The 60948-nt window shown below is 40.0% G+C and overlaps 1 protein-coding gene across 1 annotated transcript; it reads left to right on the top strand.

The window, feature by feature from the left end:
- The first annotated feature begins 16741 nt into the window (after positions 1-16741).
- On the top strand, positions 16742-56156 carry ATP6V1H (ATPase H+ transporting V1 subunit H). The gene is made up of 14 exons (XM_035553269.2): positions 16742-16886; positions 17814-17940; positions 24054-24156; positions 24601-24690; positions 27937-28050; positions 30036-30140; positions 31045-31098; positions 33846-33943; positions 36208-36400; positions 39233-39411; positions 40187-40312; positions 41795-41896; positions 45850-45963; positions 55651-56156. The coding sequence occupies exons 2-14, from the start codon at positions 17837-17839 to the stop codon at positions 55709-55711; spliced, it is 1443 nt and encodes a 480-aa protein (XP_035409162.1). The 5' UTR covers positions 16742-16886; positions 17814-17836; the 3' UTR covers positions 55712-56156.
- The last annotated feature ends 4792 nt before the right edge of the window (positions 56157-60948 follow it).

The raw sequence follows: 60948 nt of genomic DNA, 5'->3' as shown, positions 1-60948 counted from the left end.
GAAGCGACTGGTAGAAAAATAACACTCAGCCTGCCTCAGAGTTGTTTTTATGCTTATGATGAAACAGTCCCTTATATTGTACATCAACACAGCGTTTTTGTTCCGTGTGTGGACTCTGGGAGAAGTGTGAAGGTCTCCCCCCTGCATACCTGGGGGACTTTGTCCTGCTCTGAGCAGGATGCACCCAGCTCTCACCTAGCAACCTGGAGCTGGGCTTTGAGAGCAGGGTCTCTGTGGCAGGATTTTATCGTCTCTTTTTGCATCTTTCTTTTAACCATATAAAGATGATTTATAAGGACATGTAATGAAATGGGAGCAAAAAGCTCTCCTGTTATTGCGTGGAAGGCGTCAGCCAAATGTAGGACTGGGTAAGCTTTAAATGGATTGAAAGAGACATTTCTCTTCCCCTGGAGTCTCTGAAATTTCTTGTGTAAAGAAACTGCTGTGAAAAAACGTTTGTGATTCATGAATTTTGTGGTTTTGCTTCACTCACAAGAAATACATGCCAGGTAGTTTGCATTGCATACAGACAAGGAAGGGGAAGTAATAAATTCCTCTCCATGCTCGCTACATGTACAACAACGAGTAATGGATTTAAATTGCAGGCAGGCATATTTAGGTTAAAAATGGGTTTTTAATGGTAGCAGTGTGAAGCATGGGAGCAGGCTGCCTAGACTGTGGCATCTGTTAGTGAGATTTTAACAAGCAAGTGAAATAAACCCATGCCAGGAAAGGCTTGGGGGTAGCTGATCGTAGCAGCAAGGGTCAGATGGTGCTTTCAAGCTCATACCGAGAACTGCCTTTGACAATACTGCACCTCAGGTGATTCTCCTGGTCACTGGAAGGATTTGCTAATTAAGGTGGACTGGCTGATACCTGTAACCCAGGAACAGTTTGTTCCGGCACTTAAGGATTCCTCTGCCACTCAGAAATCTCTGACAAATCTGAAATGAAAAACAAAACAAAACAACCCACAACAATTCCTCTTTTTTATTCTGCACCATTGGGCACAAGGTGTCCTGGAAATAAAACCAGGTGTGATAGGAACACATGGTGCTCATATGATCTCAATCACATAAAAAACGGCATGCCATCTAGACGGCATAAATTAGAGCAACCTTAACTGTGTTATGTCTCATCATTCTGGGGTCAGTGATGCAAAAAGATACTTCATTTTATTTTTTTATTTTTTTATTTTTTTATTTTTTATTTTTTTTATTTTTTTGAAATCATTTTCTTTCATCAGTCTGGGTGTGAGAGACATATCATGGAATAAATTGTAATCCCTCCTGTCTCACAGACACCAAGGATAACTGCCTTTTAAAGAAGATACTTCTATGGTCTTCCAGAGAGAAAGGATTTCTGCTTTTCCTCAGTGTCCTTTATCTAAACCATCAATTCTTGCTCATGGAAGGAAATCCTAAATTAGCATGTTTTTAAGTCCTAACTTACCCATACCCATACCTTGAATTAGTTCGTTTAGATTTAGGCTGAGCAGGTAATTTATTAGCAAGTGTGACATTTTGTTCCACTTAAAGATGGTCATCTTACATTAATAAAAACAAACTTTGTAATTCAGGCTGGTCTGGGATTGCTTTGCTGAAAAAAAATCTGGAACTGGTACAGAAACAATTTGCCTTGTTTTTTGTAGTCATTAAATACTTTCTCTGAGAGTAATATCCTCATCAGCCCAGGCTTCTGCATTTTCCATTTCTAAGATGCACAGCTAAAAAGAAGTTTTAGAGTTATTTCAAAGGCAAAATATGTAAATCACTAAATTGGAAAAACACATGATCGCTAATTAGTACAAATTATCTCAGAGGCCTAGAAAGTTCGCACATCGTTAATATGCAAGTTTTCCTCCCATTACTGTGTAGTACTTTATTATTTTGACAACTTTTACAAAAGAATGCCCTCTGATTTTTGTCTGCACAGCTATTATTGGCTCATAGACAACACCGAACAATACAAATATCTATTCCCAGAACGCTGTTTATGGATGCAAAAGGAAAACCTTTTATAAAGTAAAAAGCTATTATTATGCCATTTAGACTTAGCAATTACAGAACAGTTTAAAAAGGACCTTGTGATGAGCTCTTTGCTTCACAGAATAGCTGAAGTTGGAAGGGGGCCTCCAGAGATCGTCTAGTCCAGCCCCTGTCACCCAGAGCAGGCTTCCCAGGACAGTGCCAAGCAGGGCCTGAATACCTCTGAGATGGAGGCTCCAGCACCTCCCTTGGTAATCTGTGCTACTGCTCAACCACTCTCCCAGTAGTTAATAAACAACGTTTTCTGCTAATAGAATAATTTATCCATAAGCCCCATTCACTAGTTCATTCATTCACATACGATTCTAAAAATTTAAGCATATTATTATTTTTTCAAAGGAGTTTAATGGTTTGAGCTGCCTGGAGCACACTGGTATGCCAAGGGCATTCAAAGGAAACATAGGGAGAAGAAAACCCCAAACCAAACAGGAAAGATCTGTGCAAGGCTGCAGAGGGATAGCAAGCAAGTGGTGAAATGAGTCTTATAAGCTGGTATTTCAGGGCACACCCTTTGCAGCACCCAGCAGGACCCACAGGTGGTTTGGCAGCAGGGCCTGCTCCCTCCTCCTACATGGACAGGGCTGGGTATCTAAACACGCTGTCCAAAAGCCCCAAAACACACTGAACAGGGAGCTGCCCCATGGGGGCAGAGGGAACTCCCAAACACAGGAACAAGCATTTATGCTGCATACTTCAAAGAAAGTGATGGGACTGATTTGGCACTGTATATGCATCACTGCTTCAGATACCTCCTCAGTCACTGTCACAGGCCTCCGTGCTGCTGTTAATGTATTTAGAATTCCCTATGGATTTTGTTCTGGGCCTCACTGAATCCCTGTTAAAAAGGAAAATGAAAATGGAAGTATTTCTCAGTGAATCTCAGACCTTTACTTGGTAAATGCTTTAAACACAGTAAAGCATCACCACCCACTCTATCCTACAAGGAATACTTAATTATGATTCAGCAAAGAATAATTTCAACAATAGGAAAGGAAGGGACACCTGCTATCCTTCTCGCAGATACACTGCAGTAAGCAGTTAGGTTACTCTTCCAGAGTGTGTGGTTTTGTAGTGGGTTTACATGGCATTTACAGAAGCTGCCCCACGTTAGATAAGGGCCCTGCCGCTGGGCAGAGCCTAGTCATAAGCAATGCTGTTTGGACCTCTGGGAGAGCAGATTTAAGAAAATGAAAAAAGTGCTGCATAGCAGCAGCTGGGGGAGCAAGGGGTAAGAACCAGCCCTGCAGCCCCCCCAGGTCAGTGCAGCAGGAGGGCAGGAGGGGCTCCAGGCACACAGCAGCAGTTCCCCTGCGGCCTGTGGAGAGGCCCCTGGTGGAGCAGGCTGTCCCCCTGCAGCCCATGGGTCCCACATGGAGCAGATCTCCACGCTGCAGCCCGTGGAGGAGCCCCCGGTGGAGCAGGTGGATGTGGCCTGGAGGAGGCTGCGGCCCATGGAGAGCCCCCGCAGGAGCAGGCCCCAGGCCGGAGCTGCAGCCCGTGGAGAGGAGCCCACGCAGGAGCAGGGGGTCTGGGGGGAGCTGCCGCCCGTGGGGGACCTGTGCTGGAGCAGTTTGCTCCTGGGGGATGGATGGACCCCGTGGTACGGAGCCATGTGGGAGCAGTTGTTGAAGAGCTGCTGCCTGTGGGCAGGCCCCGCAGGCTCAGTTTGGGAAGGACGGCATCCCGTGGGAGGGACCCCACGTGGAGCAGGGGCAGAGAGAGACCGTGAAGGAGCAGCGGAGACGAAGCGTCAGGGACTGACCGCAGCCCCCATTCCCCGTTCCCCTGTGCTGCTTGAGGGGAGGAGGTGCAAGAGGGTGGATGGGGGGAAGATGTTTTTAGTTTCCTTATCTCAACCCTTGAGCCTTTTACACCATATTTTCTCCCCCTTCTCTTTTAGTAGGAGGAGTGAGAGCAGCTGAGGTGGAGCTCAGCTGCCCACCGAGTAAAACCTCCACGGGTTTCAAGTCACTTCAGGGGAAGGTTTTAAACCTGGACTTTCCATAATTTTGGTGACAGCAGTAAGTGCTGGGCTATCAAATGAGAAAGCACTTCTTTGCCCTCTTTGAGCCTAATTTCAGGAGAGTGTCTGAGTCTGTGATTCACAAATGAAAGGACAAGCCCATCTCCACATCATTTGGTGTTTCTGCTGATGGCCGCCTCTCCAGAAGAATGGCTTTTTGAATCCTCTTCCTGTGTATTCAGTTTTGTTCACACATTACACAGGTAGCTGGTCCCTAACTTGGAACTTGGGCTCTAGTGGACATCAATGCACCTACACGCAGCAGGATTTCAGTCCTGTACCTTTTAAATTTCAAATTGTTTTACTTCCCTCACACAATACAGAGAACTGTAGGAGCTTTACCTGACCCACAGAGTAAAGGAAATTGGCCCTGATTAAAGGAAATCCTTCAAAAACAAAATGTCTTTACCATAGTTACATATACTATAGTTAAGCTAGAAGACATCCCTCTTCAGATTAATATCTTGAGAGGCATGACTCTCACCCCTAAACGACTACTACAGTCTTTCTCACAACATGAATGACCTGACCCTAATATGTGCTATAGGCTGGGGTATGAGTAACCCTGAAACACTGCCAGAGTGCTTCCTCAGCTCTGCAGGTGGCAATTAATGCAACAGGTTTTCCTTTGGAGGAATTCTCATGCAAATGAGAAACCACTGCCAGTTTTCACCTGACCCTGTTTAGAGTGGGGTCTGATGGGCCTTAATCCTCCTAATAGATCTGCTTAAGAGATGGACCCCAATATTTAGATGGCACTGCAGGTCTCAAAAAGATTGATACTCTGAAAGTATGCAGGAATAACACTTTCTTAACTAGTAAAAACACATCAGGGACAAGATAAACCCTTCTTATAAAGGACACATGTCAAGAAAACAAAATTAAACAGCACAGACAACTGCAGAGAAATAATGTTCTCCAGTTTGTCCTATCTGGAGAATCTTTTTTGTTTACCTTTAAAATCAATGATATTCTATTTTACCTCTGTATCTTATTCTAATCTGTAACTATTCAGCAAAATAGGCACCCTTTTTCCTACCTACAAATATACTGTATCGTCAGAGAAGTTGTCAGTAAGACTAGACACTCATAATTTGTTGATGTCAATACCCTGTAATACTCCTATTTCTCTCCCAGAAGGCTGGCTTTGGTTGAAGCAATGTTGCCCATGAATAAAACAGAGCATCAAACATATCTCAAATGTTAGAGCTGCTATGTAAGAATAACTGTTTTGGCAAAGATGAAGAGTGTTAGCTGCCAAGTGATTCAATCCACAGCCATACAGTTAGCATCCCCTGCCCAACTCAAACATAAGAATTAAATAAAATGTGACTATTAAACTATGTTTCAGCCTATTTAACTAGGCACGACACCTGTTCAAAAGAACAGCAAGAATGTGTTCTTGGTATACATTAGTTTGGCTTGCTTCTAACATCCTGTGACACAACCACAAGCTTTAAAACATACAAATGCTACTGTGACTAAGTGTGAAAAATTGAATTCACCAAATAAACACTACTGCCATGGAAATCTACTTGGAAGAGATTATATTGACTGAAGAGGGTGAGTATATTTACTAATATCAGGAATCTTCCTACTCTTATGAAAGATAACAACAATATCTGACTTCAGCAGGACTGCTAACAGTAATTAACTAACAGCAATTATCACCTGAAGACACTAGAGTGCTTTGCAGAACAGTGTAATCACACAAACCGGCATGCTGTCCTTCACAAATAATGTCTTTTATGATTTTTGACCTTTCTGGAGTTGCTTGTGAATGGATCCATATTTCATCAAACAAATCATGATTCATAGCAATTGCTGACTCATCTAGATGAGCTATGCATGGTCACGAGTGATTTCCACGTTACGTGCAGTTCATGGAATAACGTTTGACATCCCCAAACCCAAAGGATTTCTGCAGAGCTGAGATCAGCTACACAAAGGAAAAAGGATACTGTACTTCCCTCTGGTTGCACCTCCAGTGTGCTTTTGGCCATTTCAGTTTCTGCCTGGAATTGCACACACCTCAGACAGGTGGGGCTTGGGAAGCAGAAAGGCAGTGATGGTGTAACTGAGGTCTCATCTGGGTGCTCAGGCCTCAGCCTGAGGTTGATGGTCTCAGCCTACAGGCTGACATTTAAGGAAGCTTAAAATTTTCTCTCTGCTACACACCTCATTTCACACTATGCTTTTCCCCACACCTTGGGAACAGCCCAAAGAAAGCGCTTACAGGTAAGACAATTTCAGCAGAAGCTGAAAAAGATGTTGCTTGTCAGGGAGCAGCAAGAACAACAGGGCTGCTCCCTAAAAAAGTTTATCTAGGAGCCATAGGGATCCCACAGCCAGCAGGACAAGTGCCTCACCTGCCACGGCCCATCCCATAGTACCTGAACAAGGCAAACAGCAGAGGCATGGAGATGGTGGCCAGGTCCAACCAAAAGTACAGACCATAAGGCAATATCACACTATTATGGCAGGATGGAAGTCAGTCCCCAGGTCAGGGTTAAGATCAGGTCCCACAGTCACCAGGCAAGGCCATATGGACCAGGGATAGCCAAGGGCAAGCCAGGAAGTCAGCCCAGGGCTTATGTTCTCGACCAGGTGGCTCCATTACCACACGGAATGTGGCTGGAGCCTGGCTAGAGACCAGCACTCCTCCTACACAGCTCAAGCAAGAAATAAGCCCTCAGGGTTGAGCTTAAATAGCACTGCTGGTCCTATGAATGTGGGTGGAAGCCCAAGGTGAGGCTGGTCAGGGCCAATAAGGCTTATTAGTGCCCTCAGAAACCTGACACTGTCATCCTATCTGCACTCCTCCAGTCACATATTGTCCATAGGTGTGTTATTCATGTAAAACCAATTGAATCTGTGGCCAGTATGCTTAAAAAGCCATAATTACATTAAAAAGGTTTATTCGCTTTTGCTTTTTAACACTTTTATAAAACAAGCTGTAAACATGTCAGAGGGAAAGGCGTTTTCAGCAATGCAAATGGAGTTTAGAAATAAACAACTCACTGAGTTGATTTAAATGTCATGAAGATAATTTAAAAGGCCTTTAAACTCTGCCTACCATTTTCCAAAAACATTTCTCTTCAGTTTCTCTTTGAAAGCGTGTTCAAGAATAAAAAAGTCTAATTCAAGTGTTCTGTTAAAATAGTTGGTTTTTTTTTTATGCTCAATTTATTTAATATTTCAATGATTTTTACTATTTGGCAGGTTGAATTACGATGCAAGTTGCTCTCAGAAGCAGCCACTGCTCAGATTCAGAAGCAGCAAATTCAATACCTCCTCTAAGGCTGACGGGAACACCAGAATTAATGAGGACTGTGCAATCAGTCTGATCAAAGTCCCTGTCAGTCAAGCAAATATATGGGTCTAATGATATAGTTTGTCCATAGTGATCAGTGTCACATATAGAAACACTGTACCAGAAAGAATCTGAACTTTCTGAAGGCTTTAGTGTCACCACGAAAAAAGTTCTAATATGATATTGTCTGTTCTGGGACTCTAAGTGACAAACTGGTCTTGAACTACACAAACTTCAAACTTATTTCCTGAGACCTGGGAAATCATGTCAACCCTCTGTGCCTTGGCTCCCTATCAGTAAAAAAGAAAACTATTGCTTTCCAAGATGAAGCAAGGCTTGCCAGTTATATTTCCTCAGCCTTAGGGCTGTACACATTTCTAGATGGGTAAGTTTTGTAATTTCTAACACAGCCCTTTTGGACAGTTGTTATCTGCTAGTAACATTGCTCATGTTGCATATTGAATCATTTGCTGATATGATTTATGAAGTTGTGGAGACTTGTTCCCCCACAGCATGCAGCCTTATTCAAGAGCTTCCACATGACAGGAATTTCACCACAGTTGAGCTCATGAAGTGGTTACAGAGCAGCTCCTGGTGTGTCCAAGCTACCAGAGATCAGAACCACACCAGTGGAGTTGCAGCATTTAGAGATATAAGCACAAATCAAACTAAATGGGACAGATAGCCAGTGGAAGAAGGGAAGCTGGCAGTGCTGTTTAAATAACTGTGGACAGTAAGAGACCCTGAACCTTGCAGTGTCATTTAGGTACCTCTGGAGAAAAACTCCTTTACAGAGAAGTGAAATAATATGTCATACTCTATTAGGTCCCTAACTCAGTCCTGTCCGCCATGTTCTCAGAGACACATCAACAAACCACAGTTTCAGGCAGGAGACATGGTATACAACCTGGTACCTGAGCTGAGGAGAACTCAGTGTATGGGTTCCAGAAGCTGTGACTAAGAAAGGTTAAATTCAGAAGCCATTGTGCCTGTGACAGAACTCCTATTGCTTTCAAGAAGGCCAAGAAGGCACCAGGCTAAATGGACAGATAACTAGGCAAAATGACATGAAATTTTGAAAGAGAAGTACTTTGTTGATTATTAAGAACAGGTTCCTAAGAGTGGCAAAACAGGCTGAATATTTCCTCTCAGCAACAGCACTGAAAGTCATTTAGGATTTCTGATGAGTGTATTCCTGTGTGTAATTCAAATGAAATGGCCTCTGGGAAACAGACAGGCACTGGGGAAGGAGATGGGATGGAGAAGCCATTTCTTGCTTTAACTTGAATGGCTTTAGGGCTGTTAAGGAATAGGGAATGGCTTCTTCCCCCTTCTTGCCTTTCACCAAAGAGATCTGCTTCTTTGATTAGTTTCTATTCACTCTGGCGCTGTTAGTTCGAACGTCCTCCCCCCAACTTTGTTATTCCAAGAGTGTTCAAGTTTGCTATTACATCTTCTTCCCTAGCATGCACAAGGGTGTACTATTTTTGCATCAAAGTTTTAATAAGATAGCGTCTTACGCCTGTATCTCTTGCTCCACTGAGCTGCATAAGAGCATGCTGCTCACCACAAATTATTTTGGTTCAGCCCTCAGACAGCTTTCAGGCTTTTGACAAAATCTAGAGGATAGATGACAGTTGGTTTTAATTAAGGAAAATGTTTCAGCTCTACAGATTTACTAGAGATGATTTTCTGTAACACCCTAATAGGTTTTAGTATTAGACTGTATTTGATTTCTTCGGGATATCTTCTTTTGTTAACTACCAATAAAAATCATCTGAGGTAGCATCAGTAAAAATGTAGATCTCTTCAGCATCTAAACACCATGAAGCAACATGTTTTCCCTCACCCTTTTACCACAGTTTAGCTCCACAAAGTAGGAATCATATTTATGAGCTAGATGGATGTTTACTTTGTTGTTTGAAAGCAGACCCTTAAAGGGAATGTGGAACACCAGCTCCTTTGTCCTTCTGGTTGCAACACACAGAGGAACAGTGGGTGGAGAACGAGGCTCAAGAATAGAGGAAAGCTACCTGAATACTGAGGTCTTGGCAACAAATAGTCTATGGCTGTTATATATCACATTAACTCTTTATTTTGGCTTCTTTCCAGATAGAGTATTTCCCCCCTCCTTCGGGGCACGTGGTAACCCTGGATTTTGTCTTAGAGTTCAGCAGGAAGGGACCTACGAAGATCATCAAGTCGAACTGCCTGACCACTGCAGGCCTAACCAAAAGTTGAAGAGTATCATTAAAGGCATTAACCAAATGCCTCTTGAACACTGACAGGCACGGGGCATCAACCACCTCACTAGGAAGCCTGTCCAGTGTTTGACCACCCTCACGATAAAGCCATTTTTCCTCATGCCCAGTCTGACCCTCCCCTGGCACTGCTCTGTGCCATTCCCAATCATCCCGCCATCGGTTCCCAGGGAGCAGAGGCCGGCATCTCCCTCTGCTTCCCCTCTTCAGGGAGCTTCAGGGAGCAGTGAGGTCTCCTCTCAGCCTCCTTCTCTCCAAATTAACCCAAGTGTCCTCAGCCTCTCCTCATAGGACATGCCTCCCATCCCTTTTACCACCTTTGTTGCCCTCCCCTGGATGTAACCTTGAGAAAGGCCTTACCTTGAAAAGCTGCTGTACTGTTTTAATATCCTCTTCATTTTCACTTTGCAGGGTGTCCTTTTCTTGACAGTTGTCTGCACGGTAGCTGTGAGTCCTGAAGTACAGCAAAAATTGCCTCCACATCGGGAAATAAAAGGCTCTTCCTGAATCCAATCTTGTAGTGACCTTTCTTGGAAAAGCACCGGTTTTATTTAACAATGAAACAAAACCAAATCCCAGACATTGGGCTGAATGACAACAACATAGAGGTGGCTCGTCCTTATGCCGATGGGCAAATGTCAGGGCCTCTTGCAGCTTGCCAGTTCCTCCTGTGGTCTCCACCGTTCTGGAGACAAACAGGATTATCTGCCCTCAGATATCTGTGGTGCCTCATCCCCTGAGCATCATGCCAGCTTAAAGATTAGATTTACTGCTTTGTAGGTTTTAGTTACTTGAAAAGGAGGAAGAAGGGTGTACAGTGGTTGAATATGTGTTGGAGAAATGGGCAGTAGCAATCATGAAACACTTTCTATAAGAAAGCAAGTAGCAACCCACCACATAGTTATACTCTGCGGACAGCACCAAATGGAGACGTCTGCCTTAGGTCAGTGGCACTTGTCAATCACATTTTTTCTAAGCGACCGAACAGATGGTCTAGTGGTAATCCTTCCAGCCTGGAGAAAAACACCACATTAGCAGCAGACACGTCTGTGGATAGAGACAAACTAAATATAAAGGCTAAGACTCCAGGTAGATTATTAATAGTTTATTTCTCTTAGCCTTATAGAGGACTGACTCCTGTTTGTCAACATTCGCTCAGTATTTTTTTTTTGTGCTTTTTGAAATACAGATGGGAGAAACATAGAAAAAGTAAGAGGAATATTGAGCTATGGTGAACTTTTAATTCAAATATTAATTGCAATGCTGCTTACAAATCTGCTTTAATGAGAGTTAAGCAAGTTATAGTGTTTCTTCTGTGGCAAAGCATTCAGGATCCTTAAAAAAAAATCTTATTCTGGAGAGAGAAGAAAGTCAAAATCATACATGTTAGTGTGCACTGAAAATCATTTTTGTTCATCATTTTTGAACATCATGTTTGTTCATCACTTGAAAATACTTCCAGTGTTAATAATTTTATATTTTATATTAGTATTGTTATTAGAATTAGCTGAAACTATTCCAAATGAGAATTTACTATAAATGATGAACCCAAAGACTTTCTATTTTGAAAGTGTAGGATGGGATATTCCATCTATTCTGAAAGCTTACGACATCCTTTTCAAGTTGAAAAATGTCTAAAGAAACATTTTTATTTTTTTCTGCCAAGAGTCAAAAGTTTTGACAATTCAGCACTGTAGATATACGGTAGATATAATGCCACCTGCCCTTATAGTGCCTCTTGTGAGAAGTGCCTTTGTCACACCTTTGTCTTTTTTCAGAAAAATCCAATAAGTGCTGAGGAGAAAAACACAGAACAATGAGAAAACACTGTTCCCAGCATTTGGCTTAACAAGCTGAATTGCACTAGAAATCATTGCACAGTAAGAAAGCTGTTGTATAAGCCCGTCTTTGGCAGAGTTACTCCCACAAGAAGCTACTGCTCTGACCTAGCCTTTTATGTGAGAGAGGAGGAAGTTAGAAGATCTATTGCTTTTTTTTTTTTTTTTTTTTAAGTTATTATCATTTTACCCCAGAGGTGGGCTTCATTTCACCTGCTGCTGCAGCAAATTCCCAGAGAAGTGTGCTCCTTCTACACATTCAGGAGCCAACCATTGTCCAGACAAGTGCCACCAGCATGAAGCAGATGACACTGCAGTGGAGACTGATGGTGACAAGAGGAGAGATACTGCAGGCTGCAAAGAGGGGCTGAAGAGTCTGAGATCCTCAAGCTTTCAACACAGAATTGCATGTTCATGAGACTGAGAGACATATCTCCCTAGTCTCTAAAACAACGTAGCCGTCTATTTTAACTACAGCTGCATTTATTTCTCAGGACTGTAAATAGTTAGTTTTGCTCTGGCCTTTCTGTTCCTGTTTCTGTCCAGTACCTCACTTTCAATTTTTGGACAATTTAGCATTATTCCGTTCTACTAGCGGGAGAGGGAAGATTGAAGATGTATTTATTACAACAAAATTGTAGTTTATTTTTCTTTGGAAAATGTAGTTCTTACTGAGGATAAGATATGCGTGGTACCCTAACTGAGAATGCAAAAATTAATTTCAGAGAGGTAGTGGATCAAACAGAAGATTGCCTGGTAAGAAATTTGCTAAATTGTGTTGTATTAGCTTTACTGGATGCCTTATCCAGGATCTGATTAATTAAAAATAGAAATGATCCAAGTTCTGTGACATAGAAGCCAGATCATTCTGCATTGGTTTCAGGAAGCAGGGTTTACTCTTGTTTAAAAAGTGTTCACAGAATAATGATCTCCCATAATGACACAGACACTAAAATGAGATAAAATAAGAGGAGAAGACAGAGACAGCTGAAGCAGTAAAACAAACAAACAAACACATGTGGGCCGATCTTGCTTTAATTACTGAGGAGAAAGGTTCAGTGAAGCACCTCACACTGAAAGGTCACTTCTGTGCCTGTGAAAGGGAAGATTCTTCTGTGACAACCCTCCTCCTTTAGACAGGAGAGAAAAGAAAGCATCCCCTATCCCCAGGGTCCTCCCTGATGCCTCTGACAATGGCATCTTAACATGAAGCAAACACAAAATCTGCTGGGAGAGATGGATTGAGAGGAAAAACCATGAGATGTAAATAGGGACAAACCAGAATTGTAGAAGAAGTCAAATCCATTTGAAAGTACAAAGTGACTTTGACTAATCTGTAGCTGAAATTTATACCTATAACACATTCAAAATTATAAATAAATAAATAAACGAAAATATAAAGCATATTATCTAGATATTATTTAAAGTTTTAAAATAATTAGTTCTATTTATCCTATCATGCTGAAAGAAGCCCACGCCTATGGCTCTCATCCCTCCCTTGTCAAGCAATGTATGTGCTGTTCCTTTCCACTTCACCCTGGGAGGATGGGTTTTAAGCCTTGGAAAAGTGGAAGCTTGAGCACTTGGAATACCTGGTCTGAAGCCCTGGATGAACCATCCTAAGGTAAAATCAGGTGCTTGTTTTAGGAATGATAACTCTTTAAAGGTGAGGCTATTCTCTGTGCGTTTCTAGTGTATAGATACCACTTTGAAAATGTCCTCCTTTACAATTTTTGGCATTTTTTATTTTTTATTTGTCAAGAATATTTTGTGGATTAAAGCAATGTATTCACTCTTCATTATCTTGTACTTATGTTTCAGTTGGACAAGCCTTCTAAGCCACTTCTATATGTGCTAAACAGTTGTACAGACATGCAAGAGACAGCCAAGTGATGTAGTGAATGCCTAAAGGTTAAATGGCAAGTGTGCAAAACACTTCTGTAATTTGCAGAATATATGAGAAACAATGATACATAGTTCTTATTACAAGAAATAAAAGGGGAACAGGAAAATACTCTCATGATCCAGCTGTCTGTAGTCTTCCTCTGAGGATGACTCATCTGCATTCATTTTCCTAGTATTAAACTATTTAACTTTTTATTATTATTATTATTTGTGATCCAAGCAAGTAGTGACTTTTATTCCTGCACAGTGATATGTATTTTATTTTTATCTGTGTTTCACACATCAATGAAGTCATCTAAATGTAGCAACTTCAGGTGAAGCTGTGCTGCCAGGACAGCTGTGGACAAGCATTGATGTGACCAAAATAAGCTAAATGAGATTTGTTTTGCAGCACTAGAGTCCTAAAGGCTGGATACTTATGAGAAAAAAACAAAAAAACAAAAAAAACAAAAAAAAAAAACATAGCACTTTTTGAGTTGTAAGCTTTAGCAATTTCCAGTTCAGAGAATCAAGCAGCATGAATAGAGCACTATGAGGTACTCTCCAAAACTGATGACATACGATGGGATTGTTCATTTATTCCTAACCTCTGCTGTATAGAACCAAAGAGTGATTTGGGTTGGAAGAGCCATTAAAGATCCCCTAGTTCCAACCCCCTGCCATGGGCAGGGACACCTCCCACCAGACCAGGTTGCCCAAAGCCCCATCCACCCTGGCCTTGAACACTTCCAGGGATGGGGCATCCACAGCTTCTCTGGGCAACCTGTGCCAGTGCCTCACCGCCCTCTGTGCGAAGAATTTCTTCCTGACATCTAATCTAAATCTCCCCTCTCTTAGTTTAAAGCCATTACTCCTTGTCCTGTTGCTGCACTCCCTGACACAGAGTCCCTCCCCAGCTTTTCTGTAGCCCCCTTTAGGTACTGAATGGTTGCCATAAGGTCTCCCTGGAGCCTTCCCTTCTCCAGGCTGAACAACCCAAACTCCTTCAGCCCGTCTTTACAGGAGAGGTGCTCCAGCCCTGTGATCATCCTCGTGGTCCTCCTCTGGTCTTGTTCTAATAGGTCCATGTCCTCCTTGTGCTAGGGGCCCCAGAGCTGAACATATTTGTATACATATCATTCATATAATTTGTATACATATCATTCAAGAGTTATTAATCAATGCACAGACCTTTCCTTTTAACACAACAGTGTTTTGTTGTTGTTGTTTGTTTTTAAAACATCTGAATATGAATTTCATTGAACACCTCTTGGAAATCCAAGTGGACTGTATCAGCCAGGTGGAGTCTACTGCACCAACCTTCTCCACACTCACAAAGAACTCCAGCAGAGATGTGGGACGTGACCGTCTTTTACAGAGTTGTGGTGGCTTTTTGTTAATGTTTTGCTTTTATTCCTTTACATGGTGTAGAAAAATATGTAACTTAAGTAAACTTTTATACAGGTATATTGAAGAACCATATGTTGTTTGCATTCTCTAATAGGGTGTGTTCAACTTGCATGGTATAAATGTCCTGTTTGCTGTTTATTATTTCTGGAAATGTCCTCTGGAACACCTGTTACAAAACTAATGTGATTAATTACTATTACAATTACTTCCCCTCTCTTTGCATTTCTCTTTCTGATAATTCAGTAGATGCATACTTCCAGCCATTACACCTCACTCCAAAGTTAGAGAAAAGCTATAGGAAAATATTTTTTACTGTAGCCTCTCAACAGCTTGTGAAATTAGTAATAAAGCTAGAATCTGCCATTTATGACAAAGTCAACATGACAAATCACATCCTTTCAAAGTTCCTTTCTATAGGAAAATGACCCTGTTGCTGTAGTATCAAAACTTTGACTGCAAATAGCAAATTACCTTCTTTTAGCCAGACTGAGTGGATGGTGCTAGACTCTTGTAGATGGTGCAATTAGCAGAAAAATTCTCTGTTCTGAAAAGTACCAATGACGACCTAATATACAGTCCAAATAAGAGATCGCATTGGGCACCAAATTGAAATAATTTTATTTTTCTTACATGAACACTATATACTACAAAGTACTGAAGCAATATTATTAGTAGGGACTAGAACTGAGAATCACAGTCCTATGTATACTTGTACTTCGATTCAGCCAGAGTGCTTTGTTACTTGTATTAGGTTAAGCCAGAAGTGTGCTTGGGAGGTGGTGGGAGATCTGGGGTTTGAACAGAAATATCATTCTGGATGACTGAGGAATTTTAAGGAAGGAAAGCCTGAAGTGCCTCCAGGTTAGATGAGGTAGTCTGTAGGGTCACTGTATAGGTCTTTCATGCCTTCACTCTGCAAGTCCCATTTTAAAAGCCTCAAGGCTTGTTCAGATCGTCTTGTAAATCCTTTGTGCTTTGGCTTGTTTATAAAATGAGTAGAGCCATATTTATCATCACTGGTAATGTGATTTGAAATGACTGTGGAAAATGTGAGCATGTTCATTCCGGGTGCCTGATGCCAGAACCAGAAAGAAGAGCAGAGTTAAACACAGCACAAAAAGGCAGAGCAGAAGCAGGAAATGCAGAATGCCATGAGGCAGAAATTACAAATACTCATAAAACAGGAACTGGTTGAAGTAAGGCCTAATTCTGTCTCTCAGCCCTCTCTACCAGAAGTGGAGATCGAGGCCCAGCTGCCCACTTTCTAGCTGGAGGAAAGAGTAAGCTTGCCCTATTGCAGTGTCGGGCTTAGAAAGTGAGAAAATGAAAAACGATGGGTATTTAAAAAAAAAAAAAAAGAAAAAAAAGCAGGCTGCAGTGACTGTATAGTCAGTGTGTGGGATGGATGTTGGGTCAAGATGACTCCCACTGATTCACTGCAAGCCCAAGGGGGCATTGCACATCACCTGAAAGGGACGTATGGGGAGCTGGGGGTCGGCCTTTTCTCACAGGTAACTAGTGATGGGACTAGAGGGAATGGCCTCAAGTTGTGCCAGGGGAGGTTCAGGTTGGAAATGAGGAGACATTTCTTCTCAGAAAGAGCAGCCAGGCATCGGGACGGGTTGCCCAGGGAGGTGGTGGCGTCACCCTCCCTGGGGGCGTTCAAGGAAGGGTTGGACGTGGTGCTTGGGAACATGGTTTAGTGGTGACATCGGTGGTAGGGATACGGTTAGACCAGATGATCTCGGAGGTCTTCTCCAACCTTAATGATTCTGTGATTCTCCAATCTGTCCCCCGCAGGCCACCCCCCGCCCCGGGCACCCCACAGAGGCGAACCCTCGGCCCCGCCCCGCCTCCCTCAGCCCCTCCCGGGGGCGCTCCACCTCCCCGCGCGGCCGGGAGGGGGCGGGGCCGCGCGCGAGCCGCCGCGGCTTGGGCCTCGGCGGCGGCCGTCGCGGCTCACGTGAGCGGCGTCACGTGACGGCGGCGCCAGGCGAGCGGCGGCGGCGGCGGCGGAGCAGCGGCCGGAGGGCGCCTGCGGCGCGGGACGGGGCTGCCCGGCCTCCCGCGGCCTTCCCGGGCCTCGGCCCCCGGCCGCCCTCCCGACGGGTGAGTGAGCTGGGGGGGCGCTCCGGGGCGCGGGGCTCCGGGGCGCGGGACGGGTGTCTGCCGGTTGGGGGGGGGGTTCAAGGGGAGTTCGGTTTCGGTGCTTTTTTTTTTTTTTTTTTCTGTCTTTATTTTTTGCGTTTTGGTTAAAATCGTGTTTTTATTCAGTTCTACGAGGGAGCTGTGTCTGTTGGGGGTGGGGCAGCGCGTACCGGTTTGCTCCCGGTCCCTGCTGCGAAGGGAGCCCAGGAGGGCCAGAACCAGGCTGGGCCAGGAGGCTCCAGCCGGTTCAGGGCGTCAGAAACCGCTGCTGCGGCCGGCCCTGCAGTCAGCTCCTTGTTTTGGCATCAGAGTCAGCTGGGGATTAAATCACAACGGAAGGAGAAAGCAGAAGTGGTGAAGGTCACTCTTTTGGTCTACGTAGCAGGGCTCTTAATCTACGTAACTGGTGGATTTATTTCTTTCTGAAACTGCAGTTCATGTGCTTGTATGCTTTTTTTATTTATCCTTTACAGTAGCAGACAACTACCTAAATCGGTCCTGAAGTATAGTTAGGAGGCAGGTATATGTGTGCGCGGGATTTTAAGCCTTGTTGTCAGTCCTGATTTGGAAGGAAAACAGTTTCTGCTATTTGCAAGGCTCCTTGAGCATTGTAGAAAGATAGTGTCTATTGAAATCTTTTAGTTTGATTAATTGAGAGTTGATAAGGTGGGAAGCTTAGAGTTTAGTGTGCAAGTATAGCATACCCTTGTCTGCTGTAGGGAAATCACACTTTAGGTGCTTTATAAAACTTTGATTTCTCAGAAAGTACTAAAATCATTTTAGGGGATGGGACTACTGAAAAGAGATTTTCTTTTATTTTTTAGTTATTGACAAATGTTCTGCTCTTTAATACTTTAACAAACGGTTTCAAATCTTTTTTTTTCCTAGGTGCATTTTAAATATCAGTGAAGATGGATATCCGAGGTGCTGTAGATGCTGCTGTCCCAACAAATATCATTGCTGCCAAAGCTGCTGAAGTTCGGGCAAACAAAGTAAATTGGCAGTCTTATCTCCAGTAAGTAAAATATTGCCACAAATCCTTTTTTTTTTTTCTTTTTAGACTTCTTGGGGTTTTGGGTTGCACTGGAATATTGTTCCACATTGTAACAATCTGTCTTGATGTCATGCGAAGGGTTGGAAAAAGTCTATATTAAATGCAAGTGGTTGGGGAATTTTTTCTTATTACAAGAAGGAGCTCTACTTATGTGAATAGAAGACAGTAATAACAAATGTAACTTTGTGTAAATGCATGGTTAAAGAGTCTGTTTTTCTCATTAACAGTGAAGAACCTTTCTCAATTTTAGCTTTATCAGACAGGTACTGAAGTAAATCCAATTTACAGTAAGAGTTGTCTTATGTGTAGGTATAGTTTCTGTACTGGTAAAGTGCCTTTTGTGTAAACACAAGTTGTGCTAGCAAAACTGGTCTGGGAAAACAAACTGTACCTCAAATAAAGGACGAATTGTCCTGGACAGCAATTGAAACAGGTAAGTGGAGAAGCAGACAATCTGGGGAGAGTTGTGCTGTTTCAGGTAGGATCAGAATTTACTGTAGAAGTAATAGCAATGGAATTGGTGGGAGAAATATCGTCTAAAGAGGATTCAGGGACAAGCTGAGGAAAATAAATTTGTGTATGAGGTAGGGAACAAGGAAAATAGACATTTGCTAGTTCTTTCTGCTCTGTAATCTGAAGTAAAATGTGGAATGCCTGCATCCCTGCATTCCTCCCCCTGATCTATGAAGAATATCAGCAAAGTGTGAATTATTGTCTCGCGAATGTCCCCCTGTGCTAGCAAGTTAGTTACAGAGGAACTAATGCTGAAATAAAGTGGTAGATGTCTTGGTGATTATAGAGCTACAAACCATGCTGATGGTGCTTTGTGTTTATAATTGCACCACTTTACAAAAGGTGAGTGTTTTTCCGGATGGCTGTGATATATATGTAAATATTTGCTAGACAGTAAAAAAGGATTGCAAAACCATACACATGGAAGCTGAGAAATGCTTACACAGTAGAAGCTCGTGAATGACAACCTACTACAGAGCACTGTGCTATGGAGCTCAGTCCTATTCAATTTGTTCAGTTGGAACTTTTTTTTCCTCTTTGTCTACCTGCATGGTAAACTGGATTAAAGAACTGATCTGTTGAAGAAACATCATTTTCTGGGTTATTTTTCAGATGGTTTCTGGTTCAGTTAGTGTGACGTTACAGTGGCTGTGCAAAAGAGCAAGGTTGGAGTGGTAATTTGAGAGTGGCAGCTTTTGCTGCTACTGTATGCCTTGTTATCCATCTGATAGGAAACATGTTCTGGGGAAGCCTGCATGACTGTTTCAGTGCTGTTCTAGCTGGCAGTTGGCAGTAACTGGATAGGGAAGTACAGCTGTTCACTGCTGTTCTGTTGAGTATGCGGTAGTCTTCTCTGAGTCTCTAGTGGTTCAGGCTACTGGGCTGGTAAGGTTGAGCTGTTGCTTTTGTTGGTGTAGGAGATGGTTCTGTTTGGCGGAGGGCTATATTTTGAATATATAATGAAGTATTAATTGCTTGAGTGTGTTCCTTGTGGTCTACTATTTGTAACTCACCTTCATTCTTGGGGTTCTTTCTCTGTGGAGATCGATAAGGATTGGGCAGTTTTGTTTTCGTCAGCAGCTTCCTATATAAATTCTGACCAGTAGGCAGACTTGATGGTTCTTTTCCAGATCCTAGGATTTGACTTTGTTCTGCTGTGGAGCCTATGAAAGGAGAATGTGTCAGTTATTTCCCCTCTTGGGGTTACTCAGGTTTTGGAGACTACTGTAGTGCATCTGACTAATGTTTGTGACCATACTGTGAGACTGCTTGGTTCTCGGTGCCCTCTATATGTCAATGACAGTGTGTCCTGTTTATTATTGCTCTGAAATAAACGTAATCTTTGTGTTTTGTATTTACTGATAACAGGCTGTCTGACTAAGGTCGCTCCAAGGATGAACTCGAGTGGTGCCAGAGGGATCTCAGAGCATTGTGAGCTGTACTTCCTTGGCTGACGAGCTTGCTTATCATTACTTACTGGAAAATAACAGCAGTACTTTTGGGGTTTCTAAAGAAGAAAAGATTTCTGTTTTTGAATGTGTCCTTTCTACAACAGCCAAATTTGGTCATGATTATGTCTTTGAAGCTAGTGCTTTAAGGGATTTGTAGGAAAGTCAGCTAGTGCAGCTGTATTGGCTGGCATTTCTAGAATGAAGCATGCTATATTACTGACTGGAAACTGCTGGCTTCTGGTGACCTGTTAGAGGCAGGTCAGAGTGGTTTGTTCTGTCCTATAGAGTAGAAGGAAGCTGGTGTACTGATGATTTTGAAGGACAGTTCTCTTTGTTCTCTTCTGAGCTGCTGTTCTGGCAGTCTGTGCAGTTTGTGAGGTGAACTTCCATGTAAAGCCTTCACCATGGATGGAGATTTACTGAAGTCTTCAGACATTTTTATATTAGAGGGAGGCATTTTGTCTGGTTTTCATATGTTAACACACTAACTCAAGCATGACATAATTTGTGTTCCTTAAAGATTAGATAGCATTTCTGTAGTTAGAGTTAAAAAAAAAAAAATCACAAAAATTCTTGATTTAAGGATTTTTTTAAAATCTAGTTGTGACAGTTGTATAAAGATGGTTTAAAGTCTGCACCATTCACAGCAGTGTAGGAGTCTGGTCACAGAGGAAGGACTTATGAAGTTCCTTTTTGCTCTCTCTGTTCCTCAGTGGAAAAATAAAATAGCTTATGAGCAGTTGGTCAGGCTGCAGTAGCCTGACTTCTGTAGAGTTAACTCAAGCTAAAGATTAACTGGCATATTGTTTATTTCATCTCTGAAGGTTGTAACTGTAAACTAAATGTCAAACTAACACAACTGCTGACTTTGATATTTTCTATGTATATTATTGGCATAAAAAAATGAAATATTTAAGTATGACAGCTGGACATGTCACCTGTGTTTTCCAGTGTTCACCATTCCAAAATTAGGCTCTGGATTTGTTTTTTTTTTTGATACTGAAACTTACGGAAATAGCTGGAATTTAACACACAACAGAAGTTTCTGAGGGAGAAGAAACTAGCAAACCTTAAAACTGTAGAGTGTGAACTGTAGATCTAGTTACCTTTTGGAAGCTAAATGTAGTTGAGGCCATTAATTCTGTGCCGACTTTCCTGCCTTTGGATCTTGAAACTCCTAGTAATTTAGAAATGTTGGTGCTTTCTGTTAGTGGAAAAAATGGTATGCTACTGTTTTGTACTGTGCGCTCGCTTTCAGCGTTTGCCTCAGGGTGTCAGAATGCCTTTGTAGGGTACCTTATCCTACAGGAAGGAAATTTAGTTTTGCTTTCTAAAGGTAGTAAGTGATTTTTTTGAAGAAGTGAACTCATCTTGGAAATTCCATTTTACTACATGGCAGGTTTTCTAGGTATACAGCATTTGACAGTACTTCATGCGTAATCAGCTGAGGTGCCTGGTGGCTGTTCTGTATTTGGCTTCCCACGTGTTTTCAAGTAACTCACAAGTGTTTGTGAATTCTGATTTTAAAATACCTGTTTTAGTTTCCTAGGGGTGGGAACTTTCTAAAGCAATTTAAGTATTTTCTCAGACTTCAAAAGCAAATCTAGTCTTAGATAAGCTTCCTAGCTTGCAGTGTTTTTATTTCATTTGGTACTGTAGAGTATGTTCAGCTTGAATGTTAGCTGTCAAGCAATTGGATCAGGTAAATGTCCTTTAGGTATATATAAAGTACTGTAGATAGCTGATTAAAAGAAATCATGTCTTGACATCATGGTAGGTAGCCCTAAATATGAGCTTCACACATGCAGCAGATGGTACTTAGTGTTGTTTATTTTAAGGGGGGAAGAAGTCCACAATGATTTTGATTAAGTCATTCAGACAAAGAAAAGGAGGAACAGCAGTTGGAGAAAATGTATAATTAAAAAAAAAATCACAGGATTCTGAATCATTGTTAGAGACCAAGAGGTTTAAAAAATGGTGATCTCACATCCATGCTTTTTAAAATCTGACATGGCTGCAGTTAACAGTCCTGTAGCGAGTGCCCTCAAAGGCAGGACTTTGTGCTTCAAGCACAGAGCTTTAATAACAGGGTTACAGAACTCCTGATCCAAACCAGATGATATCCAGACAGCTGAAGCTCAGTCAGAATGACTGTTATCGATAGACAAAAGACTGTGCAGACATGTCCTGGAAAATAAAAGCAATGAAATCGAATGGTTGTTAGGAATTGGGATGGAGGGAAGCTTTGGTTACCTTGTTTGCTTAAAGGGGCTGGGAAATCTCACTTTTCCTTGAAAGTCAGCAAATGTTTTCTAATAGCCTGTCTGTAAACAGGCATTGCACTTCTTGGGCTGAGGCTTTTTTTCTATCATTAAAGCTGAAAATTAAGGGTTCACCTTAAGTCATCTTTGAAGTGCTTCCGAAGTGGCAGTATTCTTATAAACTCCTGTTTATCGCTGTCATCCAGGTGTTCCTGACTCGGCCAGCATTGACTGAAACATGAGTGGCTGCTAGTCATGCATCATTATGGGCAGTATTGTTAGCAAATGAATTGTCCTCTTTTTTCATCAACTACCCAAAGTCTATTTTTAATAGGTGAGAAAGACGACTACTCAATGTAAAAGGCATGTGGTGGCAGCATGGACATTGTTGGCTAATTATTTGGTCTCTGTAACTAGTTCAATTTCAGTAGAAACTACTGTCAAGGACTGCCATGGGCTGTGTAGTCAGTCTTAATTGCCTTTTCTCAGCACATATGAAGATATTTCTTAAAAAAACCACCAGCTAGAATACAAGAATGGCACACAGTGTACTGGATTGCTTATGTTTTTGCTTGAAAAGTAAATGTGAGAAAAGATGCCTCTAATGAGGCTATCCTGAGATATAACTGTTTAAGGAAGAATAGAAATGAGAACATGTTGTACATCTTACGTTTCTGTAGTTCATGAGTCCAGGTGAGACAATTACAGAAAACTTGCACTTTTATTTGGGGTTTACAAGGATTTTAATGGAACCTGTGTTCATGGAACATCGGGAAACTGACCCAGAACATGGAAAAGATGGGTTAAAAGAATCATGCTACGTAGATTTGAAAAGTGGAGGAGGCAGTTGACTCAGTGGAAATGTTAAGAGGAGATGAATCTTGGAAACACTTAAATAGGGCAGTGTCTAATATTTTCATCCTCTGTGACTTTATTTTGATGATGATGTGAACAGTTTTCTTCTTTCCTGCAGCCCTCCTGATTTTAACTAGTAAAGCTAGTCACCTATAAGTCTTGGATTTTCAGGACTATCTGATTTAAAATTAGTTTTCTTATCCTAAGACTACCTGACTTACACTATTTTGACTTGCTCATTGTTGAATGCGTGATGGTAAGTTTTACATTGTGACAAAAATAAACAAACCCCAAGGATATTCTGCCAGCTCCTCAGCTGAGTCAACAGCTTTCCAAAATAGCTCTGATGGTGGCAGTAACCCCTTGAATATTGCTTTTTGTTTTAGTTAAGGAAAAGACCAAATGGAGATCTGTTAGCTTGTAATTGTCCCACAGCAGTTTACTATCTCAAGTCCTCTTGCGATGTGTTTGGATGAGCTCGTGGGCATATCAGCTTTTAAATTCTCAAGAAAAGCAGAAATGTCTTAATTTATGAAAGCTAAAAATATATTGGGAATCAACCTCTCTATACTTCTGAAAATTCTCTTCAAGGCTTAGGACGAACTTAAAATAACAATTTTATTTTTCACCACTTATTTTAGGTTGGATTAGACTGTTACTCATAATTATGGCATAAAGTGCTAGCTGTGTGTATTTCAGTTCTTTCAACTACTTCCCACTGACCATCGTGTTCAGCCTCTGGAAGCTAAAGAATGATTTAGAGAATGCTGTTGAACAGAAGCAATGCACAGGGAAGCATTCAGAGTGATTGTTCTGTTACTAGAGTTTTAAACTCTGCATTGCAAGACTATCTGCAGAAAGGAGCTCTTTATGTTCTGCTGTGGGATATAGGATTGGTAAAAATGATTCTGTTGAGATACCAAGTTGAAGAAAGTAAGGTTTTTAATACTTTATCGTTTGTATGTTGCTAATGGTTTCATACTTTGCTTTTCAGAGGGCAGATGATTTCAGGTGAAGACTGTGAATTTATTCAAAGATTTGAACAGAAAAGAAATCCAGAAGAGAAACAAGAGCTGTTGCAAACTGAAGGCAACCAAGTAATTTTCCTTTCTTTTTAGTGATATCTTTTCAGGGAAGGAGAATGGAAGGAAATTTTCATACCAACTCTATTTTAATGTTGATGATACAGTTAAGATGTTATGGAAGAAGTATAAAACTTGTATAAAAAATAACATTTTACTAAATACAGGATGGAGATTTTCCTAATCTTTCTTTCAAGAAAGCACCTTGCTGACTTTTGCTGGGGGAGTATTTATCTTGTTTGAAAGCCATAAAATGATTTGTAGAGGGTAATAATCAATGACAGAAAACTTTTCTTTGTTGTATAATGCCAAATGTATTCATCTCTTACTGCAATTGAATAAAATGTTGGGATGCTTAATGTGTAAAACTTAACTGCGAATTAATGAGGTTCTGTTTTGTATTATCAAAAGGAATGAACACAGTTGTTAATATTAATTTTAATGTCTTTTATTTTCTAGTGTGCTAAAACATTTATAAACTTGATGACTCACATCTCGAAGGAGCAGACGGTTCAGTACATTCTCACTATGGTTGATGATATGCTGCAAGTAGGTCAATAACCTCTTTTATTTTTAAGTCTTTAAAGGAATGTTTGTATGTTTACTTTGTCTAGTTCAAGTCTAGTGAATGTTAGTAGGTCTCGTTGTGCTTACGGGCTTTGACATTAGTACATGCCCTGTAGCTACAATATGCAGTGGGTGATACCATCTTCTGTGCTGTGCTTTACCCAACAGGTAAAGGCTCTCACTGGCCCACTCAAACAACTGCATTAGTTCTAGTTGGTTACAGAAAGTAGCTGGAAATAACCACTTACTTGATTCTGTCATGTTCAGCTAGATGCAGATGCTTTCTTGACTTTATGGTCGTGCACTGATGTTTCTGTATTCAGGGCCTTACCATGTTAAAGCAGTGACATGGGCGACACTCTTAAAGTTACATGACTTAAAGTTGTTCAGGCTTTAGGGTGATAGAGCAGAAAAGAGGTGTCAGTGCAAGTTTCTCTATGTACATTTGCTTTTGTTTGAATTTGGATGTCTTTTTCACTTCAGAAATTCTGCCTCAGTTTCTGAAAGGCTGTGCTGACTTTTGCAATGCTCTGTGACACTTCATTATTCAGACATGCCTTGCTGCTGGCAAAGAGGTCTTGTGTGCAGGTATCTGCTTCACATTCCCCTAGCGCTGCCTAGCCCTCCATGCTTCTGCTAGACAAGGCCGAAACAGGGCTTCTACTTTCTTTTGATCTTGTTCAGATAGTAAAATGCCGACAATGATACCTTATGGACCTTTTGTTGCACACTTCCAAGGTGCAAGGTTCTTGTTGGAGAGCAGGATATTTTTTGGCCACTAATTCTGTGACTGAATTTAGTGCAGGGCTCTGCAACTGGCAAGGACAGAAGAATCCACAGTAGTGGAAAGGAAGTCTCCTGTCTTCGCCTTAGTGGACTTAATTCAGTACATCCAAAACTTTAAGCAATAAATTGTTCATGGTGCCACTGATTCTCTCAGTGAAATTGTTTTGAGCAAGGATGCCTGCTGTACATTCATGAGATGAAGGAAGAATAACTGAAAGCCACCTTTAATGGCTGAAACTTCTAGAAGCTATCATAAGTAATAATATCCAGCTTTTGTCTGTGATAATGACCATCTGCGTCACTTCTGTTGTCTTTCAATCCTTTTTTTGTGAGGTTGTAAAAAATCATGTCAACTGTGCTTTGAGTGGGCTACAAGCCCAGCTGGCTGTCTAGGATTGTTCCAGCACTTCTACTCAGGGGTTTGGTTGTTGTTCTAAGGAGGATTTCTTTTGGAGGCTAATGTGGAAATTGCTTTCTGAGAACATCACCATTCTGTTTATGAAGATGGAAAGTGTTTGCATACTGGATCCCCAAGGAAACATTCATTTCTCTAATCATGTGCTAAATGCTTGGAACAATTTTTCTGAGTTAGTGACCCCATCACACTTCACAGTCTGTTCATTGTGAAATCTTTAAGAACCTGCAGAGTAGTTAGTGGAGGTAGCAGTACCACCCAAGTGAGCTTCATTTAGCATCTGGCATTTCTGAAAAAGGATAATTATTCAACTGTTGATGTGAATGTTTAGGATTTTCTTTTTATTGATCTATTCAGCTGCCTAGAAAGGTGCAGCACTATGTATTTCAGGGCCATCAGCTGTTCTCCAATCTTTCCTTCTGTCATTGTGCCTCACCTTAACAGCAAATGCCAGACTGATTTTCTGATTGACAGCGTGTTGAAGTCATTTCAGCTTTCCTGCTTCCAGACCCGTCTCCTTTGTAGTTGTATTGTAAACATTGATCTTAGTTTTGCTCTTTTTAGCTAGACTTTGTGTAGCACCAGTATAGATGCTAACAGTGACTTATTTGATCAAGCTGTCATTTTTCCTTAAACTAGTTATCACAGAGCTGAAGCTTTTTGTGAAGACTGTAAGTTCCTGAGGTCTTAGTCTTTTCTTTTATTCCACAGTTTGAACAATAGAAATTGATTTTTTGAGCTTTTTGATACATGCCATACAGAGTATTAAATGCTTGAACAGTGAATCACTGGAAGAGTTAGGAGTACCAGATAATTACTGACACCTGATCTTCCTCCCCAGGAAGTAAGCAAGGCAGAAATTTGCAGCCCAGTTGGTGCAGTAACATTGAAACTTTCAAGGAAGGGTTGGCTGCAACTATGATACTTGGTAAAATGCCGCTATTTGGATCTTGGATACATTCAGATCATCTTGTGTTTAATGGAAGGTACTCCAATAAGTGGACTTTTTCATCTGAATTTTCATCCGCGGTATTATTAAAAGGGTGCTGTACGAGTGGTAGAAAGCCCTTCAGTTAGTGGAGGTTGAAAAATTAAATTCATGGGATACTGCTCTCATGCAAGTTTCCTATTTACAGTGTCTTGAACAGTTTTGTCTTCCTTGATAGAAATTGTGTATTTGTTTGGAGTAGCTTGACTTCAAATGGGAGACATCTCTTTATAATAAAAGCTTACAATCCACCGGGCTAGATAATTTATGGAAGTGCTGAGGAAACACGGGAATCCATATGCTTCATTTTCTCTAAGAATATATTTCAGGCTCTTAGAGCTTCCCTCTCTTCAGGTTTGTGTGGCTGCTTCTCTGCTCTGCTTTAAGGTTATAGCTGCTTTGTGCAGCGGTTATTAGGTAAAATGCTAGAAACAGCTGTGCATGGTGCCCTAGTTCAGGTACTTGTGATATCCTGGGGTTCAGTGTAGAAGCTCTGCAGAGCAGACTTGAGGTGGCTCTGTCCTCTTGGTGCTCAGGCTGCCCAAGGTGAACCAGCTGCAGCTTTGGAACAGTTCGCTTCCCATTGAGAGAACGGAGAGGCAGGGCTAGCTTGCGCTTCTGGTTTTGTTCATAGAATGCACAGCCAGACTCAACAAAGGGGATTAGTGTGGAAATGACAGTATGTGAAAGACTTCCTGGATTTTATTCAAGCGTAATGAAAACTGGTATCATTTAACTAGTCTCTCATTCTGGTCGATCAAAAGTTTTACTGTAACAGGTGTTGGAGCACTGAGATACTGTTAGGGTTTCAAAGTTTAATTCCACCCTCCTCAAATCTCCAGCTTCAATGTCAGCATGCTGAAATGGACCGTATCTGCCAGTAACTGTCGAACTGAAAAATTTCCAGGGACTGTTACAATCCTGGATACACTCTGATAAAGTGTATTAACATATCAACATAATGATGAGCAAAAGTACCTGTCTTCTGTTGAATGCTCTTACAAGTCTCTGATCTTCTCCCCTCTCCCTATTTATACAGGAAAATCATCAGCGTGTTTGTATCTTCTTTGATTATGCAAAACGTGGTAAAAACACCGCATGGTCCTACTTTCTGCCGATGTTGAATCGACAAGATCTTTTCACTGTGCATATGGTAAGCTTCGAATGAATCCATCTCTGAAGATGGTAGAGAAAAATGCTGTTTATTTTCCTTTTGGAGATTTTGAAGTCTGCAAATTCATCTGCTGCCTGGACTTCAAAGTTTTCTAGTTGGAGTCTAGATGAGTCATTCTTAATATAAGCTGGACTTAACCACTTTTTAGAAGGAAAAGCTGTGTTGTTTGTTGATGTTTGGGTTTTTGGGGAGACTAGAGTAGATTTTAAAGACTCAGAAAAGAAAGGATTTTAGAGTTAGGCACAGTAAGGCATAACTAGAAAAGTAACTTTTGTAACAGCTTCCAGTCAATGCTCATCATCCTATATGAACATTAGAATTTAAGGTCTAATCCTGTGACAGGAAATCTTGCTGAACATTACTCTCTCAAATTATTATAACGCTGCTTGAAGTCTGTTTAAAATGGTTTGTAAGCATACTAGGGAGAAAACAGCAGCTGCTGTTGTAGTGGGTTTACCCTGGATGGCAGGAAAAAAGCCCCCACCCAGTTGCTTGTCCAGTCCCCCACAGTGGAATGGGAGAGAGAATTGGAATGGTGAAAGTGAGAGAACTCATGATTTGAGAGTAGGCAGTTTAGTAAGTGAAGGAGGCTTGGGGTGGTGGTGGTAGGGTAGCAACAAACAAAAATGGGGAAAAAAGGCGCCAAAAAACAAAACAACAAATGCTGCAAAAGCAGTCACTCACCACCAGCAGACTGATGTTCAGCCAGTCACTGAGCTACTTGGGGAACTGCCTCACTCCTCCTCAGCTTTCTTGCTGAGCATGATGTTTTATAGAATCACAGAATGGTTTGGGTTGGAAGGGACCTTAAAGATCACCTAGTTCCACCCCCCTGCTTCAGGCAGGGACACTTCCCGCTAGACCAGGTTGCTCAAAGCCCCATCCAACCTGGCCTTGAACACTTAACTCAGAACATATCCGTTTGAGTTCAGGTCAGCTGTCCTGGCTGTGTCCCTTCCCAGCCTCTGGCCCCTCTGCCCAGCCTACTTGTTGGGAATGCCAAGTGAGAAACAGAGGCATCCTTGGTGTTGTGCAAGCACTGTTTGGCAACGCCTAAAACACTGGTGTGTTATCAACTCTGTTTTGGTCACCATCCTAAAACAGGGCACCATATGGGCTGCTATGAAGAAAACTAAGTCCATTGCAGTACAGTGGAAAGGCGCCTGCAATAGTCTTCCCACTGCGTCATGGAGCTGTATGCAGGCAAACTAACACCTGCTTCAGTAATTTTTTGTTTAAACTGCTTCTTTATGTATAAGTTGGCTCAAGTATTTCTGCACGTATGCTGCAGGCTGTAGCATATAGTTACTTTGAAAATAATTCGAAAAGGCTGGCATAGAAATGCACTCCTCTGATCTGTTGTGTGTAGTCTTATGCTGTAGACTTAATGAAAACTTTTAGTCTGGCACCATTTTTATGTTTAAATTTCATTCTTAAATTCTACCTTTCCTTTTGGTTTTCTGCTTTTCTTTTTCTAGGTTGGAACCTTTTTCCATCTTGAAAATGACTTGCTTCAACTTAAGTACAAAATACATGGTTGCAAACTATTAAATTTGTGTTGACATTTGCATTAATCGCTTAAAGTAAGCGTGCTCATGTATGTCTTAGATCATTAAGTGTCTTACTGCTGGTGAATTTCTGACTTCAGTAGAATCCTACAGCCATAGCCCATTGATAGGCCCATTCTGAGTTCTTCTTTGGGGCTTTGTGAACTTCAGCAGCTACAGCTATCTGATAACCTTGTGAAAATGCACCAGTTACTAGGAAGTAGAAGCAAAAGAAAGCTGAAGAAACCAAGTTACTAGGCACAGAGGTAGAAACCTATCCGTTTTCCATGTAAGGGGCCATCCTTTACCTAAACTTGGTTTCTGGAGCTGGTAGGACTGTCCTCTAACACTGAAGACTGAAACTGTTAGATTTGAAAATCCATTCATTCCTTTCTCATTCATTCCTTTCTCTTTCAGGCTGCAAGAATTATTGCCAAACTGGCTGCTTGGGGGAGAGAACTTATGGAAGGCAGTGACTTGAATTACTATTTCAACTGGATTAAAACTCAGCTCAGTTCACAGGTAAAAAGCTACTTCTGTTTAAACTTTACAGTGACTTTAAATTTAGAAGTTTGAATTAAAAATTAAAAAATAAGGCTTTTTGCTTTTTCTGTTGGTTACCTTTCATTGTCTACTGGGCACTAAGAAAACGTGAGGGTTTTCTGTCTCCCTGCATTGTTTTGCTTCTCATAGCTCGTTTCTAGTAGGAAAAATCCCATGGCAACAGGAATTGAACATGGAAACTTTTTTCCAGTTTACTATAGTATGTCTTTTTGTAGTTGCCACTTGAAACTAAATAAATCCTGATTTATTTGGACAGAACTTGTATGGCATTACCTCAGTATGAACTGCTTCCTGCTGGCATGTCCTTCAGATATGAATCTTTCTCCTTTGCCTTCTGTTTTGAGATTTACCCACTTCTTCCCCTCAGTCCTTACCAAAACCTACTGATTGGTCATTCTCTAAGGTAGTGCCGAAACAAAGTAGATTACGGAGAAACATAATTCAGTATGTTTAGTAACAGTGTATTTTTGCATAGGTTTCCTAATTGTAGGTTTATTAAGAATTCGGTGTTTTTCTCTGGAAGAAGAATCTTAGTCAGAATTTCTTTCAGAAAGATTCAAGAGAAGAGCTTTCGAATGCTAAGATAAAGGTGGATAAAAGTCTTAAATCTATGCTTAAGCTAAAAAAAGGGAAAAAAAGAGAAACTCTGGTATGCCATGGTAAGCTACAAAAATATTCCTCTAGACATAATGGTGTGTGTGAGAAAGAAATACAATATATCATTCTAACATATTAAGCCGAAAAAGTATCTAATAAATTAACTTTTTATAACTAGAGGGATGGGAAGGTTGAGGTGGTGTTGGGAACAACCTTTCTGTAAGCATGAAGGACAGCTCTGATTTTACACTTTTTTTTTTCCTAGAAGTTACGTGGTACAGGTGGTTCTGTGGAAGCAGGAGCAGTCTCCACAAGTGATGTGAGTGTTTCTTTAAAGCTTGTCAATCTGCTGTTTAAGGCAGGTCATACCTGTTCCTTGGATTAAGGTGCAGAAGTGTTCTGGTATCAATAATAGAAAATGCTTCAAATGGAACTGTACAACAACAGAGTGCCAGGTGATGGCGCCAAGAAACAAAAGTATTTTTAAAATCACTGGTTTCACAGAAAATGCTGGCAGTGGAAGTATATATTTCCGAAGTTGGACTGGGTTGTGAAAACCGTAGATGTATCTGGCATCCTTATTGTTAAAACTTGAAGAAATGGTGCGCAAATTCGTTTAATATTTGAACAATACTGTCTCTTTAGCACCAGGCTGTCTGACTAGTAGAAGACAAAGCATGAAGCTTCTGGGTCTTGTAATGTGCAGAACAGCATCAGCTGTTAAAGCAAACATTGCCCCCACAAACTTCTGTAGCACGAAATTACAAGAGTGCTTTTGAAGCTATAAACTGTTCATATTTGAAGAGCCTGAATTCAGAGGAAAGTGGATTGTCCTTTTCTCATTGGTATTCATATATATTGAATTTCTTGTAGCTATAATGGGTATTGGGCTCCGAGATGAATCTAGGCAGTATAGCAAATGCAAGTGATGATAACACTTGATTTTCATCTTTGTTGTCACGCAGTGAGGCAGTTTATTTTGCCTTTTGAATGTGGAGTGGAATTCAGTGTGGTTTTTGTTCCTCTTGCAACCTGAAAGTGTTTGTAGTCTTTCAGAAGATTTAAATATGAGCCTGGAATTTGTTTCTTTTCTAAAAGCAGTCATAGCTGTAAAGCTGTAAAGCATTAGCTTCCTGTAGAGAAAAGCCTCTTAAATTACCACCTGACCAGGATTTAAAATAGTAAAGATGAAAGACTGCTATGTATGGCCATGGGTAGGGGGGAAATTACAGTCTGGGAGCGGTAGTTGAAGTATTTCAGTGTTTTGTGTTTAGGTCAGTGTCCCATACTGTTAGGTTTTGTTAGACTCTGTCATATGGCCATAGGACAGTGAATAGTTCTGTTGCACGCCATGCCACTTGTTACAGAGGTGTTAAGCTATTCCAGTTTGGTTAGAAATATGTGTTCATTGTGCTGTAGCACTGCATGGATGTACCACTGCAGGGTCCCAAAGCAGCAGAACTGATGGTACGAATACGTTCGAGGATAATTAAGTTGGGCATGTTTGGTGTTGACTTTGTTTCTGATTTCAGATCTTGCTTGTGTTGGGTTTCCAAGCAGGTCCTAACTAATTTATATCAGAGTAAATTAACGATGCAATTGTAACATTTTTAGATTGGGATTGATGTCTGGGACATAGGAAATTTCAGTTGTAATAATGTTGGAAGAGAATGATTTTACAATAGTTGCTTTAAGAAGTTCAGGAGTACACAGGTTGGTGATGCAGATAAATTAATACATTATTTGGGGCAGGAGTGTTTGTGTGTTTATACTATTTAATTTGCATGGAAGTCTGAGAGCAAATAGCTACCCAATGAAATAAATGTTTGATTTGGATCTAGGTGTTCTGGACTCACTTTTTATGAAAAGGTCTCAAAAATAAGGATGAATTCATTCTGTGACCCTCATCAGACATTGTTCTGTTTGTCTTTTATCTTATTTTCGTATGGGCTGGTCTAATTTATTTTTTCCAGTAAATGTTTGAAAGGTTTGACCTTGTGTTATGCGACTGATCTACCATGAGACTTTCAAGACACTTAATAAAGAAAAAGGCTTATAGGAAAAAATATTTTATCTGCAGCATGTCTGAGTGTTAGTGAAGATAGTACCAGAATCTGAGCACGAAGGGAGAATAAAATGCCACTTTTGTAATACATTGGGATCTTTCTTTTTACTGACCAAAAAACATTTTTGAATTTCAGCTGATCTTGTTACTACATGAAAAATATGTACATTTAGAGTTAGAAAGCTGTCTAATGATAAAGTCTGTGACAGTTCATAAAGGAATCTGGATGAAAATGGAATTCAGTGATGCATCTCACAGCATTTTTCTGAAGTGAAAGTTTTACGAGTTTTTCTTTTCTTGACGCAGTGTTATGTGCTAAGACTTCAATGAATATAGAAAAAATTAAAACGCAGGCTAAAGTTTGAGGATGGTTTTGTGTACTCATCTTCCTAATATTATCTTTTTTGTGTAAATGCACATCTCATTATGGTGAGCATGGTCCTTTGTGGCACGTGCGTAGGAAAACATAAAACTGTAATGGCATTGCTGCTGCTCTGAGTCGAGAGTGGAAATGGTAAGAAACCGAGCTCAGTTCCTTTGACTACAAAAGCCTCCAGCAGACTTAACCAGGCTCTATAAAAGTTTGCTGATTTATTTTCTGGTATGCTCTATAGAGTAGTAATTGATTCAGTTGATCAAATGGCTCTGGCACTATAATCAAACAGAAGGTAGCCTTCATACGTGCTAAAAGAAGGCATGTTCAAGTGAGCTATGAAAATCTACTGCTGGAATGGTAAAATGGCATTGCTTGCCTAACACTTCTTTCCTATTCAAAATGCTTCTGTTTGTATTTTACTTCCCGCCTTTCCTTTTCTTGTGCTTTTTTTGTTTAAATGCAGGCTTGGAAAGCATTGTAAGGGTGAGCCTTTTTTAACTCAGAAGTGTTGCTGAAGGAATGTGTATTGAAGTATGCCAGTAAAGCCCAGTTTGAAAAACTGAGCTTTAGCACTTGCCCACCTAACTCTTCTTGTAATAAGTGATGTGTTCTTCTTTTCACCCAGAGCTCCCAGTACGTGCAGTGCGTTGCTGGATGCCTGCAGCTGATGCTAAGGGTCAACGAATATCGCTTTGCATGGGTAGAAGCAGATGGGGTAAACTGGTGAGCATTTTTTTTACTTTATATGGATATACTTGACCTTACAATAGCATTTTCCCGAATGACTACTTTGGGAATAAAATTCTCTTGCAAAAGACAGCTTCTCTGTTGGAGTACAAAATGTATTTGTTTTCAAAAACTCATACAGTCAAACAGACAAATGAAACTGCAGATGTGGGTACCAATGTGAGGTCTTAATGCTGCTTTACTCTTCATGGAGTATACATAAATATCTGAAGGGTAATAGACCTGCTGTCTGCCTTCAACTGAAGATGCTTTGATTTTTTTTTTCACTTCTTACAACAAAAACTGAAGAAATGAATTTCTGCGAATTATTATTATCGTCTTTGTTTGGAATTATTTAATTTCAGCACGTTAGTGAAAGGAGAAACTAAGAAATATGTTCTAGAGCTAAGATCCTGTTTTTTTTTAATTTATTTTACATATGGCTTCAAATAGATCTTAGTTCAAATTCACTTCATAAATAGCTTTGCATGAGGCTAGGATGGTGTCAGTCATCTTTAAAAATTATAAATAACTTTTCTGTCTTGTATGTCTGTTTGGGACAGTGGCTATACGGTTTTAATTTTAAGAAAAAATAACATTGTACCCTGAGCTGGAGAAAAGTCAAAGTGGTCAGTGAAATTATTTTGGGAAGTCATTGGTGGTATGAAATTTGACAAGGGTAAAAGCTGGGTTCTGCACCTTGGATGGAGTAATGCCTGACACAGCTACAGGATAGGAAACACGTGGCTGGGGAGTAGCCCTGTGGAGGGGGACCTGGTGTGCTGGTCAACAGCAGGCTCAACGTGAGCCAGCAGTGTGCTTTAGCAGCCAGGAAGAAGGCAAACCTCATTTTGGGATGCGTTAAGTACAGAATGGCCACCCAGTCAGAAAGGCAATTCTTCCGCTATGTTTAGTGTTGATGCTGCCTCCCCTTGAATATTGTGTGCAGTTCTGGGCTCCACAATATAAAGGGATGTTCAGGTACTTGAAGCATCCAGAGGTGGGCAACAAAGCTGGTAAAAGGGATGGTAAAGGGCGTGTCCTGTTTGGAGGGGCTGGGGATGCTTGGATTGTCCTGTCCAGAGAAAAGGAGGACTAGAGGTCATCCCGCTGCTCCCTGCAGCTCCCTGAGGAGGGGAAGCAGAGGGAGGTGTCGGCCTCTGCTCCCTGGGAACTGATAACAGGATGTGTGGGGACGGCACAGAGCTGTGCCAGGGGAGGGTCCGACTGGACGTTAGAAAAAATGTCTTTACTGTGAGGGTGGTCAAACACTGGAAGGGGCTTCCTAGTGAGGAGGTGGATGCCTCATGCCTGTCAGTGTTCAAGAGGCATTTGGTTAATGCCCTTAATGATACGTTTTAACTTTAGGTTATGTCTGAAGAGGTCAGGCAGATGAACTAGATGATTCTTGTAAGTCCCTTTCAACTGAGCTATTCTAATTTTAAAATGAAAGGTCAAAAGATGCTTATGTGTGTCAAGATGATGCTACTGAAACAAATTTTTTCACTAAGGAAGCTGATACAATAAACTGTTGAGGTGTTACAGTAAGTCTACATTTCAAACTTGTTTGTTTCAATTTTGATAAGTTTCTGAAAGTAATTTTTAATTGGGTTAGCTTTTATTTGGAATGCACTTGTAAATTGGTTTTTAAATTTTCAAAAGTTCAGCTGAACGGACCTGTATAACTCTTTCTCAGAGGTCTTGTGATATCATTTCTTCTCTGACTGTTCTCTGTATGTGTGTCCTGTCCAAGATGTGTTACACCTATAAACTTTTTTCCGAAAACCCTCATGTTAACTAGTGATTACTTACAATTCAGACATTACATGGAGAAGTAGAATTACAGGAACAAATTCAATCCTTGTAGATTTTTGTTCTGCCTTTCTATTCTCATTTCCTAACTGAAAAAACACCTGTGTTTCTCCTGGAATGACGTATGATGTTCTAAACTTGCCACTGGAAAAAGAATCTCAGTAAACTTGAAGGTGGATACAGTACCACAGTAGTTCAAATTGGAAAAGCTTCTTTATGGCTGCATGGCTGAGGAGGAAATATATTTCTTTTTAAAAGATGGCTCTCTGAACAAGCTGCTTGTGCAATGATAAATACTGGTGCAGGATACTGTGGAGTGGGTTGCATACTCATCTCAGCAGCTCTTTCCAATAAGTTCCTGTTAGACATTTATTTTCATGTTTCTGTGCAGAACAATACAACGTATGCAGTTAATTAAAAATCAAATTACACTTCTGTTAATTTTTCAGTATCATGGGAGTCTTGAGCAACAAATGTGGGTTCCAGCTCCAGTATCAGATGATTTTCTGCGTGTGGCTGTTGGCATTCAGCCCTCAAATGTGTGAATATCTCCGTCGGTATAATATTGTTCCAGTGCTATCGGATATTCTTCAGGAGTCAGTCAAAGAGAAAGTGACTAGAATCATCCTTGCAGCATTTCGGGTAAGTGTCTTTTGACTGCAGTCTCACTGTTCTCTCAGGTGAGCAGATGTTAGATGCTGCTGATGCACAGCTGTTTCCATTAGGCATTAGGTATCCTGGAATGAAAGCTTAATTGTCCCTTTTTTTGTGTGTGAGCTGAGTTTTGCCGCAGGTAATAGACATGCTACTGCAGGTAATATCTATTGTTCAGCCTCTTAAAATGAGGTTGGTAAAAATCTTCTTAGTGAAGGCTACTTGAGTTCAAGATACTTTTTTCTGCTGGTCCTAGTCTAAAAGACTGGAGTTTATTAATATCTGATACGTTTCTGCCTTATGAAGCAATTAAAATTAATTAAAATGTTTTAATATATTTTAATCAGGTATCTCTGACTTGAATTCTATCTCCTAGTCCAAAAATTTTGTCTTGGTTACTCTGTCAAGATGAATGAGGATTTGTTGAAGACAAATTTGGATGAGGAGAGGGTAGTTGTTGCTTACTGACTTGCTGATCAGCTGTAACTAGCTGTGTGAAGGTGCTTAATCTGTGACTTAGATGGTCTCTCTAACCAAAAGCATCTGTCACTTTGAAAAACTGGATAAGGCAGATTATAAGAACATGATTTTTATCCTATTAAAGGAGGTCAGTGATGTGAGGTATCCAGTACGACTATTCTTACTGTATTCATCTCTTTAGATGTTCTAGTGTGCTTTAGGGTCTTGATGCTAGGATTAAGCAGGGAGCTACAGCAAGACAATTTAAAAAAAAAAAAAAAAAAGTTGAGGGACTCAGCAGCTCATTTTCAACTTCTTCCAATTCTTGAAGTCGTAAACAGGAGAAAAAAACTTCTAGTTCTTAGGGTTAGTGTATCTTTGCAAGACAAAAATCAAGACAAGCTTTTTTAATAAATAAAGGCTGAGGAAGAATAAGATGGTTCTGTTACGGGCTTCAGGGAAACTTGGCTGTTTTCTTTTTCCCAACATTGAAGATAAGTGGTGGCATGAGAATGAGGTTTTAAACTGGCAGCCAGGAAATATAGATTAGAAATTGGACATCAGAGCTGTGAATTCTGAAGCAAAGTTAAAATAGGTGGTGGAGGCAAAATAGACCTTTTTCTGTGTGACAAGTTGCAGTATTAGTTTTGGGGGTTGTGGGTGTGATCTGTATAAAGAAGTAGGCTTGATAATTCTCCAAATCATGCCTGCTGTCTGTACTTTACTGAAGGCATGGCGTGAGGCTTAATGACTTGCATATATTTTCTTTACTGTCTGACTTCTAATTTGTTCTGGTTTACCTCTTTGGTTAGTTAGTTATATGAAGTATGTAATTGTTTTTTCTGTAAAGCAACTGTCTACGTTACATCAATTACTTTCTCTATTTACCTATTAAAATGTTTCCCTCATTTTTTTATTTCTTTGATTTCATTGCATTTTATGCCCCTCTTGTAGCTGTGACTCATTTTGTACCATAAAACTTATCAGTGAATAGTTCAGTGATCCATTCTACTTAGTCATATGTTTGTATTTTCCTAATACATCCTTTCAATTTCACTATAAAAAGCTTGAATACCTCTCTTTGGTATGAGTTATGTAATAGTATTTGCAGTAGCTGTCTATATATCTCTTTGAAAACCTTATATACCTGCTCCTTAAAAGACACATTTTAAGTTCAAGATCCATGATTTGTTCTTTTGTTAGCACTTACAACTCAAAGTAGGTAATTTAGCATTACTTTGCGTAAATTACCTTCTCTTGCTGAAATAGAAATGCATCTTTTTCCATACATTAATGGCCACATACAATTAACTTTAAAAGCAGTAATATGACCTACTAAAATTTGCCTATTGAAAGTAATTCTTTGCAGTGTAGTACCTTACTAATAACTTAAGTATAGGGGTTCTGTGATATAACAAGAGTGATGCAGTCTAATTTCTTCTGTGTGATTGCATAGCTTATTTCTGGTAGGTGTTATGGCTTATTTATATGGACGCATGTTCTGTCTGCTAAGGACAGCATCTTTTACATGGAATTTATCTTTTATTAGAAAGTGTAGGTAGCTCTGAACAATGTAATTTGAAGCTGATTGAGTAGAAATGTAATGAATAAGTGACAGTGGAACTTGACTATTACATTCTGTGCTTCTAATTCCAGTCTTACCAATAAGCATCTCTTTGAATAAAAATACCTAGTCGGAATGTTCCCAATATCAAAAGAAGCTGATCTAATCCAGATGCTAGCTTTTTAGATAGAAAGATGACTTTTTTTTAAAGGCTTTCCTGCTCTGTACTGGTGTTGCACCAAAAGCTAAAATTATAATTCCAGATAAAATCAATTGTTTATGGCAGAAGCTCTGGGATTTGGGGTACTTAAGTGTGCCCTTTTTCTTTGAATAGTCTTTCTAGTCAGCCCTACTTAACATGGAAAATGATAAAAACAGGTGAATTAATGCTTTCTTAAGGTAGCATACCATCTAGGAGGAAAAGGGTCTGAGTGACCCAAGCTTGAATGCAGTGGTACTTGTGCTTTTCATCTTGCATGATTGCATTACGTTTACCTTGCAAGCTAGACCCCAGTCTTTTTGTTTGAAATTCTTCTTGGTCTGCCACAGTGACACACATGAATACTCCTCCTGTGTAGCAAGGTCAGCCCATGGCAGTTGACACCGCTAAATGTAGGTGTAAAGTAGCTATTGTTTGGTCAAGTCGTACTTCTTTGGAGACATTATTTCAGGAATGGCTCAATTCTGCCTAATGGTCACTTATTTTAATAAATTGTTCCAATAAGAATTTCTCAATGATGCTAGTCTGTCAAAACAGTCTGTCCTTAAAAACAAAAAACAACCTTTTATTTTCCTAGAATTTGCTAGAGAAATCGACTGAGAGAGAAACTCGCCAAGAGTATGCTCTTGCCATGATTCAGTGTAAAGTCTTAAAACAGCTAGAGAATTTGGATCAGCAGAAATACGATGACGAAGACATAAGTGAAGATATCAAGTTTCTACTGGACAAGCTTGGTGAGAGTGTGCAAGACCTTAGGTATGTTTTAAGTATGAACTTCTCAAAAAGTGTAATTACATGGATGTTGGTAAAACTTTTTTCTGTAAAGCTGTGTAATATATGGAATTATGATACTTAAATGATAGCTGATACAGAATGTACAGAGATGCTGGTTATATATAAAAGTTTCCTATTCAAAGTGAATGTATGCTGGCTGAATAGAAAATAAATCTTCACTTCTGGATATATTATCTTCATAACTGATAATTATGTGAAAACAACTTCAGAAGGGAGTTTATAGGAGTTCAAGTCTAAGCTAAAGACTAATTAGCATACATCTTGCTGTCCAGGTTAACTCAAGTTTTTGCTAGTGCTTACCTAGTTCTCGCTTTTGTGTGTAAACTGAACTGCATTGTAGTTGCCATCAGAAGTTTGATTCTATGAAAGACAGGCACCAGGATCCTTGATTAGGGAAGTTAAAACCTAGAAACCATGCAAAACAGCTGACAAATTCCCGAAAACACATAGGGTTGTGTGTTTTCTTTCTTCAGGATTCCTGTTTTGGAGTGGATGGAGGGATTATGTTTTGAAGATATTTTTCTCTTACCTTTCATGCCTTTTTGTATTTTTCAGCTGAACTCTGAGACAGAGAGCAGTTCTCATGTGCTGCTGAGAGCAGTCTTCCGATTGTGTTAAATGTATCATAACAAATGGTGCTCCAACTCTGTCTTGCTAGGCACAGGCTTTGGCGTATGGTTCAGACTCCATTTGTGGAAACATAGCCAGTATTTCATTCAGGTCTCTTGTTCTGCAGCTCCTTCGATGAGTACAGTTCTGAGCTCAAGTCGGGAAGGCTGGAGTGGAGTCCTGTACACAAGTCTGAGAAGTTTTGGCGGGAGAACGCTGTAAGATTAAATGAGAAGAACTATGAACTACTCAAGTAGGTTTTCAAGTCTTGAATCATAATTCTTTAATATTTTCAGTATTGAGGTGAGCCTGTATTTAATACTTTACTTCAATGTGAACATGTAGAATGAGAGCAAGTCAGATCATCTTGCTGTTGTTAGAATGGATGGTCCTTACTAAGTACTTCATTTTTTACTTTCTTTTTCAAAAGCTGAATTGTTTATTTGCTTTTACTGGTCATAATGTATTGATGATAGAGGGAATATCTCTAGCTTAATCTAGCTGCAGATGTGTACAGTTGAATCTTTTTATTGCTTTCATTTGAAAAACATCTATACTAATTGACATATGGTAAAAACATTTTTAATTACGTTTATCTTAATTTTGTGTTGTCTTGTCATTGATCTGAGCAACGAGCTTTTTTCTTCAGTAGTTGGGGGTTGAAAGTGGTACTATTTCATGTAAAAACAAAGTTACTGAGATATATCCAGTCTGTTTTTACTTGGGACAAAGTTTGGTGTAAGTTTGTTAGATGAAGTGAAGCTGAAGCTTAAGTTTATTGTTCTTATTGGGGTCAAGGACTTATTTGCTGACTTCTGGAAGTATGCACTCAAAAGATGTCTGGGTTTTAATCTGCTGTGAGAGGTGTTAGTTGTCTACGTTGTCATCAACTGATAGTATGTGGCGATCTCTCTGGTATTCACTAATAAGTGCAAGACCTAACAGCAAGCAGGAGGTCAAGTGAAATATGCGTGATGTTGGAAGATAGTGAACATACTGAGCTTGAACTTCGGGTGCATTTCAGTTTGCACTGAGGCTTCATCAAGCCCAGTCTGATAAGTTACTTTGAGGGCACTTTCTTAGATGTTTAGTATTACAGACAAAAAATTTAGCTGCTGCCAACTGCAACATGTATATAATGCTGGGACTTAGTATTTCCTGTAGTAACTGCAATACTTCTCTCTGTTCTTCTCTCCAGATTTTGGGATGGTTTAGTTAGATGTATTGTGCTTGTGTTAACATAAAGACAGTGATCTACAATTTAAAAAAAAAAAAAACAACTGAAAAACAACAGCAAAAACAAACAATAACAAAAGAAATGTGGAGAGATTCTTGTATCTAAGAATCCCTCATGTTGTAAGGCAAACAATCCTCCTTTTACTACAAGCCCCATCATTTTATTTTGCCTTACCTGCCATCTTACTCTCTTTCTAACTCTTAATAAACTTACTGTTGAACTTACTGTTCTTTTTGCCTTCCACCATGACTGACTTCTTAAGCAAGTGATGCTGGACTTTTTTGAAATTTAGTAAATGCTTTTAATAATTCTGTTAATGCAGGCCAGGTCTCTGTTGTTTTAAATGCAACTACATATTTGAAGGAAGTTCTGCTTTACTGTTTGTGTGACTAGTAGTGTCATTTTTGTTTGCCAGCTTTATGATTTAATCAGTTTGGGGGGGTTGTGGGGGGGAGCTACAAAAAAATCAAAACAAACTGGGACTTGTTTGTTTCCTAGAATCCTGACAAAACTTCTGGAGGTTTCTGATGATCCACAAGTGCTGGCTGTAGCTGCTCATGATGTGGGGGAATATGTGCGACACTATCCCCGTGGGAAACGGTAAGAAAAATGCCGATATGCTTAACACTTGGCTACTATATACTTTACCTGATTTTTTTTTCTAATTTATATTAAAATATGCCACATAGGGATTGCAGGTGATGACTTAAGTGTAATTCATTGGGAAGGTGTTACAGATAGGTTCCCTCCACTGTTAAGGGATGCTAAAACATATGAAGTCGAAGACCTAGTTTGTGTTTTCCTATGTCTAAAGCAATCTTGAATAAGTTTTTCAGACTAAAGCAGCAGATGCGCATGGGAAGAAATTAGAATAGCTATTTAATCATCATAGTTGTTTTGCCCTCAGTAACTGTTGGACTATAAATATTGCACTTACAATAATGATGGGTTATTTCCACAAGGATTAAGTCTATTTTGTGACTTAAAACCATCAAAAAGATTTTTGTCACAAACAATTGGCATTGTAACTTCAGTGGTGTTAGCACAGACTCAGTTGTCATGTTATTTTTACCGTGTCTTCATTTGCCTATACAAATAAAAAATTTTAATTGAAAATGTTGATGTATTTAAACCTGAATTCTAGTCAAAATATACAGACACTACTGTATTTGCTTTGCTTTATTTTAAAACTCTGTGAGCAAAGAAATTACTTGCTGAATAATTGCATCTCTAAAGAAAAGAGACTACTGAAGCAGAAAGTGACCTTTCAGTTTTGTAGAAATCATGCTCATCAGTCACCAAGGGGACGTGTGACTTAATTTCTGTAGCAATGAAGCTGTCAGGTTTTGGTTTCTGCATAGGATTTAACAGGGAAGATGGCATGGTTTTCTAGGCATGTTGGAAATGGCATGAACATTTCTTGTGTAGACTGCTATCTTGACATTAGCAGAATCATGAAGACCAGACTGCAGCTTGATGCCATACGCTCGAAAGACTTGCTCAAAGACTCACAGACTTTGTATAAGCAACTTGAACTGAAGGTATTTTTAGATAATTGGAACAAACTGTGTCTACTAAGAAAAATCAGGTGTTCGGTATTCCACTTACACTGAGAAGTGCTGTGTATTTGCTGATTAGCTTCTGTGTCTTCCAAAAGAGATTTATGACAAGTGGTGTTGGAGTGGAGGCAATATATCTTCTAAGGTGGAAACACTGCTGCCTGCAAGGAGGCAAAGCTGGAGGATTAGTACTGAATATTCCTGTTTCAAGCTGCCCTGTCTGAAGCAATTTTATTAGATAGCTGCATAATCCTTAAGCAGCTTGCATGCATATTCAAGTGTAGTATAATGCTTGGTCTAGTACAGCCGCGCAGTTGCTGGACTGAAGCTATGAAGTCAAACGAGTGGATGAACAGAACCTGTATCTCTGCTTCTGGTTGGGAAAAAGTACTCCTGGTGGGACCTCAGCTCTGCTCAGCTGCTATACTACCTTCCTCCCGGGCTGGTAAACCTATTCAGAAGTGTATCCTCCTTCAAAAGGAGTGATCACTGGCAAATGACAGGTGTCCTCAATACCATTCTAACCCACATTCTTTTATCATGTTATAATACTTCTATTGTTTTCTACATACAGACCTAGATTATTTAGGTTTGTGTTCTGAAGGACAAACTAAAATGCCTGTTTCTTTTAAGGAATTTCACTGTAATCCAACGAGTTCACGTTAAACAATTTTAGGGCTAAAAGCTTAAAATACCAAAGGACTGTGTGTCAGTTCTCATTGAAAAGTCCATTTCTTAGCATAGTGGTATTTGGTATATAGCTATTTACTGCTCCCATGCTTGGTTGGCATTTCACACTTTCATTGTGTGACTCACTGGGAGAATGGATGCTCTTCAGTGGTTTAGAAGAGAGAATTCAAACGTCTTAAATAATTTTTTCTTCTAAGTGTTTAACCTTATCTCTTAAATGGATCCTCTTTAAGCCTTTGAAGGTTGAAGTGGATGATTAAATCCTGAAACTTTGAGTTCACCAGCTGCATGCAGCAGAGACTCAGGAGTTAAAAGGTCACCGACCTTCCTCTGTCTGACAATAGAAAATATTTTTTAGTCAAATGCTACATTTTTGTTTGACTGTTCTCTAATGATGTCAGTTTACATAATTTTAACTTGCCTTTAATATTCTTCATCATAGTGCAGACTCTTAAGGCTGTACCACTGGGGGCTTCTAATAAGAGTCAGTAGTATGTGTTTGCTGAGAATATAACAGCAGAAATAAAGTAAGTATGTGATGTTTGCTGTCATTAAAATAAGCACAGATTAAACATCAGCCTCCACTACAGTTTGCATATGGCTCAGGAGTTATCACTGTGTAATGTTGTTTACAGTTACTCCAACTCTGAAATTGCCTTTAATGTCCAAGAAATTGACACCTCAAGCTTTTCCCTTCCTTAGCTTGTGGTTCAGAGACAGGTTGGTTGCTTTTCCCTTTTTCACTTTAGTCTGTTTTTAGATATACACTGTAGATTTCATATTAATATATTTTGCTTTAAGTCTAATCTGTTCTCATTTATCTTTTTTCCTCCCTCTCCCTTTAATATGATATATTAAAATCTCTCTTCAGCATCCAGAAAACTTGTTTAAATTGCCCCCATCTTGTTGTAGTGCACTGTTGTTATTGGGAAGAGTCTCTGCAGAAGATTTACCAAGATTATAACTGGCCAATTGAGCTCTATTTTACTTTAAAATGGCTAGAAGTTGAGGGGAGGGAAAACAACTTAAAAGTAGTGTGTTGAGCAGGTTAGGAACTTGAAGCAGTAAGCTTTACTGTGAACCTTCCTCATTAGTTGCTTACCTTTCAGACGAAAACATGTAGCTGGGAAGCGATTTGTACAATTAGGAAGTGTTGTGCAAGGGCAGTAACACCATTCTTGGGCTCTTCGTATTCTCAGCCATAATGTCAGTGGTTGTCCTGTCATCTAAAATACTTCTATTTGATCATAGGTTTTTATCTTTTCATTTGACTCTTGCATGCTCCTTGCAAAAGGAAGGCTTTGAGTTTCTTGCCCCTTTTACCTCCTTTAACTTCCTGAAAATTCAGTGTTTAAATCAGTCCTGTAATGAGGAAAAGGGTCTTGATTATGTTTCATAGGCTTGTATTTGTGTGCAGTGGTTTTAGACTTAACTTGACAGAAATGTGAGAAATCCAAAGTCAGGAATACAGGTTTGAATTCATCTTGTTACTAATAACTTAGAGAATTCTTGGTGAGGATTTTCTGGCTTAAAGCAACTGCACTTTTCTGAATCTGTGCCTTTTGTATGAAACATCCTTGTGTTTTAATGCTGCTGGGAAATAATATTCCCTGGGGTTTCTGGGATAGTTTTTGTCTGAGTGATGAAATAAGAATTTTTTTCATCTCTGTTTTGTCTTTATACTGCTTTGCAGTTTACAAAAACACGGTGTGGCTGTGGCTCAATATAGTACAGTTTGTGTGACAAAAAGCCCTGTAAGCAGTACCAGTTTGTTGATAAATGCCATGAAGATTAGGCTTGATCTTTAGGTATTGATATACCTAGCACGGTAAGCAGTGCTGGTCTGGATTAGACTCATTACTGAAAAAAAAAAGTGTCACCTGGATATCATCAATTAATAGAGGGTGCTACCTCCCCCTAAATAATACTTGATAGTGCTGTACCCTGCCAACCTTCTCAAGGCAATATTGAATTCTTTAGCAAGCTGGGTAAAGTAAATGACCCTTCCTGTGAAAAGGGCTTCCTGCTGGATGGATATTTTATTCCAAAATTTATGGTAGTGGTAGTAAACTTTTGTTCTGATGTTGTGGATTGTCCAAAAAATATAATTTCAGTAGGTAGTATGAGACTTCTGCATTGGTAACGTGTCAAATAGGATGTATATGTTAGGAAATAAATACTTCTAATAAAATAATTAGAATACTCTGTTACTTTAACTTTTAATGCCCTGAACATGAAATGGTTGGATGGGAGAGCTACCCAGGAGCTAAGTAACGTGAAAAAAACTGTTCTTCTGTCTTTCAGAGTGATTGAACAACTTGGTGGTAAACAGCTAGTAATGAACCACATGCACCACGAGGACCAACAAGTTCGTTACAATGCACTGCTGGCTGTGCAGAAGCTGATGGTTCACAACTGGTATGTGAGGCTTGTTTAATATACTGCTAACAGTAAGAGATGTTGGGCTATAAAGAGAAATCAAAACCAATTTCTTTAAGGGTGGGGGGTGAGAATAACACTTTAATATGGTGAAACTGCACTTGTTAAATGATAGAGTAATGTGGATAGTTCAGAAAAGGTTCTTCACCAAGAAGGAACAGGCCAAGGAAGTGGTCACGGCACCGAGCCTGAAGTTCAGGAAACATTTAGACAACGCTCTCTGACATCTGGTTTGACTTTTTGGGTGGTCCTGTGTGGAGCCAGGAGTTGGACTTGTCTACGATGCTGATGTGTAGGATCTTAGCTACATTCTCTGTATGTTTTTATTGCTGTTGAATGTAGTAACTTGACCTTATGGGACCGAAGTAATAAGTAATTCGGTTCAGTGAAATTCTGGACTTAGTTGAACTGCTTAATGCTTAATATGAGCTGCAATTCAGGCTTGCAAAACTATAAAGTCTTAAAAATGGTAAGAATGTCCGTAGGCATCCTGAAAACCTTACTAGTCTTGGCTGATGTAGTTGTAAGAATTGGTATTTCAAATATTTAAGTAACAGTTGTTTTGTAAAGTGGATGCTTGACTGTTTTCTTGCACTGTTGTTCTTTGCTCTGATCTTTTCCGTCTCTTTACACTGGTATTTTTCTGTTTCCATTTTAAGGGATGTAAGTGCAGTTTTTCTTGAGCCCATGGAGTACAAAGGCTTTTGGGCTGGCTGGTTAGTTGAAGTTGAAAACCACTCACCAGTTTCTCTTCCATCGTTTGCCTAGAATAGCATTTAAATGAGGCTTTTCATTTCATTGTTTGTCAACTAGTTCCCTAATAAAGCTCCAAAAATCTTCAAGTCTCGGAGTGTTCTGCCACAGAACTTGCTGGTGGGTCACACTGCCTCTCCAGTGCCTCACCTATAAAGGTCCTGTTCTGTGTTGAAGAGCTGACTTTCTGAAACACTTCAGTGATCACGTACCTAATCAGCATGGCAGGTTATGTTGAAGTTATGCTACACATAAAGCATGGAGAGTTAAAAATACTGATTAGGATTTCTTAATCTGATTATTACTTAATATTTAACCAAAGCTCGTATTTCCAATCTGGCGTTACCTTATAGAAGGATAAAATGCAGCAGTGCATCTGAGTATGTCAGAACGCAGATGTGAAGATAGAAACAACTATTTTAATTTTGAACGTAACCATTTTATTTCTAAAAGACTGTTTCTTGGAATTACCTATAAATTTATTGGGTGTTCTTGTGTTTTTTTTTTAAATGATGATTAGTGATAACAGTGTGAAAGTGGTAAGGGGAAGGAATTTTCCCAAGTATGTTCTGTAAGGTTCTTTGTGACCTACTTTCTGTAGAAGACAGGCTATCAAGGGTGACAGAAGCCTCCTGACCCCTTTCCCTGCAAAGTATCTTCCAATAAACAGTGCTAGTTTCCTCCCTTTCTTTTTGAAGTATTTGGTTTTCTAACTCACATGCATATTATAAAATTCATGTTGTCCTGCTTCTTCCTTTCATACTATGGGCGGCCTCCTATAACAGAGAAACACTTAAATGTTTAAATTATGTACTACAACAAATCCAGAGGGAATGTTCTCTGCCTGTAAGGACGACTTTGGTAAATAACATTCAATTTCCAAGTGTGTGGAGATGGAGATGTGTGGTGATGTGCAACCTAATCTGGGTGCAGTGCTGTGAATTGCACTCCACCCTGCTTGGCTGTGTTTAGCAGTATTTTTTTTTTACTTTATGCTGTTTTGAAATATTTGAAACATGCTTAGTATCATAAATTCTCTATTGCTAAATAGAGATCACAACGTGGAAGGGCTAGTTACTGAATTTGTCTTCTACGGGAGGAAAGGTCTTACTTGCAGTGTGTTCTGATGCCTTGAAAAATCCGGTAATAAAAATATTAATCTTTGGTCTTTCTCCAGCATGTACCTCATTGGCAATCGAAGTTTTCCTGGATGCCTAGCGTGGCTTTTCTCATTTTCAACTTGAGTACTAATTTTAAATATATAAAATCTGCTATTCTGGATTAGTCTTGGCTCTTTTTATCGCGTGAACACTTCACCCCTTGCTTTTCTTTCCCAGCTTGTGAACCTTTAGACTTGAGAATGAGGGATTGCAGTTAAATCTCATTTCAGATCTCCAGAGGTGTCAACAGAAAATTTGTTAGCACCATTTTCAGATTTGTATTGTCATCTCTCAAGGGAATTTTTTAATGCTTATTGGAAGGAGTCTCTGGGAGTGATTTGTCCTTGGCTCATCCATTACAAGGAGAACACTTTGGCAATGATATTGGATAGCTTGTGCTGGAGAAGTGATGCATTGTTTGTACGTAGGAAGATAAATCTGTCTTGGTATAGGTTTGGGTTTTGATATGAATTGGGAGCTCTTCAGTTTCATAGCTTATTTGGGGAGGAGAGAGAACTTAACTCAGTTCTTGAGTCTTTAATTGCTGCGTAGTGCAGTTCAAGTGCCTACTTGTTCAGCTTTGTTTTGTCATAATATGGATTAATTGGCATTGTCAAAGTTTTGCTTACCTTGCTCTTCAGAGCTGGGGAAACAATAGCATTTTTTCCCTTGCTTGCATGTATTTTAGAGTTCCAGTTATTTCTCTTGAGGCAGTTGTTTTTCCTTGCATTTAATTTGTGTGATACAACCCTGCATTACTATTTGTGATGCATGCATGACAGAAGCGGTGTGGTTCTTCCTAGATTTGGAGCCTAATGGAGAAGGACAAGAAAATAAAGGCTTGCACTAGGCCTTGAAAACTTCTGGTACCTGAGTGAGGGAGTGTCATGAAGCAGCTGAAGTGGCATTCTGCTTAGAACACAGCTGTACCATTAGGCTGCTAATAACTCAACTTGAAGACAATTAACTTCTAAGTAATTTGAGTAGTTCATTACAGGCTGCTCGGCTGGCTTTTCCTTAGGGGATTTTAAGTTAGGGATAAATGGAGAAAAAATCAGACTGTCAGGCATTCTGTTTAATGGCAAAACTTCCTTGGCAAAGACAGCAACTGCTGTCAGTTTTTCTGATGAGGTAAATTCAGGTGAAATATTCTGGTTACATTTGCATGTTAAATGGTCATGCATTTGATGAAGCAGGTAGTGAAGGTATCTTTAGCATCGCTTAATATCTTTAAATGGTGACTTATTCTGTGCTTTAATTTCACTTAACTAAGTGTGTGTTTAGTCCTGGCACTGCTGATGATAAAAGCCTGTTACCGGCAGATGAGGGAGTTTGGAATGGAAGTAATGGTGTGGGTTTTTCTACTGTCCTGTTCAATTTATGCCTTCTCTGTGTGTGCGAAGCATCTTTGTTTTTGATGGTGTTCAGAGGCAATGCCCAACTTGACCGTTCTAGTAATAGGTACTGGTTTGGGGAACCTATTGCTGGGGTGATGTTTTCATGATGCAGAATAAAAAAGTATCAAATTAAGTTCTAAAGTGGCAGGACTTACAGATGTCCCTCATGGCATAACACTTTAATGGTCGAACTCGATGATCCTGAAGGTCTCTTCCAACCTAGATGATTTATTTTCCCAACTGTACAGATTGTGTGCTAAATCAAGTGCTCTGCTGCTGTAGAAGGTAGGGTGGAGGGCTGACAAGTGGAGGTTACATGGGTGTACTTGTTATGACAAGGGAGTAACTGGCCTATTGTCAGTTAGCGGAGATGTGCCACTTGTGCTCTTTGTTCATGCAAGTGTGAAGTCAAATGTGGTAGCTTATCCTGTGTAGGTGAAACTTTCTTCAGTTTTCATGCAAGCGCTGAAATCACAGTGAATCTGGCTGCAAGCTTGTTTTTCCTCTGGCTGAGTCAAGGTAATGGCTGAACTGGTAGCATCTTTGGCAGTTGCTCCTGTTGAAAAAAGTACTGAACTGTGCTGCACCTTTCTACTCATGCCTTAGTAGCGAGCTGCTGTTAGTGAGCGATTGCATCTCTTACCTCTGGGCTCAGGTGTGATGCCTGGTCTACCCAGGGACCTTTTACCTGCGTGGGCTCTGAGCTAGAAACCTCTTTCAAATGAATAGGCTTTTCAAATAAAATGTGATTCAGTGAATAGGCATCAATGTGCAGAGTATGAGGATGGAGAATGCTGAACAATGGGAGTTAGGATGTGTCACTGATGCACAGTCAAGTATGGTATTGGAAATAAAATTAACAAATGGCATGCTGAAGGAAGCAACACATTCAGGTAAGCTTTGAATATGCAACAGATTCATGTGCTATTTTCATAGTGCACATCCCAGACAAAATTACTTGCTTCTTATCTTTTAAAATGACTAGGTATGCAGAGAGACAGTAATAAAAAATCTGAAACTGCCTAGAATTTGCAGTATGCTATATTTAGAAGCTGTTGTTCTAGAGCTAGCACTGAACACGCAGCATGTCATTATTCTTTTCTTAGGTATAAATTTTGTTCTCCCAAGCCAATGTAACCCCTGAGATAGCTTCTGTACCTTACTTGCTCCTGGTAGCAAGAAGTGTCAGCATGTAATGATAGCTAACTGGCAGCCATGAAGTTTGACCCTTCTTGTTTCTCCAGGCACTCAGACATATAATGCTTAACACAGTAGACTTCAATCCAAAAGGTTATATTTATCCTCTTTGGCCTTCGTTATCAGTGTTATTTCTTCTCACACTTTTCAGCTAGTTAAATATTACTGAGAAGATTCTCTCATTTAAAAAAATAAAAATAAAATTTTTAAAGAGTGTGGTTGCTAGGTAGAATGAGACAAATTAGGCAAAAATCCAATTAATTATAGGCGTACTTGATATTCAGCATGAGTGCTCCATCTTTTCATTTGGACGTAAATGTGTCTTTGTAAAGGTTCATTCAATATAGTTGGGACTGTGGTTTGTATTGTGCATATGCTCTCCAGGATCTTGCAGTTTATGATTATATTTCCTCTCATGAGATCTGCACCATTTATAAAAAACACTTTGATATTTCTAGACTTTCTATTGATGTGGAACAAATATTTTGCAAATATCGACTATCCTGCTCAGTTTGCTTTTTATTTTTTCAGAGAAATAATTTTCATGTGCTGTGGTGAATAATAGGGAAGAATGTCACCAAAGAAGTAATTTTCTGATAGTTTCTCTTCTGATGATAGTTTCTCTTTTGAGTTGTGTTCCTTTAAAGATGGACTAACTGGACTGGAAATTGGAATATAACCCTAGAAGGAATACTACTAAAACTGCAAAGCTTGTTCCTTTTAGCACATGACGTCTAGAAATCTGGTCTGTGTGTCTTAAAAATTTCCTATCATAAATTATTTGTTGTTGACAATGGTCCTTGGCTGAATCTGAGAATTAGTATAAAATTTTCAGTTAGGGTCTTGTGCCTTTTTGCAGTTATCTCCTTACCCCATACTTGGTGAATTTGCTGGCTTAGGTGTTGGATCAGTTCCTTGTGCCTTTTCCCAAATGACCTTCCAGCATTTGTTGCAATTGCTGTAACATTTAAGGGTATCTTGGCTCCAGTGTGTTCATGTCTCTTGTATGCAAACAGAACCAATTAAATGAGCATAACTGAGTTAAGAAACAAATTAGAATAAGTGTTTGAGATGCAAGAAATTCTTGTATGCTCCTGTTTTCCTTTTCATGTTGGAAAAAACATTTAGGATACCCTAGAAAACCTGTGTTTAAAGATAAGGTCTGAAAAAGGGGAAATTGTTAATGTGGAAGGACTTGGTTCTCTAATATGAATTAAAGGATTAATATGCAAATGGAAATGGCTTACACCTCACCTCATAGAGGGGAAAACGTGGAGTTTCAAGTTTTGTTGATCTGAGCTTTGGTTAAGTTATTGAGGACTTTTGAGTCACTACAAAGTGATATACTTAACTTGCATGTTTTGACACGCTTCCTCAGTGCAGAGGTAATATTTTGTGCTCTTGTAAGTTGAATTGATTGTTTCATGTTGGAATGCAGTTATCTGTAACTACAAGCTTGTCTGGATTAGCTTCATGTGCTTTATAAAGGTCTTTCTGCTCCAGTGTGAGGAAAACTGAAAAAGAGTAGAACTTGTTCCAAAGTGCTAAATTTGCAAATTTAAATCTCTGAGGTGCTTGGGCCTTTTTGCTCAATTAATTTTACGTCTTGGTTATTAATGCTGGCTGGAGGATGAATTGCCTGCTTGTTCTGTGTTGGATGGTTTCTAGTGCCGATTTGGAGTTAGTGCTACTAGGAACTGCGGCAAGGTACCCTCAGTACATGAGAAGTGAACTCTGTAGATACTTGGCAGCCCCAGCATGGGGAGTGTACTGAAGCGTAGTGCTTACTGGTAAGTCTGCTTTGTGTGGAAAAGGGCAGAATTTTCCAGGTACTTGAGGAAGCACTGTTAAGTGTACAGGAGCTTTCCTTCATTTCCTTCACTTTCTGGACAGCAGTTAAAGCATAAAGCATGATATGTAAATGTGTTCAGTACTACTGATGCAGAATTTCATTTCCCTTCATCTCCTTAAATGATTCAAAAGAAAAATCAGCCTATGTGTGTACTGTGAAAATGTTTACTACTTCTGACTGGCTTGTAGTGTTCTATCCTGTAATGCAATGCGTCCTTGAGACAAAAGGCAGTCCTCCAGTGGGAAGAATTGTTGGCTGAATTTGTAGACTGATTTGTATTTTGACAGTGTGTGTTATTTTTTCTACAACTTTGTACTTTGAATTTTGTGTGTCTTCAACATATCACTCAATATGTGTTCTTTAAGAAAGATCTGCTTGGCCTGATTAGAAGGGAAACATACAATAATTTGTAAGATTTGAGCAATGCAAGACTATGTGGGTGTGAAGGTCCCCAAAGCTGGTTATGTCAAATGTTAGCAGGATGTACTTAGCCTACAGAATGAGCTGATCAGGCATGTACAAACCTGTACCAGTAGTTGCCATGTTCATCTGTCATATACTTTTACTTCTGAGCATAACCATCTTAGAAACTTGATATGCTTGCAAAAGACTGATGCTTTTAAGAAAAAATAAATGAAGTTGGCCTTCTCCTGCAGCTGTGAAGGAAGGGAAGGAATAACAGTATGTTTAAGATGGGCAGAAGTGGTCCAATTCATGGGTATATATCTTGTTTCAAGAATCACTTTAATTCCTCATTACTTTCCACTGTAGTGTGTACCCCTAATCTGTGTCAGATGCTTCTTTAAATATTTTGTGAAGTGACTTATCTTGGTGACAAGGTCTATTCATCTTTCATCCTACGCGATCTTCCAGTGCAGTGTTTGGAAGGCTTGCGTTCTTAAAGGTAACTTTAATTCTGTGTTGTGAACAATAGCTCTAAAATCCCACTTTGTATTTTAAAATTTAACTGAGGATAAGTGCAGGGTAAGTCAAATCTTAAACATTTGATCTGTAAGAGCATAATGACGGACACTTGTGCCCAGCTTGTGTGAAGACTGAAGCTTATAGTAATGCATAATCTCATGATGTGATGAAATACCCATGTGTAAAAAAAAAAAATAAATGTATATGCACGCACTTAAATCTTCATGTATTTCAGTATGTATTTTAACGGAGGGAGAACAGGGGGCTGCTGAAGCTTGAGTTTTAGTGGAAGATGTGTGGGAGGTGATGAAAGGTCCTAGGTTAAGCAGTAAAACACATTTTGGAAATGATGAACTGAAGATTAACTGGTACTTCTAACAACAGCAGGTGGAAGTTGAATATGTCAGAGTGCTCATAAAACATTCTCCTGCTCTGCCTTCTCAAGAGCCATTTTTGCAGAGTACAGTGCACCGTGGTTGGATTTTACTATGTCTTGAGTATGCTTCTGAACTGGCATAAGCCTTGCAATCTGTACTGTTAAGGATCGTTAGCTTGACTGATTTTCCTACTTCTAAATAATTACCTTGGAAATTCACATTCAAAGTGGTTCACATGTGCTTTAAGAATAAATAACTTGGCATGCTTGTGGTGCTTCAAGCAAACCTATCTACGTGCAAGCGTTAGTTGCTTTCAAGGCTTGGATGTGAGAAGAAATAGTAGAACTAGTGCATGCATGTAGGCAAGAACGAAAGAAAAAGAGCAGAAGGAGATTTGATGATTTTGGAAACCATTCCATAGTTGCTGGTGATGGTTTTGGATGGCTGTCAAATTTAGCTTATTTTGGTGGTACGATTTTGGGTCCTGCCAAACCGTAAGAGAGCAATTTATTTCCTCCTTTGCCATCAGGAGCCTCTGTTTTGAGGTTGATAACCTATTTATTATGATCATTTATTATATCAGTTTTATATGATTATAATAATAATATTATTATATCATTTATTATGATCATTTCTATTGAGTGCTAGCCTTAAAATACAGCAATTCTGCAGAAACACCTGATAAAGCTGTGAGTAAGGTGCTCAATCATAAAGTGTGGCTCAGCATGCAAATTGTTACTATCATTGCTTGTAGAGTTTGAAGCTAGTATTGTATTTTATAGGAATTTTGCTTTTCTAGCTGTTTTTAGCTTTAAAACAAATGCTGTTGGGTGATACAGGTGTGGTGCTAAACTTTATTCTGCAATAGAAATTGTTATGCATAGGGAATTGCAGATCAACAAGACACTAAACTGAAAAGCAATCTTTTAGAATGGGCAATAAGAACTGATCTTTCTCTTTTGGAGAAGGACTTTTTAAAGCAGAAGTGCATTCTCCTGAGTTAATTCTTTACTAAACTCGATTCTGAACATGCCTTTGCTTCTAATGCTTAACTTGTATAGATTGAAACAGCTGTGTAGTGAGGAAAATGGTGGTTCAAAGTGTATGATTGGCAAGCGGAAAAATGCCTAGATTTCACAGATCTTGAGACCTCTCTTTCAACTGGTACAGCAGTGCAATTATTAATGCTTATTACAGAAAATGAATTTCAACCCACCTACTGTTAAAGACCTCTTTCAGTTTCCTTGTGCTTCTGTGAAGTGTTGAGCTGCTTTCGCTGGAGACAGCGAAAGATGAGAAGACTCAGAATTGTGCAATTTTTCCATAGAATTTCAATATTTGCTAAAGCAAATGCTAAGAAGCTTTGGTGTTTATTCGATTGTTGAGAGGACAGATACAAAATAACTGCCAAGATAGACTTCAGAACAAATGGCAAAAACAAAAAAATTTAAGGGACCTGTTGGTATACAGCAGTGTTGACTTTAATACCTTTTATTTCTTCCAACTTGAAATTAAATTTCCTAAGTGCCTCTCTAGTTACAGGAAGACTTTTCTAGCGTATGGGTTAAACTGACAATTTATGGGTTAAACTGACAAAGTATTACTTGTAAAACAGCTGTGTGAACACATGAAGGAGATCCTTTTTAAATAATTTGCCACAGCCTCTAATATGTATATTCAGCAAGAAAAATGTGGGCTTCATGGGTGTTCTGTAACAGTTGGCAGGACTTGTGAATGTTACAGGAGGGCTCTTTCTTTTTCCAGAGAGTTTTGCTGATGTTCAATTCATACTGTATTTTCAGAAGATTAGGTGTTGGATACCTAAAGCTTAGGTAGCTGTCATAGTAGCTCCAGTGACTGTCTGATGTTAGTAGACCCTATTTGAAGGAGCAACTCTAAATGTAAAATGTAAAAACTTTTCCCACTTTTTCTACTTTGTAATTCCCACCACCATCCAACTCCCTATTCTCCATAATGTTTCTCAATCTATTTTTTTTGTATTTCAGGGAATACCTTGGAAAGCAGTTGCAATCAGAACAACCTCAAACGGCGACTGCACGGAGCTAAACACTTCCATCAGTGCATTGCAGTTCCTGCTTCTAGCTAGAATATGTTTGTCTTTTAAATTAATTGTTAAATTAATTGTCCAAGGAAACAAATCTCATGGTCTTTGCCTGCTACTACTGCATAAGCTTTCCAACTTTCCTCCAGTGTTTTTGGCTTAGTAAAAATTTGTTCAGCTAGTTCTGACAAATATGGCTATTATCTCTTCCTGTTATATTCTGAATGTATCTGAAAAAATGTGGCTAATATATTGCATTTGTTTTATGTATTTATTCTAATAATAAAGAATGCTACTAAAGGATTTTCGTTCCATGTCACAACCTAGAAAAAATGTTCTCTTCTCATAGTGGGTTATCAGTCTTGTCACTTTCCAGGAAAAGCAAAGATAAATCCACTTGTGTATCTCGAGAGAAATTAATAAAGCTTTGACTTGGTGTTCTGTAGGGAATGCCTGAGAACTGTTGATTATCAGTACTGAAATATATACCAACTCTCAAAACAATGTTAATACTGTAAATGAAAGAAACGTATGGGGGCAATTTTGGGTAGGAGACTTCTCTCTTTTGAGACTATATTTTAAAACAAGAAGGGGGCAAGGTGGAGGGCAGGGAGAAGACTCCTCTAATGAGAAGTGGTACTTAAGGTTCTTAGTGGAGCTGAATAATAGCAGTGTTAAAATTGCAGATCAAAGATCAAATGATTTTTCATTTTAATAACAAAAGTGCAGTAATAGGTGAACTCAGAAGTTGATGGAGTGTTTCTGTTAATTATTAAAAATACTTGTAAATGCCGGGGTTTTGGTGTCATTCTAAAATCCACTGTATTCCATTTACATTAACTCAAGTTGTTTGGCTATCAAGTTCTTCTGTATTTTATAGCACCTAATAGCAAAGATGATGTAAGCATCAATGAATTGAGGATTATATAGGATTGAAATATGAAAAGCCTTATTGCACATACATGAGTTTGGCTACAGGCGCTTGCAACACCAAGCATGTTCTTGTGATTCACTTTTTAGAAGGGAAAGAGATGGGAGAATGTGACTTAATTTCATGTGTGGTGCAAGTCTCCGAGAAAGCTTAGGATATTTTGTCAAGCAAAAAACAAACTGGGGAAACTTCTTTCGCAGTCTGGGTTTTCATTGTATGTAACTAAAGTTTGACCACTGTTGCAAAGGGGGGAGAGAGGGCTGATGGATGACAATTTGTGATGACTTCTTGGATTAAAATTGGATTATGTAGATCAATGACTGCTTACTTATGCATGTATGAAGCAGGCATTGATATTGTGGTTGTTATCATGAGAATAGGATAACAAGGCTTGAATGGAATTAAACTGATTTCAGTACCTGTGAGGTTTACCTAAGTGGATCTTATCTTGATGGTGAATGTTCCCACACTGAGAGATGCTGGTGAGCTGGGAAGCTGTTGGAAGAGTAAGGATGCATGCATACACAGACACAGCCGTTAGTGTCTTGAGTCAGTTGAGTGGTCTTGAAATAAACTGGTCCTCCCTGATTTCACACTTGGATTTGCATCACACATTGGTGTTGGTACACAAATGGGGTTCTTTGGTTCAGCTTCAGGATGCACATCACATGTACCTTGGCTACTTGGCAAGCATACAGTCCACTGAACCAGGTAAGAATTTGTTTGAAATAAAGCCCTTTGAAATGCGTGTGGAATGAAGACTGGCTTAAGGCAATTGGCACTGCTCTACAAATGAGGCTCTTGGGTCACCCTGCTTGTTGTTGTAAATGTATCCCAAGACTGACATTGAAGGTGTTGTAAAGGGTTGGTCTTAGGGTTACAGCTATAATGTTGGGCCCAGGGTGATGGAGCATTGATGGGGAGGTATATCCACGTCTGCAAAACCAGAAGTCTTTGGTGTTTTCCTCTTTAAAGAGTTGTCTAAGGAGAATACAGAAGAACTGCTGGGTAGGAAATTGGGGTTTGAGTTGCACAAGTAAAGGCAATGAATGCTACTTAAGGAAACCACTCCAACTTTTTTTTTTTGAGAGGTGGGAATAACCAGGCAATTTGTAACATGGAACACCTTTTGCTTACAGGGGTTGTCCTCAAACATCTAAATGTTATGCTTGTCTATTGTATTGGGTATATATGGCAAGGTTTTGGTAGTGGGGGGCTGCAGGAGTGACCTCTGTGAGCAGAGCCCAGCAGCTGCCCTGTGTCAGATCAAAGCCAGCTCCAGCTGGCTCCAAAAGGGACCTGCTGCTGGCCAGAGACAGGGACCAACACCAGCTGGGCCTCTGGGAGAGCAGATGTACAGAAGGGGAAAAGAAAACCTGCTGTGCAACAGCAGCATGTGGGAGAGAGGAGTGAGAACCAGCCCTGCAGCCCCCCAGGTCAGTGCAGCAGGAGGTGCTCCAGGCAGGCAGCAGCAGTTCCCCTGCGGCCTGTGGAGAGGCCCCTGGTGGAGCAGGCTGTCTCCCTGCAGCCCATGGGTCCCACATGGAGCAGATCTCCACGCTGCAGCCCATGGAGGAGCCCCCGGTGGAGCAGGTGGATGTGGCCTGGAGGAGGCTGCGGCCCATGGAGAGCCCCCGCAGGAGCAGGCCCCGGGCCGGAGCTGCAGCCCGTGGAGAGGAGCCCACGCAGGAGCAGGGGGTCTGGGGGGAGCTGCCGCCCGTGGGGGACCTGTGCTGGAGCAGTTTGCTCCTGGGGGATGGATGGACCCCGTGGTACGGAGCCATGTGGGAGCAGTTGTTGAAGAGCTGCTGCCTGTGGGCAGCCCCCGCAGGCTCAGTTCGGGAAGGACGGCATCCCGTGGGAGGGACCCCGCGTGGAGCAGGGGCAGAGAGAGACCGTGAAGGAGCAGCAGAGATGAAGCATCAGGGACTGACCGCAGCCCCCATTCCCCTGTTCCCCTGCACTCCTCGGGGACAGGAGGTAGAAGAGGGTGGGTGGTAAGAAGTTGTTTTAGTTTGTTGTTCTTTCTCACTGCTCTAGCTCATTAGAAAAATAAGTAATAAATTTCTCTAGTCTCCCTATGCTGAGTCTGTTTTGCGTGAGATTATAATTGTTGTGATCTCCCTGTCCTTATCTCAACCCTTGAGCCCTTTCTATTGTATTTCTCCTCATTTCTCCCCCTTTCCCTTTGAGGAGGAAGAGTGAGAGAGGGGTTGTGGTGGAGTGGTGGAGCTGTCCTGTAGCTTTTAAATGTGGAAATCGGGGAACTTGACCAAAAGCATTCATTGAATATCAACTAATTCATAAAACTTTCTGCTATGTAAGTTTTTAGTCTGAAAAGTTCTGATTAACTTTGGCTCTTAGTACTGAGCACTGTTTTTACTATTCACCTGTTTGCTCACTTAACTTGCTCAGTCACATTCTCCCAAAATCTGGCATGTGGAATATAGGCAGATGCCATGGTGGCAGATTGAACGCTTCAGGGCCCTGTGATGACAGCGTGGGTAGAGCTTGGTTTTCGGAAGAGAAATGTGTGCCAGCAGCTTCTTTCTATTGCTCTGGTGATATAAAGGTTTAGAGATTACTGGAGGTCATCTCTGACAGACCAGATGACTACCTTGCTCCTAAAGCTCCTAAAGCAAGAAATTAGAGTTACCTTCCGCCAAATCAGGGTAATAAGTCTGTTTATGAATACTCTTTTTTTTTCCTAAATTTGTTTGCACTCTTACTTCGATTCCAAGAGTTTAATTTTCCTATAACGAAAGTAACTGCATCTCTGAAATCTTTATAAGCAGACTTTAAATTTTCTTCATTTGAGGTTTCTTTTGCTTTTCATGATACATTTGCTTAAATGATTTTCTCTGAACTTTTGGTCTCCGGGTCTGAAATCTTAAGTGGAAATAAATGAGTAAATTTGCAGTATGCAGCAACCATAAAAAGAATTAAAACCTGTCATAAATCAAAGCAGGAGAGATAGAAGGGAAACATGAGGAAGAACAGTGCTGCCTTCTGGAAGTAAACCAAGAAAATGCTTTAATGATATGTTTAGTGCATTTTTACTATTCCTACAAGCCTTTAGAGATCTGGCCTGCAGTTGGATGAAGGCGTGAAGGGGAAGCCAATTCTTGGTCATGGCCAGTGTGTGCTACTTTCTCACACCAAAACAAACAAGGGCTGAGCAGGAGGTGGACTGCGTGGGCCCTAGGTGGGCCCTGCTGCTCTTTAATAGCTCATCAGAATTGCAAAAAATATCTTTGTGCATCTGCATGAACAAATCAAGTTTTACAGTTTGCCGTACTTGGACCTGCTGGGCAAACACTCTTTTTCTATGAGTTTTCCATGCTAGTTTTAGCCCAGTAAATTACAAAGGGTCTGAAGGAATTCTCTTGACTCATCTCTATCCAAAAGCTTTCATTTCTGCTGAAGGAGCAGCTGAACGTGAAAAATGTGCTAAAAAACAGTTAACATATTTAAGAATATTTTCCATGACCTGCCCCTGGGCCTTACTGCTGCTTGAAAGCTAGGTTACTGTACAGTAAGGAGAATAATAACAGAAATGGAATAATGTGTAACTGTTATGCAGCGTCTTTCTGTTTCTATTCTTCGGTTGTACCCAAGAAAATTTCTGCGCTTTGAGAACCTAATTTTTATTGAAGGAAACAACTCCTTTTTTAAAAGCTCTTTATGTAAATGTTGGCAGTAGGAACATTTTTTCTTTTTCAATCTGATAATATCACAGATTTTCCCAGAAGTGCACAATTTGTGTCTCTGTGAGAAAATTAAATCTGCAACAAAGAATAATTACATTTTTCGTGAGTCATTATGGTGTCCTTCTGTGCATATTCATGATATGATTTTTTTTCAAGGCTCTTCAGTTAGTATGCCTTGTCTGGATTCTTTGTAGAGACAAAGCTTAAAAGTTAAATATCTTTTTGAATGCAGTCATAGGCTACTTTAATAAGGCCACATGCATATGGCTCATAAAATGGGCGAAAAAATCAGGTAGCTGATTGTGGCAATGACAGTTGTAACCTACTGATTCAGAAATTCCAGAACTACCATGGTATCAGATCCTTTTGGGGTAGGAGAATGTAATCAAGTTGCAGACTTGAAGGTCATTGTTCTTTAGATAATTTAAATGAAAAGAAAGTGGTGCAAAACAAGCCTATTCTATCAGGTTCAGTTGGCTAAAATACAGCTTCAGATAATGAGTCTGCCACTGTGGGGATCACAGCTAATAGCTGGATTGTAGATGTGTACGAATGCAAAGCAAGATACATTAGTCATCAAAAAGGTGAAAAAATTTTGACA

This window comes from Cygnus atratus, chromosome 2 (assembly GCF_013377495.2).
Source record: "Cygnus atratus isolate AKBS03 ecotype Queensland, Australia chromosome 2, CAtr_DNAZoo_HiC_assembly, whole genome shotgun sequence".
NCBI lineage: Eukaryota > Metazoa > Chordata > Aves > Anseriformes > Anatidae > Cygnus > Cygnus atratus.
The sequence above is the reverse complement of the archived record's forward strand: the minus strand, read 5'-3'. Positions and strand labels throughout refer to the sequence as shown.

Coding starts and splice junctions, on each gene's coding strand:
- ATP6V1H (XM_035553269.2), top strand. CDS start 17,837: ATGGATATCCGAGGTGCTGTAGATGCTGCTGTCCCAACAAATATCATT. Junction 30,141..31,044: donor AAACTCAGCTCAGTTCACAG/GTAAAAAGCTAC, acceptor TTTTTTTCCTAG/AAGTTACGTGGTACAGGTGG. Junction 45,964..55,650: donor AAGCTGATGGTTCACAACTG/GTATGTGAGGCT, acceptor TTTGTATTTCAG/GGAATACCTTGGAAAGCAGT.